This window comes from Oreochromis aureus, linkage group 12 (genome assembly GCF_013358895.1).
Source record: "Oreochromis aureus strain Israel breed Guangdong linkage group 12, ZZ_aureus, whole genome shotgun sequence".
Taxonomy (NCBI): Eukaryota; Metazoa; Chordata; class Actinopteri; order Cichliformes; family Cichlidae; genus Oreochromis; species Oreochromis aureus.
Genome location: NC_052953.1, coordinates 2624341 through 2696429, shown reverse-complemented (window position 1 = coordinate 2696429; position 72089 = coordinate 2624341). Strand labels below are relative to the sequence as shown.

Below are 72089 nucleotides of genomic sequence, written 5' to 3'. Positions count from 1 at the left end.
TCTCCTTTTTCTCTCAACAGGTGATCCAGGAGATTTTTTTTTTTTCTTTCTCTTTCTCTTTATAAGTGCCCTTTCTCACTGTCCCTTTTCCCTTCTGTTTTTCTTTTCTTTCCTCTCTTTCTTTCTCCCTTTCCTATCCCCCAGTCATGTCTGTCCCATCTGTAACAACTGAAAATAAAATAAATAAAAATAACAAAGTTTGATCAAATGGACCAATACGGCAATGCCATGATGATCCATTTGGCAAAATAAATCCATTTGGTATCCTTGTTGGTCTTCAGACAACAGTTCTGACGGCTTAAGAACCAAATGGGACAGACAAAAAAAAAAAAAAGAAAAAAAAAGAAAGAAAAAAAAAAAGAAATGCATGTTCAAAATATTATCACAAAAATAGAATTGCCCGCATACAGTAAATTACTTGTGCTGCATCAGTCAAGCAGAAAGCATCTCCCAATTTACTATATTAACAACTACATTTATTGTCTGATCACTGGTTGGTCAAATCAGAATCTTTTTTTCACAAAAATTAAACTGTTGTCCTGCAACCTAGAGAGTTAACTGTCAGCATTGGATAAATTCAGCATTTGATAACAGGTGTCTGCTAAATTGGCACAATTTTAACACTGATGAGAGATAACAAGCTGATTTTCATTGCCTGTGTGTTTGTGTTATTAGGCAGGTTTAATCGATGTCTGTGGAGCTGCATCTCCAGCAGGGCATGTTCTTAAAGCTGCCTTTCCTACACACTTCTCTGCTATTAATTGATCATTTTGTAACTAATGTGCTATGAGTCCACTGATCTTTGCATCACACGAGGTGACTTGGACAAGATAATAAACAGACTCACATGCTCAAGATGCTGCCTAATCTTCATGAGCTCTCTTGTGTTTGTGTTAGTAGTGTTAATGCATGTTCTGCTTGTGTGTGTGATTTTGTATGTTTCTTCTTGCAGTGTTTCAGATTCCTTCACAATTTTCCACTTAAGCAGTCAGTTTTCTTTTCCCCAGGTTTGCTAACCCAAATTTTGATTTTCCACATTAAACACCAGCATTCCTCTGTGTCCTTACTTACTCTCACTCTGTTGTCCCACTTCAACAGTCCAATAGTCGGTCTGTTTGTGTCGGGGGACCCGACCCAAGGATCGGGTCCCCCGACACAAACAGAGTAACATAGTGTACGCTGTTAAGTGCCAGGAGGATTGCCAGGATTTATACATCAGGGAAACCAAACAACCTCTGGCGAAGCGGATGGCACAACACAGAAGAGCAACCTCATCAGGCCAGGACTCTGCAGTCTATTTACACCTACAGGCCAGTGGACACTCTTTCAATGATGAGGATGTACACATCCTGGACAGGGAGGAACGCTGGTTTGAGCGCGGAGTCAAGGAGGCCATTTACATGAAGAGGGAAAGACCATCTCTGAATCGAGGAGGGGGCCTAAGGGTACATCTGTCACCATCTTACAACGCTGTGATTGCAGCTATTCCTCAACTCTCTGTGAATGGGACTCATGGCCATTGATCAGTGTTCTTTGATCAGTGGGTTTTGGTCAGTGATTGTTGATCAATGGTCATGGGAATTTGCATAATTATGATTAAGGAACTGACCTCCCAGCCCATTGTTCCTTCAGTGGGCTGGTTTCAGTCATTATGCAAATGTACTGTTTATAAGGTTTGGGGAAACCTGCAGTCAGCTGAGACTGAAGAAGTCACTTGGATGAGTGACGAAACGTTTCTCCCACAAAACGCTACGTCCAGATGAACAGATTCAACTTTTGGAGATTTACTTTCCTGGATGATTGAGAATGCATCAAGACATTCTTTGTGTTACTCATGCATGAGGAGGCCTGTCTGGAGCCAAGTGTCGTTCCACCCACTTGACCTCCGTCAGACTCTCAGCCAGGTTCCCCATAACACTCCTTTTATTGTGGTGACATGAATATGCATAGGGTCATTAACATATAACATCTTACATAGGTATACATGTGAACAAAGAATACTGTGTGTGTGTGTGTGTGTGTGTGTGTGAACCCATAAATGACTTCCTAAACCTGCTGGCCTGGAAGTCCAGCAGTTCATCTAAACAAAATGCACTTAGCCTAAAACAGACATAGATACGTTTATCCTACCATAAAACAATAAAACAAGGTACGACCTCTCCCATGCTCCCAGGATGTAGGTGTGCACTCCAGAGGACTCTGGAATGCACACCTACAACACCCCAAGCCTTTGCAGCCTGCTAAAGATCACACATCCTATCACTACACAATTGATTATACACCTCTAAGCATATATGGTTAAATATTTCTAAGCATAAATGGCAATCACAATACAAAAACCTAACATTAGACACAGTAGTTAAATATATATAAATGTACCGGTCCACTGGTCAGTTACATAACCACATAGAGGCGGGACCTCACAGCAGCAGCATCTTACAAGATATGATGCATTTTCATCTATTATGTTTACAAATGTCAAGAAGTCAGAAGCAAAGTGAGAACACATCATTGCATATGTTTAAACAAGGAAGGTTAATTCATTGAAATTATTAACAATTAACTGGATATAACAATATTTCTACCACAAAAAAATCACATCTTCAAAGCACCACAATGGCAGCGTGATATCACACAGAGCTGTCAGATGATGTTAAATAAACTGAGCTCTGTAGAGTGGGCAATCATGACAAACCAGTTTATTTAAATTGTAGATTCAAGCTGCTTTTCATATTTTTGGCCACCAGATGTCACCAAAGAGGACAGTGTTGAAAAGCTCGGAGTAATGAAGCCTTTGTGTCATGGCCCCTCAGTCCTCTCTGTGCTGTTCTGCTGTTTTTCCCCATCTCCTCAAGTCAAGTCAAGTGGCTTTTATTGTCATTCAACCATGTACACTGGTACAGTCAAATGAGACAGCGTTCCTCGGTGCTACATATGACATATAACAGACAAACACAGGACTACGTAAAGTGCAATGTGCAAAAAATTCCAAAAATAAACAAGACAAGGCAGTGCAATTATAAAGTGCAAAATGCTGAGTATTGTGCAAAAGTAACTTTGTGTCTGTAGGTGTGTTTGTGTGTGTGTGTTTGTGTGTGTGTGAGATACTGAAGATAAGTGCTTGGTAGTGACATGTATGAAGGTGTGCATGTGTGTGTTCAGGAGTCTGACGGCTTGGGGGAAGAAACTGCTCCGTACCCTTGTAGTGAGGATACCTCTTTCCAGAAGGCAGCAGGGTGAAGAGTGTGTGTAAGGGGTGTGTGGGGTCCTCCACAATGATGGTGGCTTTGCGGATGCAGCGGGTGCTATAGGTGGGGAGGGAAGAGACTCCAATGATGCTCTTCACTCTCTGTCTTTGTTTTTTGTTTTGTCTGGTCAGCTTCTCTGTAAACTTGCTGAGTGTGTGAGTTTTCAGCTTAAACTCACTGTGGATGATGGCACACTGCTGACCTTTTTTTTTTTTTTAATTGCACCGTTTTACGACACATGAGATAAAAACACATTTCTCAGGCAGAACATTTCTTATATCTTGATCAGATGTTGAATGCATTGAAAGCCACTGTGACGCCAGTGTTTTCTGCGGGTCTTAAAGGATGTTGTCTAACCACAAAAACCGAGTCAGCAAAATAGACACATGGCCTCTGATGAACACTGATAGACCACGTTTCAAAGCCTGTGGTCTAATTTATTATAAATAAATAACCATTTGGCAGTAACTGGGTTCAGACATGTATGTTTATGACTGACACTTTCAGTTTGTTTTGAAAAAGATATTTTACAATTTAGCAAAAAAGACTGCTTGAAACAAATGAAATAGTTTGTGGAAGTCAGTAATGACAAAAATTAAGAGGAGGTTGCATGAAATGAAAAGAGTGATTAGCTGTCAAATGCAATGAAATCCCCTGTGATACACAGCTTTATCTGTTGAGCTCAAAGGATGTGGACCATGAAACTGAATGTCAAATGAGTCAACAAAGAGGCTTTTGCTGACTCATTCTGTCATGGTCCCGGGTCATTTTGATCCAGCGTTTTGTGTTTCATTTTGGTATCACCTTGTGTTTTGTGTTAATTCTGATTTTGTATTTGTTTTTATGGTTGGTTTTGGTGTTTAGTGTTTTATCATCCCTACCTACCAAAAGGGTACTAAACTGAATGTTCATTTAAAGAAAAATAAACAGACAATCTACATACTTAGATTACACGTACCTGCCTTTTTTCAGCATTTGAATCAGCACATATCATGTCAATGGCATACAGAGTTACCGTTTTATTAATGCACTTTTGATGAAGATCACATTGACAGACATGAGGATATTGAACTATTCTCTTTTAAGTTTATACCCGTCCAGACACTTGCAGGGTCTTTGACAGCTTTGCCCAACTGGAGACATGGTTGGCTGATCTGCGTGTTCTTCAACTCCCACCTCAGGCAGAGCTCCAACAGCACTCTGATGGAAACTGGGGACACTGAGTCCGAATGGACTATGTTTAGCACCTCCATTACTGAAGCTGCTGCACTGAGCTGTGGCTGCAAGGTGGTTGGTGCCTGTCGCGGTGGTAACCCTGAACCAGATGGTAGACACTGGAGGTAAAGGGAAGAATCAGGCAGAAGCAGTCCTATCGAGCTTAGTTAGCCTGTATTTCAGAGGCAGTAGATATGTACCGACAGGCCATGTGGAATGCAGCTTTTATTTATTATATAACTGCCCTTGCATACAGCCCCACAATGTTTCTGTTTCAATCTTTCCTATGCATACACCATGTATATTAGTTCACTCACACACATATATATATATATATGTATACTTACATATTGCTGTTTATTTATTTTCCCCCCTCATTGTATATTATTTTCCCTTCTTTACTTTTGCACCTTGTGGCCCAGCTACCCACTTTCACTTTGCAAGAAACTGCAGAATGACAATAAAACACTCTAAGCATTTTAACAATGACACTTTGAAAGGTACAGTTTGAAACTGCAGTACAAACAAATAAAGAAAAAGAGAATGAATCGTGTCTTTATTTATTCATGCCTCCAGCTTTATTAGAAAGTAAAAAAAGTAGCAAGTATATCAAGCACACAGTCATAATGTGAAATGGAACAAATAAGAATGTAAAATTTTTTGTCTTTTTCAAATAAACCTGTCCACAAGTCTCATTTTCAGTTTCAGTTGGTTGTATAAGATGTGTTGAATCTGTCTGTTTGACAGTCTGAATATCTCACTTTTTTAATTTCAATTCAATTCAATTCAATTTTATTCATACAGCGCCAAATCACAGCAACAGTCACCTCAAGGTGCTTTACATTGTAAAGTAGACCCTACAATAAAACAGGATATAATACAATAATATTTTACGTTCATTGGAGTCAGGAGCACTTATGTTTGGGAATTCTTTCATTTATTTGAAAAAATGATTATTAGATATAACCATGTTTCTGTACGGTTTTTATGGTGAAATATGGTAAAATGCCAAACAGTGTTTCCAATTATGTATACAGTAGGCCTAAACTGTGGTTAGGAGGTCAGTACAATTAATTTTTGTTCCACCTTTATCTGCCATAAGTTCATGCAGCAGACTAGCCAAGTGCAGAATCTATAAAAAAAAGTGCAGCAAGCTAGCAGAAACTGAAGTATCATAAAATTTAAAAGGAGCAATGAAATTATAAACTGGATAATGGTCTACAGCAGGGGTGTCGAACTCCAGGCCTTGAGGGCCGGTGTCCTGCAGGTCTTAGATCTCACCCTGGGTCAACACACCTGAATCAAATGACCAGTACATTACCAGGCCTCTGGAGAACTTCAAGACATGTTGAGGAGGTCATTTAGCCATTTAAATCAGCTGTGATGGATCAAGGACACATCTAAAACCTGCAGGACACCGGCCCTCGAGGCCTGGAGTTGGACACCTGTGAAATCAAATCATGCAGCTTGATGTCTGTGGTTTCAAGACATTTAGAATAACTTCATCGTAGTTTTGATCCAGTACAGTTGTCCCTCTGAGACAAACGAGTAGACTCCAGGTTTATTAATGACACCACAATCCTCTCCAAAAGAAGTGACTCCAACCAGCGCTCCATCACACAACAGCGGCCCTCCTGAATCCCCCTGCAGCAAGAACAGACACATGACAGTGTTTCAGGTGTTGAGCTGAATGAACATTTACTTCAAACTTGAAAAAATACATGGATTCCTCATACATACCTGACAGGTATCAGCGACGTTTGTACCATCTGAACCAGCACATATCATGTCATCGGTGATAACAGGGTCGTGGCTGTAATAATCACGAGAGTTGCACTTCTGTCTGTCGACCACAGTCACATTGACAGACATGAGGACGTCTGATGCATCGCTGTTTTCAGTTACTCCCCATCCAGCCACCAGACACGTGCTGCCAGCTGCCGGGTCTCTCACAGTGTCGCCAAACTCGAGCCACTGCACTGCCCTGGTTTTCAACACCGGTTCTTTAAGCTGAAAAAAAGTTAGTCTTGAAGCACCACTCATTTATTTCTAATATTTTGCTTGGAAAATATGAAATATGTGCAGTGATGTGTTGAAACATGTCTATACACACATGGAAATACGTTTTATAATTCAAAGAATGAATTTAAAGAATAAAAATGTTTTAGTTAAGTAAGCAAAACCTGACTTGGCTGTAGGAGGTACAGCAGGTTATCTACTAATCAAATGGTTTGATGTTTGATCCCTGGTCTCTCCAGTCTGCATGTCAAAAATCCTTTGGCAAGATACTGAACCCCACGATGCTCTCTGATGCATAAGTTAGAGTGTGAGTGAGTCAGTGTTACACAGAAAGCACTTAGGCATAGAAAGATGTGTTTGGGTGAATAACCATGTTGTGTAAAGCTCTGAGTGCTCAGGTAGAGTAGAAAGGTGCTAAATAAGAACCAGTGCATTTACATCATTTGGTATCAGACCCTGATATATCACCTTACCTTCAGCAACATGAGGTCATTGTCGTGGTGTGCACAACAGTAGTGAGGATGAGGAAAACTTTTCTCAACAATTTGGATTTGCTTGGAATATTTTTCCTCTTTACTGATGGAGTGGGCTCCCAGGGTCACCTGATCCACCCTGTAAAAGAAAAAACACAATCTGGTGATGAAGGTTTAGATATTTAAAAGGTTAACGGGTCAGCAGCTTCTAAAACAATAATCATAATTCTTTATTATTGTGTATTACTACATATGGCTGGGTTATAGCTGTTACTGAGCTTTAGGTGAATCTGCATGTTTTCTTCAAGCTGAATGAAGAAATTAAAATGTACATAAAATGTTTTAGATTAAAATATGTATAAAATATGTATGTAGCTGTGACTTCTGTGTTGTTTTAAGTGAGTGCAACACTTCTTTCCCCCGCAACAAACATGGAAGGAAAAAAATGAAGATGAACTTTTGCGAGATCTCGCAACAGCAGGTGGGATAGGTGACGAGCCAGGTGACGAAGGCTGTCCCAATTCGAAGGGTGCTCCAAATGCGTCCTTTGTTGCCCATCCTATCCCAGAATTCCAGCCCAGCCAATTCCAGTTTCCAACAATGGCGGCAGCTACTTAGTTTTAATATTACTCTTTCTGGGTCACAAAATAAACTTTTAAGAGATTTTCAGGCAAAAATGTAGCTGTGTAAACTTCAAATATCTGCTTGGTTTATCAAGACATCACATATTTGTAAAAAGTGCTCCGATGTTTTCGTGGTCGTCTGTTACCCACCCGCTCGATAGCTGACTGGGAGGTCGAGGCCCAAAGAGACGGCGAGAATACCGCACTCCCGGCACATTGTGCCTCGACCTCCCTGTCAGCTTCCTTCTGGCGGCCTCTGAAGGATGTGGCCTAAGATTTTGAGAGATCCCGAGATCTCACAAAAGTAACTCAGGATCTCGCAAAATTTCATTTTCATTTTTTTTTCTCCCATGTCCCTCACAGGGCTCCGTACTTTCCTTGTTATTCCATCACAAATAACATTTTCTAGAACACCTCTGTAAAACATAAATAAATCTATGAACAAGAATTCAACTTTAAATATTCTTTATATATAAATAAGGCCTCAGATTCTTACCCAGTGCAGTGGGCAGCTGTCAGCACCCACTGTGGATGGATTAATGTCCCTCCACAGAAAGAATTAGTTGTCCTGCTTCTCACATAAGCCATGAAAGGCAGTGAGTGTGGCTTGACTTCCTTCCCATTAATAATCTCAGAGCCACGACCTAAAACAGAAACAAAATATCAGGACACATAAATCAGCAGATGAGTGAAATGGATTGGTTCTTATATAGCGCTTTTCTACTCTGATCACTCAAAGCACTTCATACAACTAATTCATTCACTTCTTCTAAGCTCTTAAGTATCTAACATTCACACTACGGAGAGCAACATGGGGTTAGTATCTTGCCCAAAGCTATTTGGCATGCAGACTGGAGCAGCCTGGGATCGAACCACCAACCTTCAGGTTAGTAGGTGACCTGCTCTGCCACCTGAGCTACAGCCACACCGTCTGTAACATTGAAGATATCAGCAGTGTGACTTTGCATTATGCTCGTTTACATGAAGATTAAAAATGTCAATAAGTAAATTAAATTACAGTGGAAATTACAGAGCACCCAGAGAGCTGCCCAGCCAGGCAAGATAAATTTTACTCATCACAATGAGACTTCTTCCCTGTCTCTGGCAGTCCTTGCATCCTTAAATGTCTCCAGTTGTCCCGAGTTCCCTCTGACAAATTTCTTTATTAAATCTTAAGATTTTTAAATTCATCAAGTCTCTCTGTGCCTGGGTCCTCGTCACAAAACATGTCATCACTGTTTTAACACAATTTAATCCCCACATTTGTGAAAGAAAAGCAAAACTTTTTTGAAAAGTCTGTAACAAAACCATCAAATCTGATAAAGGTTATTTAAATGCTGCAAAAGAAGAATGGATTGGAATAAAAAAAAAAAAATAGATATCCTAACCTTAATTACTGCGGGAGAATAATGAATGATGCTCATAGTGAGTAAAAATAAACTGAGTGCATTTTTTGGACAGAAATTCACTTTTAATGTGTATGTTTAATATAATACAGATACACTCCAAAAACAGAAGAGTCCTTGAAATGTACAAAATATATCTATACTTTTGTTGTTAAAATATTACGTCTCAACCAAGTACTGCATGGTTTTTATATTTTTAGTGTGTCACACAAACAGCAAATATTGTCAAAAAAAGTAAGGAAAAACGCCCCAGAGTGGAAAACATCACTGACCTGGCTGGATGATGAAGAGGAGCACACATGAGATGAGAAGACTGAAATTCTTCAGGCAGGACATTTCTTCTTCTTCTCTCTTTGATCAGACGTTGAATGCACTGAAACTCACTGTGATGCTCAGCTTTATATGTTCAGCTCAAAGGATGTGGTCTGACCGTGGAAATGAATGAGTCAGCAAAACAACACTCAAACCCTTCAAATCTATGGTCAGGAGTATCATTAATATCTACACTCCCCCCTCACAACCAGTGTTGGTCAAGTTACTTGAAAAAGTAATCAGTAACTAAATACTGATTACTTCCCCCCAAAAGTAATCCCGTTACTTTATTGATTACTTATTTTCAAATTTTTAAAAAACATGATTTACAACCTGAATAGGTGATAAAGCGATAGATCTTTCAGCCCAATTCTACTTTTTCTGCATAATCCATCATACAAAATGTAATCAAATGGAAACGTCTCTTTTTTAAACTTGTTTTATTAGTTTTAATCTTTTAACTTCATGCATCAAGCAAAAATTAAATTATATGCAACATTCTCTGACTGGAAAAAATTTGTTTAACATTTAAACCTATTTAAATAAAATATTTTTTTGTGTTTACACTCACTCTTTCAAATAGATGCAAGTAAAACACAGCAGAAAATAAATAAAATCAAAGACTCAGCGGTCCTGTTGCTCTATTTTCACCTGTAAAGCAGGACTGGGTTAGGCGGAGGTTTACCCTGGTGCAGGTGTGCCGCAGCGGTCAGTGGAAGAATCCGCGAGTTTCTCTGTGAATTTCACATTACAGTCGTAGCGCACTCGCTGCTTGCTTGGAAGTTTATGGTTTTTTTGCTGTAAAAAGAAGTTTTCTTGCCACGCACAGCGGACACTAATGTTTTTGTCACTTTTATGGAATCAAACTCAAAGTAAGGTCAGTACTTCCACGCTTTAAACGCTGCACGCTCATACTCTCTCCCGCACTCGATATATTATCCATTGTTGATCTGCACACAGCTGTTGTCACGAACGTCGCACTCGCTTACGTCACTGTCATGAGACATTCTCGCAAAAAAATCACGGTTTTAGTAACACAGTAACGCAGCGTTCCTACGTGAAAGTAACGGTAATCTAATTACCGTTTTTGCAATAGTAATCCCTTACATTACTCGTTACTTGAAAAAAGTAATATGATTACAGAAACGCGTTACATCTCTGCTCACAACATATGCATTTAATTTGTGAAATATACTTGGATAGTTATAACTAGGGCTAGGACTATTATTTGTTCAAATTCCAGGAATGTCTTAAAGACATAAAGACTTGGATGGCCACTAATGTCATGGCGAGTAGATAAGATAAGATAACCTTTATTAGTCCCACACGTGGGACTAAGGATGAGCCATGTGGAGAAAAATAAAGGAGGATCCAAGTGCAGGCACGCGTGGAGGTGAGAAGGAGGTTTATTGTAAAAATAAAACACAAGTAGAAAACAGCAAACAGAACTAAAGCTAAACTATACTGGGAACAACTAAACTACTAAACATGAACACGAATAAGGGTGAGCAGAGGCACATGAAGGTTGATAGAAGGGACGGACGGACGGACGGACGGACGCACGCACGCACGCACGCACGCACGCACGCACGCACGCACGCACGCACGCACGCACGCACGGGAGACTAACAAACGGACCAGCGACTAGAATCTGAGGATACACGACTTAAATACACACAGAAGAACACCGGAGATTGCACACAGGTGGGGAACACAGCTGGAAATAATTGATGAGACGAGACAAGAGAGGCAAAACTGAATACACTCACACGAGACTCGGACCTTCACACTAAAACAGGAAACAAGAAACAGCTACACATCTACGCAAACCAGACACAGAACTACATCTACACTAAACATGAGACACAAAACCCAAGAACTAATCCCTTAACACGAATAAACAAAAACATAGAATTCTAATAATAATCAACAAAGCACAAGAGTTAATATAACCCAAAATACAAAATTAAACCAAAACGTGAGAACTCAAAATACTGGGTCAAAATGACCCAGTAAAGACTACTACAACCCTGTTTAGCTCTTCTAGAGTAGCTACCTGTGCAACCTCTGCAGAGTCAAGGTTGGCCTCGTGCTACCAGTAGTGACACAGACCTACCAAATTCCAAAATCAGTTTTAAAAAAGTGTTCTTGTAATTATCGAGCAGTATGTTAGTGAGTGCTAAAATAAATATTTGAGCCTGTATGCTGTAAAACCATGCCACACTAGAGAATAAACAGTTCAAAGAAGTCATTAAAATAGTTACATTTCTCAGGCAGAACGTTTCTTCTTATCTGTCTTTTATCAGGCGCTAAATGCTCTGAAACTCAGTGTGATGCACAGATTTTTATCATGAGCTGTGGTCTAACTGTTAATCAGTAAACGAGAGACAGCTGGGCTAACCCACATGAAAAAGCAATAGAAAAAACTTATAAAATACTTGCATAAGATGTGGCCTACTTCATATAGTGAATCATATAAGGCGTATATGATTTACTCATGAAAGTGGCCACTTTCACATATTGTTTTAGTAAGTATCCAAAACACACAAGTTTGAATTTATATAATTCTTCTAGAGATCTTATATCTGTTTTCACTCTTGTATGCTTTTCATACAAGTTTCACACAAGACAGATACAAACTTTATAAGATTTATATATATCTTTTCCATATCATAAATAATAACCATTTTATTTAGACACTAGAGGCTCTTTATATGATGCAGCACACTTTATCACAGGGTGTAGACGTGTAAGTACGTCACTGAAACTTTCAGTTATACCTATGAGGCTTTCTTAAAGCTGTGTTGTAATTCAGAAAACACAGAGTTTCAATGTCTTAATATTTACTGAGAATAGTTGTAGACACAGCAGTTTCATTAAAGGCTAAAACACAACAGTGTAGACATTATATAACACTGAGGTTTGACTTTAAGATGAATGCTATTATATGTTGTCATTTCTGTCAAAGTGCTGAATTATTTATGTTGCAACAATAATCACTGATGGTTAAAAGAACACTTTCGCAGTTTGTTAATGTATGAATCATATGTGCTTTCTAAAAATCATTATACATTATATGCTTCTCCAGACCATCACTGACTCGCCACCAAACCAGTCATGCTGAACGATGTTACAGGCAGCATAATGTTCTCCATGGGTTTTCCAGACCCTCTCATCTGTCACATGTGGTCAGGGCAAACCTGCTCTCATCTCTGAAAAGCACAGGACTGACAATGGTAGGTCCTCTGTCAGTGGTGGACCTGGTCGCCAGCAGGAAGCACAAGGCCCACCATAGTATGTTGGGCACTCAGTCTAATGTCATAAATCCTTTCTCTGAACATTTTGTAAGAAACATTGACACCAATTGCCTGTTGGAGGTCATTTTGTTTTTGGCAGAGCTCAGCCTGTTCATCCTTGCGCAAAGGAGTAGATACTGGTGGTATTGAACTGTTCAGCTCTCGTTGTACAGTATAACTGACTGTCTCCTGGACTCCTCCACACTCTTGAGACTTGAGGAGTTGGGCTACCTGTGCAACCTCTGTAGGGTTCAGGTACGGCCTAATGCTAACAGTCGAATTCAAAAGTAGTGAAGAAAAAAAACTGTCAGAAATGACTAAGAGGGAAAAAATGTGGCCTCCACCTGTAAAACCATTCCTGTTTTTGAGGCTGTCTCATTGTTTCCCCTTTAGAGCACCAGCTGTTAATTTTATTAACACCAGAACAATTGAAACTAATAAACAATCCCCTCTGCTGCTTAACTGAACAGATCACATTCCCAGAAATGTAATTCTGTTCATGTTATACTCTCATGAAAAGTGTGCTTCAAATTTTTTGAGCTGCATATTAGTATGTATATATTTGAGTCTGTCTCTGTGCTTTTTACTTTGTGTGAATTATAAAAGTTAAGAATAAACTTGTGCACTTGTAGTCATTCTAGATGTATGCTGTAAAATCCTGCACACTGGAAAACGAACAGTTCAAGGAAGTCATTAAAATACTTTATTTCTCAGGCAGAACATTTCTTATCATCTGTCTTTTATCAGGTGTTAAAAGCACTGAAACCCAGTGTGGTGTAAAGATTTTTATCATGAGCTCAAAGGATGTGGTCTAACTGTGAAACAGGGACAACATCAGCATGCATCAGTCCACTTATCTGTCTTACTAAGTCAAATTTATCATAAATAATAACCATTTTAGTGAGACTCTTAATATGATGCAAAACACTTTATCACAGGCTGTGGACGAGTAAGTACGTCACTGAAATTTTCAGTTATATTTATAAGAGTTTCTTAAAGCTGTGTTGAAATTTAGACAAAACACAAAACAGCTTGAAAAAAATTGAATCTATTTGTGGTAAATGATGAAAAAAAACAAGGTCTTAATATTTACTGAGAATAGTTGTAGACATAGATAGTGTCTGTCTCCCGAATCCAAACTGGAAGCTGCTTCCACAAAAGAGGGGCCTGAAAACTGAAGGCTTCTGTTACGAAATATATATTCTTAGTGCTTATTTTCTGTTTATATTGTTTTTTAGAGGCCAGTGTAGGAGAAAGCCACTGTGAGTAGAATCTGAGCCAAAAGTACTGACAGGAAACTGCACACTTTGTGCAGAGAAGAGGAAGCATGGCGGACAGAAAGTGAAACTAATCAGAGTTGTTTTGATCAAAACTGTGTGCGACGTATAGAAGAACTATATATATGCATTTGGGCTTGCAATGCTTTTAGACCTGTGGGTGCGTCCTCGTGTCTACAGCTCTCAGTTTCCGGAAATGTACAATAAAGGTGAATTTTTTGAGCTTGACCACACTGAGTCCGGGGTCTTTCTCTGTCGTTAAAGAATTCAAAGAACTGAATTTGATAATTGGTGCCGTGAACCCGGATTCTTTTGTGCCTGAGAGGACAAATATGGCCAAAGGTCGGATCTGAAATGAGGCGAACAGGAGACCGGTCTAAAAAGATTTAAAGGTAGGCACAACCTGTTCAAAAAAAGCAAATTGTGTATATTGGATGAATTCTAAATTATCTGTTCGCCGAGTTGATGATCTTGACCGTTAAATTGGCTCAGTAGTGGTGAAATTAAACTAAATTATAAAATCGGTTCAGTAGATTTCTGGTGACATGTCCATGGTGATTTTGGGTAATATGTGATAAATAAAAAGTAAAGTCCGGGGAATATTTGATGAAAATTTCTAATTATTAAGGTTGGGGTGAATGTTTAAGTTGATGTGTTGTGTGTTTAAACTTGATGTGCTGTGTTCAATGTAATTGTGTGCTGTCGGCCAAGTGAAAAGAGATTAGACTAGGTTATTGGTAATTTGCTTAAGGGATCTAAGTCCTTATTGATTAGAGGGCTAGGCCCGAGCATCAGGTAAGAAATTGGTGGTTTGAGTCCCCAGTGGTGCTTATAAATCATTTAAATTAATTTAGGACGGGCCAACCTTTACGGCCCGGAAAGTTCTAATTCCCACAACATATTGCTACACTAGTAAGCAAGCAAACATGTTAAGATAAGATAAGATAAGATAAGATAACCTTTATTAGTCCCACACGTGGGAAATTTGTTTTTGTCACAGCAGGAAGTGGACAGTGCAAAAGTTATGAAGCAAAAATTAGAATAAAATAAAATAAGAATAAATACAGTACACAACTGTACAGAATAGAATAAAATAAAATACTATATACAGTAGAATAAAATAGAATAAAATATACAATAAGATAAAAATAGAATACAAATGCTATATACAACTGAGTAAAAATACAACGATGCCAGGAAGATTATTGCACTTAGTGTTATTGCACATGTGTGGATGTGTGTGTTTGATCAGTTGAAGTCTTTGTTGTGGAGTCTGACAGCAGTGGGGAGGAAAGACCTGCGAAATCCCACACCGTGGGTGCCCCAGTCTCCCACTGAAGGAGCTGCTCAGTGCTGTCAGAGTCTCATGCATGGGGTGGGAGATGTTGTCCAACAGGGATGACAGCTTAGCCGCCATTCTCCTGTCACTCACCACCTCCACTGGGTCCAGAGGGCATCCTAGAACAGAGCTGGCCCTTCGGATCAGCCTGTTCAGTCTCTTCCTGTCCCCAGCAGAGATGCTGCCGCCCCAGCAGACCACACCATAAAAGATGGCTGAGGCCACCACAGAGTCATAGAAGGTCTTCAGGAGTGGGCCCTCCACTCCAAACGACCTGAGTCTCCGCATCAGGTACAGCCTGCTCTGCCCTTTCCTGTAGAGGGCGTCTGAGTTATGAGTCCAGTCCAGTTTGCTGTTCAGATGAACACCAAGGTACCTGTAGCTGTCCACAGCCTCGATGTCCATACCTTGGATGTTCAGTGGTTGCAGTGGAGGATGTTTGTGCCTGCGGAAGTCTACCACCAGCTCCTTGGTTTTACTGGCATTGATCTGGAGGTAGTTCAGCTGGCACCAGTCCACAAAGTCCTGAGTCAGTCCTCTGTACTCCTTGTCGTCCCCATCAGTGATGTTATAGTTTAAGGAAAGAATATGCAGTGCTACACTATCAGATGCCAGTGACGGTTTACTTTCAAATTTCCAGAATCTGAGAAATAATATGACTAACCTTTTTGTGCTAATTTCCTAAGATGCGGTGAAGCATTTTCATTTTGTGTGACACATGAAGATGTGTCTAAAGGGGGAATTTCAGGTTTAATTTGAAATAAGGGGTTTTATGATCATTTTATGACTTTTTGTCTGTTTGATGATTTAGGTACGGTAAAACTTACTTATAAGTAACTGCTTATATGCTTAAGCCTAGCTGATTGAAAATGTTTGATTTCTCTTTGATCTCTTTTACTAGAATAAGTGGTTATAACTAGTTTTCTTATACATATTGCTAAATGTGCTGTGAAAAGTGACAGAGTGCAGTAAAAGGTCAATGCATAACACGCTTACAGACACAGATAATATGTATATTCATTTCTAGGTCAGAGTTAAGACCAGTGTTGGGTAAGTTACTTTAAATTAGTAACTTAGTTACATTACTAGTTACTTCTCTAAAAAAGTAACTCAGTTACTTCAAGTTACTCGTTACTTTCAGAGTAACTAGTTACTAGGGAAAGTAACTTTGGTTTTACTCAGAATTCTCTTGTTAATGTGTTGCTTCCGTAACTGGATACCCAGCAAGATTGCCAGTCTTCTAGCTTGCTTACTTGCCACACGTGCACTGTGCCACCTACCAATAGAAAGGAAAAAATAATGTGCACATTTCCATGAGAGAAATCCCACGCCTGGACCGTCGTTGACTGCCGCATGATTCTAGCCTGCTTTTTACATCCAACACAAAAACTGCAGTCGTGGTGCTTTCGATTGTACTCAGAACTCGGAAATTCTGCCTTCTGAATAGGAAGATGTAGGTAACACCAGACTGCAGATGAGCTACAAACAGGGCTGGACTGGGACAAAACAATCGTCCCGGGCATTTTGACTAGAGACCGGCCCGCCATTATAGGAAAAATCATAAAGCCTTTGAATGAAAATAAACACTGTTGTGACAGTGATATACACTGTTCTGATGGTATATATGTATCAATCTATCAATTGTTTGTTGTAAGACTCAGATAATTATTTATTAAAAGCGAGACATTTTAAATGAGAATAATAAAGAAAAGTATTTCTTTGTGCCCCCCTTTCCCTGTTAATGCCCTACCTGGCCCCCTGGCAACACTTTGCTAGACCCGCCCCTGCACAGTTACCAGCTGTCAGCTACATAGAAAAGCATCCTGGTGTTATTTGTCTCTCAGAAACAGTTCATAACTTCCCTTCAACTCATTCATGTCACCTAAAAGGTAAACCTGTTTCTCCATCACCTGTTCAGCTCTGATGATTCAGTAAGGACATCTCCTGGTTTCATCTGCATGTTTCCCTCTCACCAGATAACCAAACCGATATCATGACCAGCAGCTTTACAGCTGTGGCTCCAGCAAACATCAGCTGATACTAGAAATTAATATTAAATAAATTCTAACAACAGCTGATCAAGCTTAAACGTGCTGCTGTTGTTTAGCACGACATCCGCTGGTTTCCTCTTTCTGGCGCAAAGTGGGCGATAAATAAACGAGAGAAAAGCCGATCAGCTGATCATTGATCAGTTTCCTGATTGAAGTAGAAACAGGAGAGCGAGGGGGAGAGAAGAAGAGGCAGCTGTGCAGCTTCAGCTTTGTGTCTTTTTCATTGTAGCTGAAGTCCGGGACAAACTGTTCCTTTTCACCTCAGTACGAAACGCGTAATATTTTCTCTGAATACCAGACGATTCTGTTTTTTACAGGACGGTTAGCAACTCTAATAATTAACCGTATGAACAAAATAAAGTTCAACATCAGTAACATAGCACCCACCCAGCTGTATACAGTAGAAACTCCGTCATGCTAGCTAGCACGCAGTACGAAAATGTCAGCATACCGAAAATAAACTCCACCTAAACTTGGTTTATATCTGACCCAGATAGACTGCAGGTCATAACTTCTTACCTGAAGTTCAGTTCACCTGACACCGGACCGGCGGCCGCTTGGGTCTCTCTCTTGCCTCCCTTTTCCTTCATCCACCTGCTGGCCTCCACCACTTGCTAATGTTATTGAATCTGTGGAAGCTCCGCGATAGCACCACACGAAGTAACGAGTAACGAGCCTATCTAAATCCCAGTAACGAGTAACGCGTTCCTGGTTTTGGCATAATAACTAGTTACCGTGCTCGTTACCACAATAATAACGTAGTTACTGTAACGCGTTACTTAATAACGCGTTAGTCCCAACACTGGTTAAGACACATTTTGCTTGGAAACTTTTGCACTTGCATAGCAACAGGTTTTTGGTACAGGATTTGCTCTTGATGTCTCAGAGATAAGCATAAAGAGAATAACAACAGGAAACACCTGGAGGCAAGACGGTGAAAGCGGCTCTTTAAGTGTGTTAAAGGTTGTCAACAGTGTCACTTACACAAATAAATAAAATTGAAGATAAATGATAGAGCCCAGAACATGATGGTGTGAACTAACTTTGGATAATTAAAAGAACAATAGATGAACACATTAGATTATTGAGGCAGAGCAGTGTTTGGCAAGTAATTAATTATAGTTACTTCTTCAAAAAAGTAACTGAGTTAGTAACTGAGTTACAATATTCTAAAAGTAATTAATTACTTGAAAAGTAACTATTGCGTTACTTTAAAAATAACGTTTAACCCTCTGGGGTCCAGGGTGTAATTGGCCATTTTTTGCTACTTTGGATTTTCCCTCCACATTTTACCTTTAAATTAATTTTCTTTGTCTTGTTTGGTATCATTGTTTTCAGCACAACCTCACGTGTCTGAATTTACAGTTATGTTTTCATTTTGACATACTGTATTAACACAATTGATCTAAAATCAGACAAAATACATAAAATCAGAGTAGAAAAAGTTATATTTTTTACAGTAACAACCACAAACATATTTAATGAAGCATATTTCATAACTTCAAATGCAAATATAAATTGTCAATTTTAAAATCTTATGCACACATTTTACAAACAACAAAGTTATTTGCAGCCATTTACATTTTACCTTGATTTTTTTAAAATAACCATTTCAAACTATTTACAGAACAATCAGCTGTTCTTCAATAAGATGCCGCACAAATTATTTGTGCCACTCCAAAAAAATCATTTCTGTCCACTATAAAGGAGAACATCACAGCCTGATACCTGCAGGTGTGACAGCAGCAGGTGTATCACTGCTGTTTCTACCTGGAGACAGTCGTCTCATTGTTCTGACACACAACACAAAACTATCCACAACACTACACACTAACTACACAAGACAACACATTAACTACACACTCCAAACACGCTAAATGTCACAAATCTCTCACATCTCAAAACTCGCTCTCTCTCTCTCTCCATCACTCCTAAAACTTCCCCTGTTTTTTTTTTTTTTTAGTGGTTGGGGTCATAAGCAGAGGTCTTGCTGCGCTGTCCTTAGACAGTAAACGTGACGAAACTATTGAGGAAAAAACGCCGTGTATATATTGTTTATTATGACTCTGGTTTTACGTGGCCTATCAACACAGTTTATAAACTGGTATATTTCACCTTGTTGCTTCTTTAAGTGGTTGTGTGATTAACTTACCATGACTACTTTATTCTTCCTCAGTCAAACAGCAGCACTCATGCGATTGTTTTGCCCCCTGAGCTCCAGGTGTTGTGCTGGACAGTGATCATGATTACCGTCCGCGGCAGCGCGCAGCTGCTTAAAGCTGTAGCGTCCAGATTACTTACAGCTACTTCCGTGCAGCTGATATAAGATGCGGTAAGCTGAACACAGCTTCAACCGTCTGTTTGTTGAAAAATAGTAACGGACCGCATTTTCGTAATAATTGATCAACAAATCGATTTACTCTGCCTTACAGAAACCTGGTTGCAGCAGGATGAGTATGTTAGTTTAAATGAATCAACACCCCCGAGTCATTCTAACTACCAGAAACCTCGAAGCACAGGCCGAGGGAGCGGTGTGGCAGCAATTTTTCACACCAGCCTATTAATTAACGAAAGACCAAGACAGACTTTTAATTCATTTGAAAGCCTGATGCTTAGCCTCGTCCACCCCAGCTGTAAAACTCAGAAACCAGTCTTACTTGTTATCATCTATCGTCCACCTGGGCCTTACACAGAGTTTCTCTCTGATTTCTCAGACTTTTTATCTGATTTAGTGCTCAGCTCAGATAAAATAATTATTGTGGGTGATTTTAACATCCATGTAGATGCTAACAATGACAGCCTCAACATCGCATTTAATCTGTTATTAGACTCAATTGGCTTCTCTCAAAATGTAAAAGAACCCACCCACCACTTTAATCACACTCTAGATCTTGTTTTAACATATGGCATAGAAACTGAACATTTAACAGTGTTTCCTGAAAACCCTCTGCTGTCTGATCATTTCCTGATAACATTCACATTTACAATAATTGATTACACAGCAGTGGAGAGTAGACTTTATCGGCTATGTACCACAGGCCTTCAAGCTGGCTGTAGTTAAACCTTTACTTAAAAAGCATCTCTAGACCCAGCTGTCTTAGCTAATTATAGGCCGTCAAAGGAGTTTGCAAAGAAAAGCGTCTGGACTTCTTTAAGTCCAGACGCTTTTCTTTGCAAACTCCTTTGACTACGATGACCTGGATGACTGAGAACCTTCACAGACCTAATTATAGGCCAATCTCCAACCTTCCTTTCATATCAAACATCCTTGAAAGAGTAGTTGTCAAACAGCTAACAGATCATCTGCAGAGGAATGGCTTATTTGAAGAGTTTCAGTCAGGTTTCAGAGCTCATCACAGCACAGAAACAGCTTTAGTGAAGGTTACAAATGATCTTCTTATGGCCTCTGACAGTGGACGCAGGGAGATTGACTCCAGATCCCCGATGAGGGGCTGCGTAACACTTTGGTAGAAGCCTGGAGTGATGCTGGCTTCTTCTTTGAGCCTGTTCTTCTTGGGGGTTGCCAGAGTGGATCGTCTGCCTCCATCTCACCCTGAGCATTCTCCTCTGTCACACCAACCCTCTCCATGTCCTACTTGGCTACGTCTATGAACGTTGTCTTTGGTCTTTCTCTTATTCTCCTGCCCAGCAGCTCCGTATTTAACACCCTTTTCCCAGTATGTCTTATATCCCTCCTCTGCACATGTCCAAACCACCTCCAAACGGCTCAACCCCAGCTGTCCCTCGCACATGGTCATTTCGCATCTTTTCCATCCTGGACACTCCCAAGCAAAAGCTTATCATCTTCAACTCTGCAGACTCCATCTGTGCCACACATCAGAGCAGCTCTCACTACCGTCTTCTAAAGCTTGCCTTTCGCACTTGCTGCTATCCTTGTGGGACAAATCACCCCTGAATTTGCTCTCCACCCACGTCTTCCCTCCAAAGTACTCCCTCCCTCTTCATTTGTTAGCACATTACCATTTCCACCCTTAATGACTTTAAGCTGCTGACCATCCTTTCCAGCTGGATGTCTCTGCCTTGCTGGTTGGTACAAGTCCCTTTCTCCATACTTAGTGTCCAAGCTCGCATTCTACTCACTATAAGGCTTTTCCTTTGCCATCCGACTAGCCGCGCCAGTGTTCGTATCTACATGACACTGCTACTTTTTCTTTTCCTATTCTAACCTTTTCCTTTGAGTCCTCCTCTGCAGTGATGACAGGAAGCTTTTGAAAGTGAGTATAATGAGCAAAGTCACAGTCCATAAGAGACACCCCCAATGGATTGGCTACACACTTGGCTCGGGGTCTCCTCGCGGACGTGCAAAAGGGTCCTGGAGAATGCGGGCATCGATCCCGCTGCCTCTCACATGCAAAGTAAGTAAGTAAGTAAAATTTATTTATTAAGCACTTTTCACAGACAGGCAGTCACAAAGCGCTGTACACAAATATTAAAATAAACAATAAAATCAATAGACATTATACGCTATGTAAAAGATCAAATGTAAAAAATATAAAATACGTAGATCAACAAAAGGCTTGTTTGAACAGAAAAGTTTTTAACTGCTTTTTAAAAGAATCCACAGAGTCAAGATAAATAATAATAATAAATGGATAAATAATCTGGAGCCTGGACATTTAGTGCTCTGTATGATAAAACAAGAATTTTAAAGCGAATTCTAAACTCTCTTGGGAGCCAATGTAAAGAATATAAGATGGGAGCAATGTGAACACGCTTGGTAGAACGAGGTAGTAGTCTGTATTGCCTGGGAGAGAGAGAGAGATGATTTATCCAAGCTTGTAAACAGGGAATTACAGTAATCTAAGCGTGATGACACAAATGCATGAATGAGTTTTTCCAGTTCAGCTGAGGAAACCATGTGTCGCAGTTTAGAGATGTTTCTTAAATGGTAAATGGTAAATGGCCTGTATTTGTATAGCGCTTTTACTAGCCCCGCCTAAGGACCCCAAAGCGCTTTTACATACCCAGTCATCCACCCATTCACACACACATTCACACACTGGTGGAGGCAAGCTACAGTTGTAGCCACAGCTGCCCTGGGGCAGACTGACAGAAACGAGGCTGCCATATCGCGCCATCGGCCCTTCTGGCCAACACCAGTAGGCGGTAGGTGAAGTGTCTTGCCCAAGGACACAACGACTGAGACTGTCCGAGCCGGGGCTCGAACTGGCAACCTTCTGATTACAAGGCCGACTCCAAACTCTTGAGCCACGATCGCCCAATGATAGAAACAGGAACAAGACAAAGATTTTACATGAGAGTCGAGGCCCAGAGAAGAGTCAAATATTACTCCAAGATTTCGAATATTTGACTTGACAGATGGACAGTGAGAGGCAAGAACCTGACTGACTTCAGGAGGAGCTATGATCATGGTCTCAGTTTTGTTAGTATTCAGAACGAGGTAGTTGCTTGAAAGCCAATCAGAAACCTGGGTTAAGCACTGGACTAGGGTGGACAGCCTATCCAGCTGATGAGGCTTAAAGGACATATGGAGCTGAATGTCATCAGCATAAAAATGATAAGACAGGTCGCTAAAAGATTGAATGATACCAGCTAAAGGAAGCATATAAAAAGAAAATAGTAATAAACCTAAAACTGAACCCTGTGGGACCCCACAGGTCAGGGCAGCAATGTCAGAGGTGAACCTATCAGTCCTAACAGAAAAGGTCCTGTCTGATAAATAGGAAGAAAACCAGTCTAGGGCAGAGCCAGATATACCAGCCAAAACCTTGAGCCTGTTAAGTAGGATTTTGTGGTCGATGCAGCTTCATCGTGCCATACGGAGCTTCAGCTCAGGTGGATCTAATCACAATGCCTCCCTTTCAATGTTTTCTGGGCATGTCAACTACAACAAGACCCTTTGGTGCAATCGTAAGTCACACGAGACATTTCCGAGCGATTCAAGTCTGGGCCCTACGCAGTACGCCAGGAGAGTGTCACTGGAAGCCCCTTTCAGCTGCTTCTGGAGCAAAGAGATGTCAGAGACTGGGCCGGGGGACTCTTTGCTGCCAATTCCTGAGGTCAGATGGCCCAGGATGTTTACATGTAAAGTCGCAAAAATGTTTATACTGCTCATTTCATTGAAATTTTTGCTGACATTATTTTTTGCTACTATAAATATAAATCCAGCAACTTCATATTTATGTCCTCACTCACAGTCAGCATATTAAAGTGTGCACACATGTGATCCCGTGTTCTTTATATCTATTAAAATTTAAGGACACTGTTTTCTTTCAGTCTGTTAAAAACAAGTATAATAAGCAAATATATTTTAAAAGAATAAGAAATGTTAACCTTCAGATTCTTTTTTATCCTTTGCTTGTTCTGTTTTGCACTGTAACAATCAAAATTATTGTCTGAAACCCAAGAAAATGCCCAACAGATTTCCCCAAAGGTTGATTCTCTTCATCTGGACGTCTTCAGTGGGAGAAACGTTTCGTCACTCATCCAGGTGACTTCTTCAGTCTCAGCTGACTGCAGGTTTCCCCAATTTTATAAACAGTACATTTGCATAATGACTGAAACCAGCCCACTGAAGGAACAATGGGCTGGGAGGTCAGTTCCTTAATCATTATATGCTAATTCTCATGACCATTGATCAAACTACTGATCAAAGAGCACTGATCAATGGCCATGAGTACCATTCACAGAGAGCTGGGGAACGCCTGCAAACATACAACGGTCACAACAAAAGTTTATTTTTCTTTCCTTATCCACTGTTCATAAGAAGGAAATAATGATTTAAACTAAGTAAATATGAAATACATCAAGAATAATGAATTACAAACTATTTACACGAACTTTAAAAAATGTAAATACAGTGTGTAGCAGCATTTTTACATATACAGTTTTATAAAACTATTTTCATTTTTTTCTACTTGTGAGGAGTTTTTGCTGTTATTCTGTACTCTGTAAGTGCAGGTCCATATTAATATGAAAAACTGTTGATCCTTGCATAATGAAAATAAACTGTTTGGTGGTAAAAGTGAAATGTTCTCCTGCTGGTGTATTTAATGGATATTCCTGTCAGTCAGGAGGCACACAATCATATATACAACACTTTGTTCATAAATTATGAATTATAAATATATTATTTTTAATTTTAAGATATTTTATATGTAATTTAAACTGTTTTCTATCTGTTTTCTATTTGTAGCACTTGGTCAACATTGTTGGATGTAAAGAGAGTTACAAATAAAGATGCTATGCTATGCTATAAAAATGTAAAATTAAAATGCTGTTTATAGTGGAATAAGAAAAAAATATTGTTTGCAGCAGTGGTAACTAATAATTTTTAAGATTCCAGGAACGACATCCGAGATCTCCGTCCAGAAGTGTGCAGCTTTAGCAGCTGGATGGTTCCATCGTAACCGGTCTTAGAACAATAGATCAGGGGCAAAAATCAAGTAAGGGTCCCCAGACTGGACCTCCATCGTACCCGCAGACTACCTTTGTATAAGCAAGAGATACAGAACTAAAGCCATGTTGGCTTGGCCATCCAACGGATTAAAGGTCTGGTGTTGAGGAACCAGGACACGGCGATGAAGAAGCCGCATAGAAGAAGCATAAAAATAGGGAATTTTTGGAATGATACTACACATTTAATCCCAGTGAGAGGGGCTAGACTAACATCTAAACAACTAGTAGCTCCCTATGAAATAGAGGAACTGAAAAAGAAAGGAAGGAAACAAGAACAATTTGCTGGTATTTGCGGGGTGTATGCTAATATTTACTTTTTTCCAGTGCTGTCAGCATTAATCTTGTTAAAATGATGTTGACACCATAACCAACGTTAACGCGACAAATCTCCGTTAGTGGTGTGGATCGCCCTGTGCGAGGGCTGCACAGCGTCAATGCGTTAGCATGGCTTGTTAATGCGCCTTGAGGCGACTTTTGTTGTGATTTGGCGCTATATAAATAAAATTGAATTGAATTGAATTAATGTGTTAGTGCCCTGCAGCGCCTTGCATGAGGTGATGTCTGTTAACTTGCTAATGGAGATTTGTCGCGTTAATGCGGTTAAGTCGTTAACATCATTTTAACGAGATTAACGCTGACAGCACAAATTTTTACTACTTATTTTTATTTTTCAATTCAATTCAATTTTATTTATATAGCGACAAATCACAACAACAGTCACCTCAAGGTGCTTTATATTGTACAGTAAATTTATTTTTACTCCCTTCATCACATAGCAACAAAAAAAGAAAAAATCTAAATAAAATTGTCCAAATGAGTTAAAACAGTATCAACATGAACCAGTCCACATTCACATGTCTATTTTTGATGAGTCGTGGGCAGGATACATCATTTGAGCTCAACCTGTTAGAGTGGCTGGGTCGTTGACCCAGAGTTTTAAGTTTTCATTATTATTGTACTTTGATTTTTGCCTTTATTTATCATTTCTAGTCGTTTGGTTTCTTTGTCAGAGTTGTGCCTGCTTCTGTTCTGTACTCCATAGTTGCTGTCTCCCTGTCTGCTGTATCCCCGTGTCAAGTCTGCGTCTCTGTGTTATGTTTCCTGTTTTACTTTGAAAGTTCTTGTCACATGTTAATGTGTCTGGTTTTGCTTCCTTTGTCTTGTCAGGCCCGAGTTGCCCCAGCTGTGTTTCCCTCCTGTTTCCCATCCCCTGATTGCTCCCTCTGTGTATTTAAGCCCTGTGTTTCTCTGTGTCCGTGATCTCCCTTATCTACCCTCATTCATGCTGTGTGTTCTGTCTGCCTGCCTGAGTTTATTTTTGGATTCTCAGCTTTGTAACTTTTGAGTTCAGCATTAAAGCTGTTTTGAGTTCACGTTTTGCCTCCAAGTGTCTGCACTTTGGGTCCACCATTCCTGCCTGCACACAGCCGTTTCATGACACCACAAGTGTTTGATAAAGGAACTAGTTGTAGTTACTCGTTACTACTTCAAAAAAGTAACTGAGTTACAATATTATAAAAGTAACTAATTACTAGGAAAGGTAACTAATGCGTTACTTCAAAAACTGCAATTAGTTACTGAAAAAAGTAATGGAGTTAGTAACTCTATTACTTTTAACTCTGTTATTGCCATCACTGAGGCCAACACAAAAAGGCTTGGTGCCATATTGGGTTTCATTGCATTCAACACCTGATAAAACAGAGATACGAGAAGCTGTTGTGCCTGAGACATCTGAATATTTTCATTTCATGTGTGGTGAAGCAGTACAGTAAACAAGCTGCTAATCAAAAGGTAATATGCTACCACCCACATGCCATACAAACACACATACAGATATCTAAAACAGATGTATAAGAACAGGAAATGCCAAACAGAAATAAATATCAATAAATAGACATGTTACCAAAATCAGATGCAACCACGCTACTGCAAGTGAGAGTTATACTGGATTTTGGAAGTGTTAGGAGCTGAGAGTAGAGTCGTGTTTGTTTAAACAATACAGGAGATGCATGGATCTGGCTTTTATTCATAGTCCACATTGAAGCTGATATCGCTGAGCAATTCTGAACTAAAGAAGCCTCTTGGATGAGAGGTGGAAAAAACCTTAAAGAAGCTCAGTCATCTTTTTTTCAAGCTCTTAAGGCTGTCATGACCTAGATGACTGAGAAGCTGCACAGACTTTGGAGTCAGAGTTGAACAGCCAGCAAATTGTAGAAATCTTATTTTCTCTTTTTCCAGTTAACTTAGATTAACTCTAAGAAGATGAGTGCTCCTGTTTGCTGCAGATTATGAAGGAACCCATGAAGGTAAAACAACAAAGTGAGATTATCCAGCCTGTCAGCCAAACAGATTCACTACTTGGTGTATTTTAAACGTAAACTCAAAGTTAAGCTTGTGAACATATTTTTTGACATGGATAAATTCTTGAACATGTTTCCTTGTTTATGTCTACATTTAAGTGTTTGTGCTTGGAAACATCAAAACAAATAAATTTTTACGTATATTCTGTACTTTTCAATAAAGCGAGACACAGAAGTTTCTTCTTCTTCTGCCTCTTTTGTTTGTACAAGAACTCTTTCAAAATGCTGCCGTCATGAGGCTGAAGTAGGGACTACTGCTCTAATATCTCGTAAGCAACCCAACAAATTGATCCAGTTTCCAAGAACTGCTCCATAAATTGTTTATTTGCATGTTTAATAATCCATCAATGCTGCAGTCAAGCCCGAGCAAGAGGAAGCTACTCCAAGGTGCTCTGAACTTAGCAAGATGACTGACAGCGGTCAACAAGACACACCCTCCCCCTTACTCACCCAGTCTCCCTGCTGACACACCAGTGACCGGGTGAACATATTTCCTGCTCGTTCAACACTTCCCACATGACTTGCACGACAACCATAAATCCAGGAATATACACACAACACCACAAACTGTATATGGTCGCTACAGCAGCTACAAAGTCTTTCTGTGGCATCAAAAATTAATATGTCACTGTGTTTGTTTTAGATTTCAAGTTCAGTGAAACAATAATTTGTTCATTTGTTTTCTTCCTTTTTTTTCAGAACTAAACATTATTATGGACGTTTCCTGCAAAAGACAACTCCATGTAACTGACATGTAGTTTTTATACTCCACCATTAGGTGGCACTCTCTGCTATATTTTGGGGGGCACTGTGTAAGTTCTACCAAATTCACAGCAATACTGGTAACAATGATAATTAATGATAACAATAATTATTAAAAAAAAAACCCCATCTCCCTAGGGAGGTAAACTGGCATTCAAGCAGTGGAATAAATGAACACATACACGGTCCTTTTTCCCCCTAATGAAAGGATTAGTTTGATCATAGCATATACGTGTTTACATCATTGGTTCAGTCTTGATTAAACAACTTAAAGTAGCAAGAATCATAACATATATGAGGTGATTGACTGAAGTGTTTACTTCAAATAAAAAGTACTCTTTCTTTTCTGAGTAATGATATTTATAAACTGTGTGATCGCGGCCGGCTCATTTACAGAGATAACAAACACGAGGCAACTGTTGATCGAGTGCTGATATTGTTTCAAAGCCTGTTGTCAAATTTATCATAAATAACCACATGGAGGACACTGGGTGCAGACGTGTATATGACTGATACTTTCAGCCAATTTAGCAAAAAAGAAAGAAATGAATCAGGATTTGTGGAAGTAATCAATGACAAAAGACACAGTGTTGATGGAGGTGAATGTGTGACGATCATGTCAGTGAATCCTAAGGAAGAGGAGATCCTCAACATGTGAAGCTGTCAGTTGTGTATTTCTCATGTTTCTTTGTTTCCCATCAGTGAATATTCTCTGTGTTATTTTCTTCTGAAGAAAACCTTTGAATGAGAAAATCTACAGCTGATCAAAAGAGTTGGAAAAAGTGAATTAGGCCTCAAATGACTGTAATTGTAAACTCATTATATTAATGATGATACTTTGAAAGGTACAGTTTGAAACTGCAGTACAATCAAAGAAAAATAGAGCAAATGTGTATTTTTTTATTCATGCCTCCAGCTTTATTAGAAAGTAGAAAAAGCAGCAAGTCGAAAAATATGTTTGTTTTTTTGGTTTTCAAGCAACAGAGTCGTAATGGGAAATGAAGAAAACAAGTTTTTTTTGTCTTTTTCAACAATCCTGTCCACAGGCCTCATTTTCAGTTTCAGTTGGTTTTATATGAGCTGTTGAATCTGTCTGTTTGACAGTCTGAATAATCTCTCTGTTTTATTTGACATTTATGGCTTTTGTGTGTACATAAAAATTGCTAATCCCTGGTTTTACTGCAGCCGCACTCATCTGCAACAACCAGGAGCACTCCTGTTTGGGAGATCTTTAATTTATTTGGAAAAATGATGATTAGATATAACCATGTATCTGTCTGGTTTGTGTGGTGAAAGATGGTAAATTTTCAAACAGTGTTTCCAATTTTGTTCACAGTAGGCCTAAAGTGTGGTTCATGTGGTGGACTAGCCAAGTGCAGAACCTATGAAAAAAAAGTATAGCAAGCTGGCAGAAACTAAATTATCATAAACTGTAAGAGGAACGGTAAAATGATAAACTGAATAATGGTCTACAGAGACAACACTGACAGATATAACATCAAATCATGCAGCCTGATGTCTGTGGTTTCACACATTTAGAAATAATTCATCGTAGTTTTGATCCAGGACAGCTGTCTCTCTGAGACAAACGAGTAGACTCCAGGTTTTTTAATGACACCACAACCCGCTCCAAAAGAAGTGACTCCAACCAGCGCTCCATCACACAACAGCGGCCCTCCTGAATCCCCCTGCAGCAAGAACAAACACACAACAGTGTTTCAGGTGTTGAGCTGAATGCACATTTACTTTGAACAAGGAAAAATACATGGATTCTTCATACGTACCTGACAGGTATCAGCGACGTTTGTACCATCTGAACCAGCACATATCATGTCTCTGGTGATCTCAGGTCTGTGGTTGTAATAATCACAAGAGTTGCACGTCTGTCTGTCCACCACAGTCACATTGACAGACATGAGGACGTCTGATGTTCGGTTGTTTTCAGTTACTCCCCATCCAGCCACCAGACACGTGCTGCCAGCTGCCGGGTCTCTCACAGTGTCGCCAAACTCGAGCCACTGCACTGCCCTGGTTTTCAACACCGGTTCTTTAAGCTGAAAAAAAAAAGTTAGTCTTGAAGCACCACTCATTTATTTCTAATATTTTGCTTGGAAAATATGAAATATGTGCAGTGATGTGTTGAAACATGTCTATACACACATGGAAATACGTTTTATAATTCAAAGAATGAATTTAAAGAATAAAAATGTTTTAGTTAAGTAAGCAAAACCTGACTTGGCTGTAGGAGGTACAGCAGGTTATCTACTAATCGGATGGTTTGATGTTTGATCCCTGGTCTCTCCAGTCTGCATGTCAAAAATCCTTTGGCAAGATACTGAACCCCACGATGCTCTCTGATGCATACATGTGAGTGTGTGTCAGTGTTAGATAGAAAGCACTTAAGCACAGAAAAAAGTGTTTGGGTGAATTAGCCATGTTGTGTAACGCTCTGAGTGCTAAGGTAGAGTAGAAAGGTGCTAAATAAGAAACAGTGCATTTACATCATTTGGTATCAGACCCTGATATATCACCTTACCTTCAGCAACATGAGGTCATTGTCGTGCTTTGCACAACAGTAGTCAGGATGAGGAAAACTTTTCTCAACGACTCGGAGTTGCTTGGAATGTTCGTTGTTCGTTCTGGAGTGGGCTCCCAGCATCACCCAATAACTCCTGTAAAAGAAAAAACACAATCTGGTGATGAAGGTTTACATATTTAAAAGTTTAATGGATCTGTGGTTTCTAAAACAATAATCATGCTTCTTTATTATTGTGTATTACTACATATGGCTGGGTTATAGCTGTTACTGAGCTTTAGGTGAATCTGCATGTTTTCTTCAAGCTGAATGAAGAAATTAAAATGTACATAAAATGTTTTAGATGAAGAAATGTATAAAATGTTTGATGTAGTGATGGTAAATTTGATTATTTTTACTGAATCGAGTTTTAATGAGTCACTCACCAAAGTGAATCGGGTTTTTTGAGTCATTTGATTCACTGAGTCAGTTGACCAGAGAGTGCAAAAAATGTACATTTTCACTCAAACTTAATTTCTTTTCTCTTTTCATGTAAATCCTACTGCTAAGATGAGTGATTCTAAAAGAAAACAACTATTTTATAGAGCAAAAAGAGCAAAAAAATTTTCTAAAGGGAACATTTATTTTGTTTATTTTTATTTTATTAGTATTTTCCTTAAATGTGTCAAATATATATTTTCTCATCTAAATGTCCACTGAGCTGTGAGCCAGGGGGCGGTAGTGCGCCTTAACACTGGTTGCCAACCAAGAAGAAGAAGAAGCTGTGAGCTAGGAGGGAGGGGGTGAGTGAGTGAGTGAGTGATTTGTTCGCTCTATGATTCAGCACAGGAAAGGAGGGGGTGAGTAGCTCAAATGTGCTGTTAGCATGTTAGCAGAGCGATGCTACTGTGAACCGAGGAGCTATTGCCTTGATGTGAGCTTCTACTCAGGGTTTTTTCTTCCAGTTCAGAGCAGAAATGTTTTTAAGATACTGGATGTTGTGTTTTTCTCCACAATTTTAATTATAAGCTGGATATATTGCTGCTAACAGCAACAGGGATGAGTCAGTGAGTCAGTTGGGCTTGTGAATCATGATTCATGAGTCAGTAAAGTGATTCTCGAGTATTGAACGATTCGTTCATGATTCGCGCATCACTAGTTTGATGTGTATGTAGCTGTGACTTCTGTGTTATTTTAAGTGAGTGCAACACTTATATTTTGCTTGTTATTCCATCTTAAATAAAACTTTCTAGAACACCTCTGTAAAGATATTGTGCTTACAAGAGAGTGGAAAATCAACTTTAAATATTCTATATTCATCCTCTCCATTCAATGTAATTAGCTTTCCATGTATAATTATAGCAGTGTGTATTATTTGACCTGCATGTGACCTAACCTGTGATGCATCCTTGCCAGATACCCGAACCACCTCAGCTGGATCCTTTGAATGTGCAAGAGTAGCAGCTGAGCTTCTCTCCAATGACTGAATGAATGATTTCTCTAAAGGAGAGGCAGCCACCGTTTACAGAAAGCACATTTCTGCTGCTCTGGCCCTGATCTCATTCTTTCAGTAACTACCCAGAGTTCAAACACACAACAGTTAGTGACCTCTGGGTAGTTACTGAAGGAATAATAGTCTGTTAAAAATAAACACTGCATTATTTTTAAAATTGAGGAAAATAAGGCCACAGATTCTTACCCAGTGCAGTGGGCAGCTGTCAGCACCCACTGTGGATGGATTAATGTCCCTCCACAGAAAGATTTAGTCACACTTCTCACATAAGCCATGAAAGGCAGTGAGTACAGCTTGACTTCTTTCCCATTAATAATCTCAGAACCACGACCTAAAACAGAAACAAAATATCCAGATGCATAAATGAAGAACCGATGAAAGAAACAAACACCTGAAGGATATCAGCAGTGTGACTTTGCATTATACTCGTTTACATGAAGATGAAAATTACCAGTGGGTAAATTAAGTTACAGTAGAAAACATCACTCACCTGGCTGGATGATGAAGAGGAGCACACATGTGATGAGAAGACTTAAATTCTTCAGGCAGGACATTTCTTCTTTTTCCCTCTTTGATCAGACGCTGAATGCACTGAAACTCACTGTGATGCTCAGCTTTACATGTACAAAGGATGTGGTCTGACCGTGGAAATGAATGAGTCAGCAAAACAACACTCACTCAAACCCTTCAAATCTATGGTCAAGAATATCATTAATATCCACACCCCCTCCCCCAACTCCACCCCCTTTCAGAACAACCATATGTATTTAATTTGTGAAATATACTGGGGTATTTATAACTAGCACTATTTGCATCTGTTAGAGCTGTTTTTTTTAAATATATATATTATTGTTATTAAAATATATTTTTTATATATTACAAAGTTGCATTCTGTAACTTCGTAATATCTTGTATTATTAAGTATTATTTATTTACTGCAGTATTAGTATTATGTATTATTTACTGCAGGAATGTCTTAAATCAGATCAAACTGAGGTTATTGTACTCGGCCCTGAAAATCTTAGAAATATGGTATCTAAGCAGATTCTTACTCTGGATGGCATTACCTTGGCCTCCAGTAACACTGTGAGGAACTTTGGAGTCATTTTTGACCAGGACATGTCCTTCAACGCACATATTAAACAAATATGTAAGACTGCTTTCTTCCATTTGCGCAACATCTCTAAAGTTAGAAATATCCTGTCTCAGAGTGACACTGAAAAACTAGTTCATGCATTTATTACTTCCAGGCTGGACTACTGTAATTCTTTATTATCAGGATGTCCTAAAAACTCCCTGAAAAGCCTTCAGCTGATCCAAAATGCTGCAGCAAGAGTCCTGACAGGGACTAGAAAGAGAGAGCAGATTTGGATTTGGGAGACAGACACTATCTCTACTTTCAAGATTAGGCTTCAAACTTTCCTTTTTGCTAAAGCATATAGTTAGGGCTGGACCAGGTGACCCTGAATCCTCCCTTAGTTATGCTGCGATGAGCGTGAGGCTGCCGGGGATTCCCATGATGCATTGAGTTTTTCCTTTCCAGTCACCTTTCTCACTCACTATGTGTTAATAGACCTCTCTGCATCGAATCATATCTGTTATTAATCTCTGTCTCTCTTCCACAGCATGTCTTTATCCTGTCTTCCTTCTCTCACCCCAACCAATCACAGCAGATGGCCCCGCCCCTCCCTGAGCCTGGTTCTGCCAGAGGTTTCTTCCTGTTAAAAGGGAGTTTTTCCTTCCCACTGTCGCCAAAGTGCTTGCTCATAGGGGGTCATATGATTGTTTGAGTTTTCTCTGTTCTCTTTGAATTAATATAGACAAGTGCCTTAAGGCTGTCAAGGTCTGCGCTGGCAGACTGTGTGGAGTGGTGAGTGGACTGAAACGCACACACTTGAGACGGAACTGAACTTAAACTAAAACGAGCGTTTTTTGATGACTGAACATGGTGCAGAAAACAGAAGATCAACAAAGAACAAGCTGACAAAACAACTAAATACTAAATACCTGAAACCTGAAAACATGATGACCAGAGACATGAAACATGAAACCTGAACATGGACATAGACCCAGTGCCAAGACAGATACGACTGTTGTTGTGATTTGATGCTATATATTACATTTGAAAAAAACAAAACAAAACAAATTTTAATTAAACATACTGCTCAAAAAACTGTAAGTAAATTTTTGAAGGGTCTGACATTCTATATATATATATATATAAATATTTGAGCCTGTATCCTGTAAATCCATGCCACACTAGAAAATGAACAGTTCAAAGAAGTCATTAAAATAGTTAAATTTCTCAGGTAGAACATTTCTTCTTATCTGTCTTTTATCAGGTGTTAAAAGCAGATTCATATCATGAGCTCAAAGGATGTGGTCTAACTGTGAATTAGTAAAAAAGAGACAAGTAGGCTGATGTAGGCTGATATCATTTAAGCTTGTGGTCAAATTTATCATAAATAATAACCATTGTTTTTAGATGCTAGAGGCTCTTTATATGATGCAGCACACATCACAGCGTGTAGACGAGTAAGTATGTCACTGAAACCTTCAGTTATACGTATTTAAGGGTTTCTTAAAGCTGTGTTGTAATTCAGACAAAACACAAAACAGCTTGAAAAACATTGAAACTATTTGTGTTAAATGATGACAAAAAATACAAGGTCTTAATATTTACTGAGAATAGTTGTAGACACAGCAGTTTCATCAAATCATTATACATTTTCTACTTATTACTGTGAACTGTGTGGTTAAAGGCCCACAGTGCCCACAAAATACAGCAGAGAGAGCCATCGATTGTCACAGTATGAAAGATTCTGTGTCAGTTCCACAGTGACCCAGGCACATATATGTAAAGATGCTTTTTTTTACTCAAAAGAAAGTCTTTTAGGTCTGGTGAGATATAATGTGAAGGCCAATCTCTTTCTGTGAAATAACATAAAGTAGGTAGTAAATACTGCAGAGAGGCTAACTGGCAGTCATCAGCTGATAGGAATGAAGGAACAGCAGCATTTAAGATAAAACATTTGTGACATTTTCCACTCCTGTACAGGAAGAGTGCAAAGGACAATTAGTGTTTTTGTTCTGTTCTGCTAAAAAAAGTAATACTTTTAAAACACCAGGTCTCGGTGTAAAAATGTCAAGCTGGAGATCTATACAGGGTAATGTGTTAGGAATTATAGTGTACCACATTGTTTGATGAAAATGAAAAGCAAAATATAGACAGCTAAGTTTAAGGACACCCCAAAAATCAGAGTGAAAAATAACGTGGTGGGCTTATCCACAAAATTTCATTGCAACAACTCAAAATGGTACTTTGCAGTTAGTACGGCCCCCACATGCTTGAATTCTTGCTTGATAACCTGGGGTCATGCTCCTAATGAGATGCCAGGTGGTATCCTAGGGATCTCCTTGCAGTAATGGACCAGGGAGTAACTGAACTCCTGGACAATCTGAGGTGCTACCTGCAGGCGTCGAATGGACTGAAACATAATGACTGAATGACTGAATGTAGTGTAAAGCGCTTTGGGGTCCTTAGGGACTGAGTAAAGCGCTATACAAATGCAGGCCATTTACCATTTACCATAATGTTCCAGGTGATTGGTTGGATTAAGTGAGTGTGGGGGCCAGTTTATGGTATCAATTCTTTAACCCACTTTGGCAAGGACTGCCTAAAGCTTGTGAGTCAGTATGAGCAAACAGCACGTACGATGGATTACAGGAAACATCTGAGATTCAGCCTCAGATGCAGATGAAGCCCAGATGAAAAAGAAACAAACAAACACATTTACACCAGTGATAAAATGGTAAATGGCCTGTATTTGTATAGCGCTTTACTTAGTCCCTAAGGACCCGGAAGTGCTTTACACTACATTCAGTCATCCACCCATTCACACACTGCTGATGGCAGCTACATTGTAGCCACAGCTGCCCTGGGGCGCACTGACAGAAGCGAGCAGAAATGGGCAGTAACACGTTATAAGTAATGCATCACTGTAATCCGATTACTTTTTTCAAGTAACGAGTAAAGTAATAGATTACTATTCCAAATAAGGTAATTAGATTACTGTTACTTTCCCGTAAGCACGCTGCTTTACTGCGTTACTAAAGGCGTGATTTTTTTGCAAGAGTGTCTCATGACAATGATGTAAGTAAGTGTGACTTTCGTGGCAACAGCTGTGTGCAGATCAACAATGGATAATATATCGAGTGTGCGAGAGAGTATGACTGTGCAGCATTTAAAGCGTGGAAGTACTGACCTTACTTTGAGTTTGATTCCGTAAAAAGTGACAAAAACATTAGTGTCCGCTGTTCGAAGAACTTCTTTTTACAGCGATAAACCCCTTAAAATTCCACACAAGCATCGAGTGCGCTACGATGTAATAGAAATGTGAAATTCACAGACAAACTCATGGATTCTTCCACTGACTGGATTGGATATATTGGAAAGTGCATGGATGATACCATCGTCCGCATATATCCAAATCAGAAACCCTGGGTAAATAAAGACGTTCGCGCCAAGCTAAAAGTGCGTACCTCTGCCTTTAACTCCGGGGACGCTGATGCATATAAAGCAGCCAGGTATGACCTCCGAAAGTCCATAAAAAAGGCCAGAAAGGATTACAGGGACAAAATGGAGTCCAGCTACCACAGCTTTGACACCAGGCGACTGTGGAATGGACTGCGCTGCATCACTGACTACAAGAAGGACAACACAGGCAGTGTTCAGCCCACAGCGTCTCTCACAGATGAGCTTAACAACTTCTATGCTCGTTTTGACGCAGACAACAGAGAGCAGATCCTCTACCCTCAGGAGGACAGTGAGGCTGCAACTTTAACTCTGAAAACAGAAGCTGTGAGATGGACCTTTAAAAAGGTCAATCCTCACAAAGCTCCAGGACCGGACGGCATCCCAGGCCGGCTACTCAGAGTGTGTGCAGACGAGCTGGCAGAGGTGTTCACCAACATCTTCAACCTCTCCTTGAGGCAGTCAGTGGTCCCCACGTCGCTCAAAGCATCCACCATTATTCCCGTTCCCAAAATATCAGTGGTCTCCTGTCTGAATGACTACCGTTCTGTTGCACTGACATCCATCATCATGAAGTGCCTGGAGCGGTTGGTCAAAGGTCACATCTGCTCCTCCCTCCCTGACACACTGGACCCTCTTTAGTTTTCCTATCGGACAAACAGAGCCACAGAGGATGCCATCGCCCTGGCAACGCACACCACCCTCACTCACCTGGAAAAAGAGAATACATATGCAAGGATGCTCTTCATCGACTACAGCTCGGCATTTAACACAATCATCCCCATAAAACTTGCCACTAAGCTCGTCGACCTTGGGCTGGGAACACCAATCTGCAGATGGATTCTAAACTTCCTCACAAACAGGCCCCAGGTGGTGAGAGTTGGTAAGCACACCTCCTCATCACTCATCCTAAACATAGGTTTGTGTGCTTAGCCCCCTCCTATATTCCCTGTTCACACACGACTGTGTTGCTAAACACGAGTCCAACATCTTCATCAAGTTTGCGGATGACACAACCATCATAGGCCTCATCACAGACAACGACGAGACGGCCTATAGAGAGGAGGTGATGGCGCTGTACGAGTGGTGTCTGGAAAATAACCTGACTCTCAACATCAGCAAAACTAGAGAAATGATAGTGGACTACCGGAAACGACCAGTCAGGGAACATCAGCCCATCCACATCAACGGTGTCAAGGTCGAAAGGGTCAGTAGCTTCAAATTCCTTGGAGTCAACATCACCGAGGACTTCTCCTGGACCCTTCACACAGACACTGCTATCAGGAAAGCTCGCCACCGACTCTACTTCCTGAGGAGGCTGAGGAAGTTTGTCATGAACGCCAACATCACCTCAAATTTCTACAGGTGTGCAATCGAGAGCTTGCTGACGAGCTGCATTACAGTCTGGTACGGAAGCTGCTCTGCCAGCAGCCGTGAATCACTACAGAGGGTGAAGGCAGCAGAGCACATCACTGGCATGAGGCTTCCTGCCATTCAGGACATTTATCTCCAGCGATGCCTCCGTAAAGCACACAGCATCATCAAGGGCCACAGCCACCCAGCACATCAGCTCTTCTCCTTGTTACCATATGGCAGACGTTACAGGAGTCTGTCTGCTCGCACTACAAGACTTAAAAACAGTTTTTACCACCAAGCCATAGGACACCTCAACCACAACACTTAAACACACACAACACAGTCCACAGGACGCACTCAGAAGCTACCCTGCAGCTTCACAAGTACTCTGTTTAATCTGCACTGGTCACTCCACTTTATTGTTATTGATATTTATATTTAAAAAGTGCAATACTGTAATTTTCTGCTGCTCATTCCTGTGCAATATCCCATCTGCCCCCCCCCCGTCATATTTCTTTTCAAGATTTTCTTATTTAATCACTAGTGTACATATATTTATATTTATAGATACATATATATTTAGTCATCTTTTCTCTTTTACCACGTCTCTCTAATATTTTGCTCTTTACTATTTTTCTATTTATTTTTTATTATTTTATCCGAGGAATAGTAATATGTGTGCCTATGCCAAGAGGCACACATATTACTATTCCTCATTTATTATTATTATTATTATTATGTGTGCCTCATAGGCACACATATTACTATTCGTCGGATTTATTATTATTATTATTATTATTATTATTCTCCAGTTTCCGCCTGAAATTTTGCAGCAAATCTCGCCCTGCAGTTTTGAGACAAGCTTCATATATGTTACCTCATTTTGTGCGGCCGGATCTGGAATGGTGTGCTATGACTTTTGGTGTTTATGAATTTTATAGTTTTTAAATATTAATATTTTAGTGAAAATTTTCCCGCTCCTCTGCCGAACAGTTTTGACATTAGGGTTACATATGTTAGATCATTTTGTGCGGCTGGAGCTGGACTATTATGTCATGACTTTTGGTGTTTATGACTTTTATAGTTTTTAAATATTATTTTAGTGCAAATTTAGGCCAATTCATCTTTTGGCGCCAAATAAACAGACTTCATTTGTGGTGTGTTGGCGCCATCTTTTGGTCCCATTGAAACAAATTTCAAACTTCATTTGTGGTGTGTTGGCTCTCTCTAGTGGTATGCCGGGAGTGGTACAGCCTGTCTACCCTTATTTGGATACCGTAATGATGACAATATCAATGGCGCGCACAGCCTCGCTGCTTTCAGGAACCATTGGGTTTTTAAGGTTGCGCGAACCATTGAATAGTTACGGTAAACACAATGGCTTCTATGCTTGGTGGAAAACTCCATATCCCACAATTCATAGCACACCTCTGCCAAGTTAAACAATGGCGGCCACCACTTCGTTTTATATGTCTTTTATTAGTGTTTCTAGGTCACAAAATAAACTTTTAAGATATTTTCAGGCGAGAATGTAGGTGTGTAAACTTCAAATATCTGCTTGTTTTATCATATTAGCGACAGTGCTCTGACGACCTCGGTCCTGCCTGACAGCTAGCCGGCTACCTAGCTAGCTGCCGCACTTGGCTGCAAATGCACAGCGAGGGACTCTCTCTCCTTTCACCTCCCGGTCTCTCGCAAATGCTCGCACAGAATCGGAGTTACAGCTGGATGTGGAAAAAATAACTGAGTTGTTTGGTGGTGCTATAATGCGGAGCTACAACAGTGGGCAGCTATCCACCGGTGTATGACAGAAAGGACATGCCGCCACCGCCGATCGACCGGTGTTTGCTAACGCGGAGGTCAATCGTGGATCAGGGAAAGCGAAGGCAGGAGCGTGAGGTGAACTGAATTTCAGGTAAGAAGTTATGACCTGCACTCTATTTGGGTCAGATATAAACCGAGTTTAGGTGTAGTTTGTTTTCATTGTGCTGACTTTTTACAATCGTACTGCGTGCTAGCTAGCACGACGGGAGTTTACAGCTGTGTGCGCGCTAAGTTACTGACGTTGGACTTTATTTTATTCATAAGGGTTCGTTCGTAGAGTTGCCGTACAAACGGAATCGTGCCACATTCAGAGAAAATATTACGATTTATTCTGTCGTTACTGAAGCCTCCCTGTCATTCTCTGCCTGTTGCAACTTCAATCATGAAACTGATCAATGATCGGCTTTTCGCTCTTGTTTGTTTATCGCCTAGACAACAGCTGCACGTTTAAGCTTGATCAGCTGTTGTTAGAATTCATTTGCTTCTAATTTCTAGTATCAGCTGATGTCGATGTGGAAAAATAACTGAGTTGTTTGGTGGTGGAGCTACAACAGAGGGCAGCTATCCACCGTGTGTGACAGAAAGGACATGCATGAACGAGACATAAAAGGCGGTGAGGCTACCGCCGATCGACCGGTGTTTGCTAACGCGGAGGTCAATCGTGGATCAGGAAAGCGAAGGCAGGGCGTGAGGTGAACTGAATTTCAGGTAAGAAGTTATGACCTGCACTCTATTTGGGTCAGATATAAACCGAGTTTAGGTGTAGTTTATTTTCGTTGTGCTGACTTTTTCAATCACTTACAATAACTTGTACTGCGTGCTAGCTAGCACGAGGGAGTTTCTATACAGCTGTGTGCGCTAAGTTACCGATGTTACCGATGTTGAACTTTATGACAGCCTCCCCTGTCATTCTCTCGCCTGTTGAAACTTCAGTCATGAAACTGATCAATGATCGGCTTTTCTCTCTTGTTTGTTTATCGCGCTAAACAACAGCAGCATGTTTAAGCTTGATCAGCTGTTGTTAGAATTCATTTGCTTTTAATTTCTAGTATCAGCTGATGTTTGCTGCAGCCACAGCTGTAAAAACGGCTGTTCCAAACCAGATGTCCTTACTGAATCATCAGAGCTGAACAGGTGATGGAGAAACAGGTTTACCCTTAGGTGACATGAATGAGTTGAAGGAAGTTATGAACTGTTTCTGAGAGACAAATATACACCAAGCTCCTTTTTTGTGTAGCTGACAGCTGGTAACTGTGCAGGGGCGGATCTAGCAAAGCTTTTGCCAGGGGGCCAGGTAGGGCATTAACAGAGAAAGGTGGACACAAAGATATACTTTTCTTTCTTACTCTCATATAAAATATTTAGCTTTTATTAAATAGTTATCTGAATCTTATAACCAAAGTTTGTATAATAATACACAAGATTGGCTGTAGACCATTGTTCATCATTCAGAACACTGTAAAAGTAACAAAAAACAAAAAGTTTATGCAAAAGTGCATAAATATTTATTTTACGTGTTTCATGTGTGTGGCGGGGCGTGGTCTGCAGTGCCGCTGCAGGGGGGTGGACCCACCTGAGCGGCACCTGCAATCACGCCTCTCGGCGTAGTCTGTGCTCTCTCGGCTGTTTTTTGGGTGTGTGTCGGGCTGTGAGTTGAAAAGCTACAGCCGGCTGTTTTGGTACACCAACCATGTGTGAAAAGTGGTCCATAACGTAATGCTTCAAAGCGTGTTCATGCAAACATTGTCGGATCTGCCGTGGTACAATGGGACTTCTGCTCATGAACCTGTGTGCACAGCGTCTGCAAATCGGCGCTGTACGAAGTCACTTCATCTTTACCCAAAACTGTAAGCTGTCATCTGTGAGGCGCGAGCGGTGTTTGTTTTTACCATAGTTCATGGTGGAGAATGGCTGCTCTGCTGAGTTTTGCTCTCTGTAGCTGTATGAATGGCAAACTACACTGATTACCAGCGGCATAGGCACACATAAAATTTCTTCTGAAATTTTCCCTTTCTAGTTATTATGTGTGCCTATGGAAAGAGGCACACATATTACTATTCGTCGGATTTATTATTATTATTATTATTATTATTATGTGTGCCTATGCCAAGAGGCACACATATTACTATTCCTCGGATTTATTATTCTTATTATGTGTGCCTATGCCAGGAGGCACACATATTACTATTCCTCGGATTTATTATTATTATTATTATTCTTCAGTTTCCGCCTGAAATTTTGCAGCGAAACTCGCCCCGCAGTTTTGAGACAAGCTTCATATATGTTACCTCATTTTGTGCGGCTGGATCAGGAATGGTGTGCTATGACTTCTGGTGTTTATAACTATTATAGTTTTTTAAATATTAATATTTTAGTGAAAATTTTCCCACGCTTCTCTGCCAAACAGTTTTGAAAATAGGGTTACATATGTTAGATCATTTTGTGCGGCTGGAGCTGGACTAGTATGGTATACACTTTTGGTGTTTATGACTTTTATAGTTTTTGAAATATTTAGATTTTAGTGCAAATTTAGGCCAATTTCCATAGAAACAGACTTTATTTGTGGTGTGTTGGCTCTCTCTAGTGGTATACCGGGGTAGTACGGCTGAAAATCTGTATGCTTGTTACAAAACTCCATATCCCATAATTCATAGCACCCCTCTGCCGAGTTAAACAATGGCGGACACCACTTCGTTTTATATGTCTTTTATTCATGTTTCTAGGTCACAAAATACACTTTTAAGATATTTTCAGGCGAGAATGTAGGTGTGTAAACTTCAAATATCTACTCGTTTTATCAAGACATCCCATATTAGCGACAATTCTCTTAAGTGTTGCTGATAGCCGACTAGCTAGCTAGCTAGCGCCGCTTAGCTTAGCTAGCTAAGCGCCTTCGTGAAAAAAAACCACCCAGGCTTGGCTGATAGTGAGGTGGCTAAAATTTGTTTAATCGCCTGATCGCTCGGCAAGGGTCTGTGTCTTAGCTGGACTTATTTTTCGTTTATATGGGCCGATGATGCTGGTCGATGTGGAAAAAATAACTGAGTTGTTTGGTGGTGGAGCTACAACAGAGGGCAGCTATCCACCGGTGTGTGACAGAAAGGACATGCCGCGAACGAGACATACAAGGCGGTGAGGCTACCGCCGATCGTCCGGTGTTTGCTAACGCGGAGGTCAATCGTGGATCAGGGAAAGCGAAGGCAGGGCGTGAGGTGAACTGAATTTCAGGTAAGAAGTTGACCTGCTGCACTCTATTTGGGTCAGATATAAACCGAGTTTAGGTGTAGTTTATTTAGCAACAGTTCTCTTACGTGTTGCTGATAGCCGGCTGGCTAGCTAGCTAGCGCCGCTAGCTTAGCTTAGCTAGCTGGCGACTAGCGACCCTTAGTGAAAAACCACCCAGGCTTGGCTGATAGTGAGGTGGCTAAAATTTGTTTAATCGCCCGATCGCTCGGCAAGGGTCTGTGTCTTAGCTGGACTTATTTTTCGTTTATATGGGCCGATGATGCTGGTCGATGTGGAAAAAATAACTGAGTTGTTTGGTGGTGGAGCTACAACAGAGGGCAGCTATCCACGGTGTGTGACAGAAAGGACATGCCGCGAACGAGACATACAAGGCGGTGAGGCTACCGCCGATCGTCCGCATGTTTGCTAACGCGGAGGTCAATCGTGGATCAGGAAAGCGAAGGCAGGGCGTGAGGTGAACTGAATTTCAGGTAAGTTATGACCTGCACTCTATTTGGGTCAGATATAAACCGAGTTTAGGTGTAGTTTATTTTCGTTGTGCTGACTTTTTCAATCACTTACAATAACTTCGTACTGCGTGCTAGCTAGCACTCACGGAGTTTGTATACAGCTGTGTGCGGCGCTAAGTTACCGATGTTACCGATGTTGAACTTTATGACAGCCTCCCTGTCATTCTCTCGCGCCTGTTGAAACTTCAGTCATGAAACTGATCAATGATCGGCTTTTCTCTCTTGTTTGTTTATCGCGCTAAACAACAGCAGCACGTTTAAGCTTGATCAGCTGTTGTTAGAATTCTTTTGATTTTAATTTCTAGTATCAGCTGATGTTTGCTGGAGCATGAAGATGAAATCAGGAGATGTCCTTACTGAATCATCAGAGCTGAACTGGTGATGGAGAAACAGGTTTACCCTTAGGTGACATGAATGAGTTGAAGGAAGTTATGAACTGTTTCTGACAGACAAATATACACCAAGCTCCTTTTTTGTGTAGCTGACAGCTGGTAACTGTGCAGGGGCGGATCTAGCAAAGCTTTTGCCAGGGGGCCAGGTAGGGCATTAACAGAGAAAGGTGGACATAAAGATATACTTTTCTTTCTTACTCTCATATAAAATATTTAGCTTTAATTAAATAGTTATCTGAATCTTACAACCAAAGTTTGTATAATAATACACAAGATTGGCTGTAGACCATTGTTCATCATTCAGAACACTGTGTAAAAATAACAAAAACAAAAAGTGAATGCAAAAGTGCATAAATATTTATTTTACGTGTTTGATGTGTGTGGCGGGCGTGGTCTGCAGTGCCGCTGCAGGGAGGTGGACCCACCTGAGCGGCACCTGCAATCACGCCTCTCAGGCGTAGTCTGTGCTCTCGGCTGTTTTGGGTGTGTGTCGGGCTGTGAGTTGAAAAGCTACAGCCGGCTGTTTGGGTACACCAACCATGTGTGAAAAGTGGTCCATAACGTAATGCTTCAAAGCGTGTTCATGCAAACATTGTCGGATCTGCCGTGGTACAATGGGACTTCTGCTCATGAACCTGTGTGCACAGCGTCTGCAAATCGGCGCTGTACGAAGTAACTTCATCTTTACACAAAACTGTAAGCTGTTATCTGTGAAGCGTGAGCGGTGTTTGTTTTTACCATAGTTCATGGTGGAGAATGGGTGCTCTTCTGAGTTTTGCTCTCTGTAGCTATATGAATGGCAAACTACACTGAATAGCAGCGGCATAGGCACACATAAAATTTCTTCTGAAATTTTCGCTTTCTAGTTATTATTATTATTATTATTTTCCTTTTTCCGCCTGAAATTTTGCAGTGTATCTCGACCCGCAGTTTTGAGACAAGCTTCATATATGTTACCTCATTTTGTGCGGCTGGATCTGGAATGGTGTGCTATGACTTTTGGTGTTTATGAATATTATAGTTTTTTAAATATTAATATTTTAGTGAAAATTTTCCCGCGCTCCTCTGCCAAACAGTTTTGACAATAGGGGCACATATGTTACATCATTTTGTGCGGCTGGAGCTGGGCTAGTATGGTGTGACTTTTGGTGTTTATAACTTTTATAGTTTTTGAAATATTTAGATTTTAGTGCAAATTTAGGCCAATTTCTAGGCTCCTGAGAAAGATTCTGCTTTTGGCACCATAGAAACAGACTTCATTTGTGGTGTGTTGGCTCTCTCTAGTGGTATACCGGGAGTAGTACGGCCTAAAGGGTGCCATGCTTGGTGAAAACTACATATCCCACAATTCATAGCATGCCTCTACCGAGTCAAACAATGGCGGACACCACTTCGTTTTATATGTCTTTTATTCGTGTTTCTAGGTCACAAAATACACTTTTAAGATATTTTCAGGCGAGAATGTAGGTGTGTAAACTTCAAATATCTGCTCGTTTTATCAAGACATCCCATATTAGCGACAATTCTCTTAAGTGTTGCTGATAGTCGGTTAGTTAGCTAGCGCCGCTAAGCTTAGCTAGCTAGCGCCTTCGTGAAAAAACCACCCAGGCTTGGCTGATAGTGAGGTGGCTAAAATTTGTTTAATCGCCCGATCGCCGGCAAGGGTCTGTGTCTTAGCTGGACTTATTTTTCGCTTTATATGGGCCGATGATGCTGGTCGATGTGGAAAAAATAACTGAGTTGTTTGGTGGTGGAGCTACAACAGAGGGCAGCTATCCACCGTGTGTGACAGAAAGGACATGCCGCGAACGAGACATACAAGGCGGTGAGGCTACCGCGGATCGACCGGTGTTTGCTAACGCGAGGTCAATCGTGGATGAGGAAAAGCGAAGGCAGGAGCGTGAGGTGAACTGAATTTCAGGTAAGAAGTTATGACCTGCACTCTATTTGGGTCAGATATAAACCGAGTTTAGGTGTAGTTTATTTAGCAACAGTTCTCTTACGTGTTGCTGATAGCTGGCTGGCTAGCTAGCTAGCGCCGCTAGCTTAGCGCCGCTAACTTAGCGCTAGCGACCCTTCGTGAAAAACCACCCAGGCTTGGCTGATAGTGAGGTGGCTAAAATTTGTTTAATCGCCCGATCGCTCGGCAAGGGTCTGTGTCTTAGCTGGACTTATTTTTCGTTTATATGGGCCGATGATGCTTGTCGATGTGGAAAAAATAACTGAGTTGTTTGGTGGTGGAGCTACAACAGAGGGCAGCTATCCACCGGTGTGTGACAGAAAGGACATGCCGCGAACGAGACATACAAGGCGGTGAGGCTACCGCGGATCGACTGGTGTTTGCTAACGCGGAGGTCAATCGTGGATGAGGAAAAGCGAAGGCAGGAGCGTGAGGTGAACTGAATTTCAGGTAAGTTATGACCTGCACTCTATTTGGGTCAGATATAAACCGAGTTTAGGTGTAGTTTATTTAGCAACAGTTCTCTTACGTGTTGCTGATAGCTGGCTGGCTAGCTAGCTTAGCGCCGCTAGCTTAGCGCCGCTAGCTTAGCGCGGCTAGCGACCCTTCGTGAAAAACCACCCAGGCTTGGCTGATAGTGAGGTGGCTAAAATTTGTTTAATCGCCCGATCGCTCGGCAAGGGTCTGTGTCTTAGCTGGACTTATTTTTCGTTTATATGGGCCGATGATGCTTGTCGATGTGGAAAAAATAACTGAGTTGTTTGGTGGTGGAGCTACAACAGAGGGCAGCTATCCACCGGTGTGTGACAGAAAGGACATGCCGCGAACGAGACATACAAGGCGGTGAGGCTACCGCCGATCGACCGGTGTTTGCTAACGCGGAGGTCAATCGTGGATCAGGAAAGCGAAGGCAGGAGCGTGAGGTGAACTGAATTTCAGGTAAGAAGTTATGACCTGCACTCTATTTGGGTCAGATATAAACCGAGTTTAGGTGTAGTTTATTTTCGCTGTGCTGACTTTTTCAATCACTTACAATAACTCGTACTGCGTGCTAGCTAGCACTCACGGAGTTTGTATACAGCTGTGTGCGGGCTAAGTTACCGATGTTACCGATGTTGAACTTTATGACAGCCTCCCCTGTCATTCTCTCGCCTGTTGAAACTTCAGTCATGAAACTGATCAATGATCGGCTTTTCTCTCTTGTTTGTTTATCGCGCTAAACAACAGCAGCACGTTTAAGCTTGATCAGCTGTTGTTAGAATTCTTTTGATTTTAATTTCTGGTATCAGCTGATGTTTGCTGGAGCATGAAGATGAAATCAGGAGATGTCCTTACTGAATCATCAGAGCTGAACTGGTGATGGAGAAACAGGTTTACCCTTAGGTGACATGAATGAGTTGAAGGAAGTTATGAACTGTTTCTGACAGACAAATATACACAAAGCTCCTTTTTGTGTAGCTGACAGCTGGTAACTGTGCAGGGGCGGATCTAGCAAAGCTTTTGCCAGGGGGCCAGGTAGGGCATTAACAGAGAAAGGTGGACACAAAGATATACTTTTCTTTCTTACTCTCATATAAAATATTTAGCTTTTATTAAATAGTTATCTGAATCTTACAACCAAAGTTTGTATAATAATACACAAGATTGGCTGTAGACCATTGTTCATCATTCAGAACACTGTGTAAAAATAACAAAAAACAAAAAGTGAATGCAAAAGTGCATAAATATTTATTTTACGTGTTTGATGTGTGTGGCGGGGCGTGGTCTGCAGTGCCGCTGCAGGGGAGGTGGACCCACGGGCGTAAAGTCTGTGCTCTTCGGCTGTTTTTTTGTGTGTGTCGGGCTGTCAGTTGAAAAGCTACAGCCGGCTGTGTGGGTACACCAAGCATGTGTGAAAAGTGGTCCATAACGTAATGCTTCAAAGAGTGTTCATGCAAACATTATCGGGTCTGCCGTGGTACAATGGGACTTCTGCTCATGAACCTGTGTGCACAGCATCTGCAAATCGGGGCTGTGCAAAGTCACTTCATCTTTACCCAAAACTGTAAGCTGTCATCTGTGAGGCGCGAGCGGTGTTTGTTTTACCATAGTTCACGGTGGAGAATGGCTGCTCTTCTGAGTTTTGCTCTCTGTAGCCGTATGAATGTCAAACTACACTGATTCGCAGCGGCATAGGCACACATAAAATTTCTTCTGAAATTTTCGCTTTCTAGTTATTATTATTCTCCAGTTTCCGCCTGAAATTTTGCAGCGAATCTCGCCCCGCAGTTTTGAGACAAGCTTCATATATGTTACCTCATTTTGTGCGGCCGGATCTGGAATGGTGTGCTATGACTTTTGGTGTTTATGAATTTTATAGTTTTTTAAATATTAATATTTTAGTGAAAATTTTCCCGCGCTCCTCTGCCAAACAGTTTTGACATTAGGGTTACATATGTTAGATCATTTTGTGCGGCTGGAGCTGGACTACTATGTTATGACTTTTGGTGTTTATAACTTTTATAGTTTTTAAATATTAATATTTTAGTGCAAATTTAGGCCAATTCATCTTTTGGCGCCAAATAAACAGACTTCATTTGTGGTGTGTTGGCGCCATCTTTTGGTCCCATTGAAACAAATTTCAAACTTCATTTGTGGTGTGTTGGCTCTCTCTAGTGGTATGTCCGGAGTGGTACGGCCTGTCTACCCTTATTTGGGTAGCAATGACGACACTAAGCAATGACGACACTATCAACGGCGCCGCTCTTCGCCTCCTCCTCCGCTTTGAAATTGACCGTGGCGTGCTTTTCTGAGACAGCGTCGCTATCTCTTCGGTGGTAACGCGTCTTTCCCCCCCTCCTCCGCTTTGGAATTGAACTTACAGGGATTTTCTGAAGTGTTTACTAAGACACCCGTAAGCTTTTACAAGGTAAGTGTATCTCTCTCCCTCTGCTTTGAAATGTAGGTTTGAAAGAGAGTTTTTCGTGTGTTTCTGGGTGAGCTCTTTGTCTGGATTTCGGCACTGTGCTAAAGCTAGCTAGCGGATATTGAGCATAGCTAAGCCTCTTTGGCCCTCGTTTGACATTGACTTTGAAAGGAATTTTCTATGTTTGGACGCTAATATGTACAAAATGACTGTGGTTAGACGCTGATCGGCTAATTTAAGCGTATCTCGCGCCCTCTGCTTTGAAATGTAGGTTTGAAAGAGATTTTTTCGTGTGTTTCTGGGTGAGCTCTTTCTCTGGATTTCGCACTGTGCTAAAGCTAGCTAGCGGATATTGAGCATAGCTAAGCCTCTTTGGCCCTCGTTTGACATTGACTTTGAAAGGAATTTTCTATGTTTGGACGCTAATATGTACAAAATGACTGTGGTTAGACGCTGATCGGCTAATTTAAGCGTATTCTCGTCCCTCTGCTTTGAAATGTAGGTTTGAAAGATTTTTTTCGTGTGTTTCTGGGTTAGCTCTTTGTCTGGATTTCGGCACTGTGCTAAAGCTAGCTAGCGGATATTGAGCATAGCTAAGCCTCTTTGGCCCTCGTTTGACATTGACTTTGAAAGGAATTTTCTATGTTTGGACGCTAATATGTACAAAATGACTGTGGTTAGACGCTGATCGGCTAATTTAAGCGTATCTGCGTCCCTCTGCTTTGAAATGTAGGTTTGAAAGAGATTTTTTCGTGTGTTTCTGGGTGAGCTCTTTCTCTGGATTTCGGCACTGTGCTAAAGCTAGCTAGCGGATATTGAGCATAGCTAAGCCTCTTTGGCCCTCGTTTGACATTGACTTTGAAAGGAATTTTCTATGTTTGGACGCTAATATGTACAAAATGACTGTGGTTAGACGCTGATCGGCTAATTTAAGCGTATCTGCGTCCCTCTGCTTTGAAATGTAGGTTTGAAAGATTTTTTTTCGTGTGTTTCTGGGTTAGCTCTTTGTCTGGATTTCGGCACTGTGCTAAAGCTAGCTAGCGGATATTGAGCATAGCTAAGCCTCTTTGGCCCTCGTTTGACATTGACTTTGAAAGGAATTTTCTATGTTTGGACGCTAATATGTACAAAATGACTGTGGTTAGACGCTGATCGGCTAATTTAAGCGTATCTCGTCCCTCTGCTTTGAAATGTAGGTTTGAAAGATTTTTTTTTGTGTGTTTCTGGGTTAGCTCTTTGTCTGGATTTCGCACTGTGCTAAAGCTAGCTAGCGGATATTGAGCATAGCTAAGCCTCTTTGGCCCTCGTTTGACATTGACTTTGAAAGGAATTTTCTATGTTTGGACGCTAATATGTACAAAATGACTGTGGTTAGACGCTGATCGGCTAATTTAAGCGTATCTCGTCCCTCTGCTTTGAAATGTAGGTTTGAAAGGGATTTTTTCGTGTGTTTCTGGGTTAGCTCTTTGTCTGGATTTCGGCACTGTGCTAAAGCTAGCTAGCGGATATTGAGCATAGCTAAGCCTCTTTGGCCCTCGTTTGACATTGACTTTGAAAGGAATTTTCTATGTTTGGACGCTAATATGTACAAAATGACTGTGGTTAGACGCTGATCGGCTAATTTAAGCGTATCTGCGTCCCTCTGCTTTGAAATGTAGGTTTGAAAGAGATTTTTTCGTGTGTTTCTGGGTTAGCTCTTTGTCTGGATTTCGGCACTGTGCTAAAGCTAGCTAGCGGATATTGAGCATAGCTAAGCCTCTTTGGCCCTCGTTTGAAATTGACTTTGAAAGGAATTTTCTATGTTTTGACGCTGATATGGTCGGCTGCATCCTTCGGAGGACCCGGCCTTCGCGGTCTACGTGGGGCCGGTCCTTCGACAGCCTTTGTCGCCTGGCTGTGACGTAATTGGCCTTCAAACGCGGCCTCTGGAGGATGCAGCCGACGTTTTGGGACACAGCTTTCGACTGTATTCCAGCGGTATCGTTTGTAATTAAAACTTTTAACAGGCTACTGTCGCGTCTGAATCAATAGCTTCATGAAAATTACCCGCGTTTCACACCTCTTTTTCTGTCTTCATAAGGCGTTAACTACAGCAGTCTTTAATACCTCAACTCTTGCTTCAGCCAAGGTAAGTGTCCCCTTATATTTTCTGTGTGTGTTCAGGTGATATCTAGAAAATAGAGCTGTTGTTTGTAATTAAAACTTTTAAGATTAGATGGTACAGTGTTTTTACTCTCTTCCAAACAGTAAAGTTCCTCTTTGTCTCTCAGTAGGAAATCTAAACCAGACAGTACAAGGGTACATTTCAGCGTTACAAGCCAATCAGTTTGCTAATTGTTCTGTGAGATTTGTTTGCAAAGTTTAAGGTGTTAAAGCAGGAGCTGGCATTCTGCCAGAGCCTCAGCAACAAGACCGCCTCCCAGCAACGAGACTGCCTGTCAGCCTTGCAAGGTACCCAATTTTCCAATTACTCTATAACAAAACTGTTGTGGGCAACAAGACTGTCTCCTATGTTTGCAAGCCAATCACTTTGTTCTTGTAAGATTTGTTTGAAAAGTTTGAGGTGGTAACTGTGAGCTGTGAACATCCGGGTTTGCTTGCTGCTGGCATTCGACCAGCGCCTCAGCAACAACACTGCCTCCCAGCTTTGCAAGGTAATTACTTTCCCAATTACTGTACACCAAAATGGACTAACTGTCGTGGGTCAACAAATCTGCCTCCCAGCTTTCAAGGTAATCACTTTCCCAATTACAATATACAAACTGTTATGGAACTTTACTTAACAAAGCCTTAAGACCGGTAGTGACACTATCAATATGTCTATTTAAAGAAAAGAGATTTTTTTTTTGTTTGTTTTTTTTGTTCTTGTAGTCATCTTGTCTATCAATGTATCAGAGGGTTAAAATAACAAATTGCTTGAAATGCCAATAATTAATATTCTGTTTTTATGCTGACATTCTACCAGATGCCGAGAAAAATAAAAGATCCCAGGCACAAAAGAAGCGCTGGAAACCACTTGACTTGGTCGATCCTGCTGTCCCAATGCTCACTGGCCACAACCAAGATGAGGCAGTCAGTCGTTTTCCATCTGACCAGGTAATGAGGATATGGTAGTGATCACGGACAGTCGAACAGTTTTCAAAACACATTTGAGACAATTAAGAACACTTACCCATACAGTTTAGGATTTTTTTGTTATAATGTCACACACGTGGCATAACAGTGCATGGTATGCAGAACATTTAAATGAAATGAATGTGTCAGGTCACTTAATGTCTTCTATACCCTTTTTCCTGGGTTAGCAGACGGCACCAGCCAGGTTATCTTTGGAAACACAGGATAGACCCACCTCCTTATGTTCCCCAGGTCCCAAGGTAAATATCAAAAATATTCCTTTATTAAGAAATTACAAGGTATGCCCACCCATAGGGCTGCTCGATTATGGCAAAAATAATAATCACGATTATTTTCACTGAAATCTAGATCTCCAGTATTTGACAATATTTATTTAACAATAACAATGTATTGAATAATGGCTTTAAAGATTGTCATAAAATAGTGTGCAAATACTGATAACAGTGTAAATGTTTACAATATAAAAATAAATGAAAAATGTAAACATGTATGTTTAGTGAACTTTACAGTGTTGCTCCGTGGTGCAGGTACGACATTGTAGCAAACTTTACACACTATGTCTACTTGATCCACGCCTGACTTCATGAACCCATAATGTTTCCACACCACTGAAAGTTTTTTTTTTTTTTTTTTTTTTTTTTTCTCTTTTCAACCAACGGCAGTCACTCTCCTCTCCAAATAACTTCTGCTTAGCTTTCCAAGCTTCCTCTGTTAGCTCCTCTTAATTGTTGTGATGCGTGTTCAAACGCAGAGAGGTGTGCTCGATTTGCCACATGGAGCAGCGGCGAGAAAAAAGCACCAGGGAGGTGCTAATAATCGACTCATTCTCTCGACTCCTTTTCAATGATCGTTGAAAGCCCAGATCGTAATTTTGATTAAAAGTAGATTCATTGAGCAGCCCTACCACCCATGTGTATAACCTGTGTGTATATATCTGATCTTTGGTGTCTATAACCACAGTTAATATGTAGTCTTTCACTTAAAGCATGTTTGCTAACTCAATTTTGTCTAATTTCTATCCAAAACAAAGGAAAATATGACAAAGGGTGTTTTTTGTTTTTTTTGTTTGTTTGTGTTTTTTTCATAGCTCTGAACAGGTAATTCTGATGTGGTAGTGAGCACATACAATATATTTCTTATAACACTTACCCATACAGTTGACCATTTCTATCTTGTAATGTTACCCAACTGGCATAACAGTTCATGCCATGCATTGCATTGTAAAGTGAAATTAAAGTGTCAGGTCACTTAATGTCTTAACATTATATTCTTTTTTGCCTGGGTTAGCAGACAGCACCAGCCAGCTTGTCCTTGGAGACGGAGAATAGACCCACCTCCTTATGTCCTCCAGGCAGCAAGGTAAATTTAAAACAGTATTCCTCCATTAAGGATTTATAGTGGACAGTTACATTACCATTAAATGTTAAAGACATATGGTTACATGTTTGCCTTATGTAAACAGTAAGAATTTTGTTGTCTCGCTTCTGTTAGTTTTGTTTAAAGTTTTTAAAGTTACACTCACTTTCAAATTTCTTAGTAGTTATGCAAACAGCTGGAATTTTTTTTTATCGCTTTGTAAGTTTAGTAACCGCTACTGTTTCATGTTTTCTTTAAAGTATCCAGTGTTACACTCTATTTCAAATCTGTTAGTAGGTTTTCTAATTTTGATTAACTGTATTATCAGATTTCAGACACTCGTCCACCAGCAAAACGAGTCTGGGCAACCGATGATTTCCACACGGCATCAAATTCTCCACCTAAAAGGTAACCTTAACCCTATGTATAGTCACCGGGTTGATATTTAGTCTTTCACCTTAAGTGTGCTTGCTAACTCGTACTAAATATACTAAAATGTTAGACTAAACATGTACATTTGTCAATTTCTTTCATCAGACTCCTAAAATGCAGACATCTCAACAGCTGTCTGTTTAGCTGTTTCTATATCTATTGTTCTGAAAAACATTTATACCATTTTATACTTAAAGCTTCAGATAAATTGACATCCACAGTGAAAAGCAGTGCAAATAAATACAAACATTTTGTGACACTGATCTTTTCTCAAGATGAATGTCAGTGTGTTCTGTTTCAATCACATTTAACCTGTAACTGAATTTTGTGTCATTTCTTTACAAAACGTAACACAACTATGAAACGTGTTTTTATGGCACATGTACAGAACCATCTGGTTTAATCTGAAATCAGTGATTGAATTACATCTAATTTAAGAGCATCTGAAATCCTCTTACGAATAATACGTAAACAGGATTTCCTTTCATATATTGTATTTAGGCTGCAATTTAGTTGATGTTTGAAGGCCCGCATCAACCTAAAATAATGTGTTATACTGAAAGAAATTAACTGCTTTAAAAATATGAGGAGCAGAAGGTACAGGTATGACCTTTGTAAAGGTCATTAAAAAACAGCTCTAAAGCAAATTACAGATATCTAAAATATTTGTCATTTTACTTCCCACCTCTGCTCTCTCTCACTGTTCCTGTCACTGTCTTTCTGGCTTATCTGATGCTGTGTATCTTTAGATTATGCTGTAATATGATTGAGGAGTGATATAATTTGGCTTGAACATTGTTTCATTATTTTACCATAGTTAAAAAAATTTTTTACTTTACAAGAAAATCTAAATTTATACAACTATTGCCACTTAAAAATGTCTTACATCATTGTACCAAGAGTTACATATGTTTTTACTCAACCGTGAAATGCATATCATTAAATACTAAACAATAACATGTGTCACCTTTACCATTCCTTGATCAGCCTTTCCACAACACAAATGAACAACTACTGACAGAGGAGCTACAGAGAAACGCAGTTCAGCACTTCTGGTGTGTCAGTGCAACTCATTGTCAAAGTGATGAAAGGTACACAGAATTCTCTCGAAATCATCAGTGCACATGTAATGCCCTCACATTCCTGGCCTACCTTAATGAGGAACACCAGTTCAACACAGCCCGACTTGATAAGGTGCTTGAACAGGGAGATGCACTCTACTGTTGGATTAAAACAAATCTTCAGCAGGAGAGGCGTTATACACAAAATCATCTGACCATGGAGGACCTGCCCAAAGAAGTTCATGCTGACATAAATGTCTACAGTGTGAAAATGGACAACATAAGGTACGGATACCTGAAAGCAGAGGACAAAACTTATCAAAGAAAAGGATGGTGGTTGCCTCTTGCTAGTCGCCTTGTATGTCTGTCAACAGATGTGAACTATGCTTTGCTCATGGTTTCGCCTCAGTGCATTGCAGTTTTCCGTGACAAATCTGGGAGGTATGGATTATTTGATTCACATTCAAGAAGTGCAGCAGGTTTACCCCAGCCAAATGGAACAGCAGTCATGCTCACTTTCACTCATGTGAATGACCTGATCACCCACCTGCATAACCTTTTCCAAAATCAAGGCAGGTATGCAAGATATGAGTTTGTGCCTGTTTCTTTCAAAAGAGTCAGCACTCACAACGAACAGCCTGCACAGTCAACTCAAGCAACACCAGGAGCAACAGCTACATCACCACAAAATGATGAACCACAAATCACAAATCCCACTGTGCAAGTGCCTCAACCAGAATCAGCCCAAACCTACATGACAATGTTAGAAAGTGCTTTAAACCCACAACAAGACAAAATGGCTTCAAATCAAATTTGTGAACATCAACTTGAAACATCTGTTGATCCAACAAGCAACATCCAAACAGAACAACAAGAAAATCTCGAACTCAATAATGAAAGAGATAAAGTCCTAGATAAACCCCCAAAAAGCAAGAAATGTATGCAGATTAAATAAACGACGGCGTGGGAAAGCTATTCGTCAAGCTCAAAGTCACAAGCAGCATCTAAAAGCTAAAGAAAAATCTTCATCTGAAGACTTGGCAAAGAAGATAAACAAAAAAAGACACGAAAAGCAACGATATGCCTGCTTTCCTGAATTTCGAATGAAAAAATTACAGGCTGTGAAAACTCAATATGCTCAAAACTGTCATCGCCGTAAACAAAAACTGTTGTCAGCCAAAGGTTATTATGCAAATCCTCATATTCAAGAGAAGATAAAAGCCCACAAAGTGAAGAGATACCAAAATGATCCTCATTTTCAACAAAAAAAGAGAGACTACATTATCAGAAGATATACCACAGATGCCAGCTTTCGAACCAGACAGAAGCAATATGTGTTCCAAAGGTACAACACGGATGCTGACTTTCAAAGCAGACAGAAGCAATATCTGGTCCAAAGGTACAACACGGATGCTGACTTTCAAAGCAGACAGAAGCAATATCTGGTCCAAAGGTACAACACGGATGCTGACTTTCAAAGCAGACAGAAGCAATATCTGGTCCAAAGGTACAACACGGATGCTGACTTTCAAAGCAGACAGAAGCAATATCTGGTCCAAAGGTACAACACGGATGCTGACTTTCAAAGCAGACAGAAGCAATATCTGGTCCAAAGGTACAACACGGATGCTGACTTTCAAAGCAGACAGAAGCAATATCTGGTCCAAAGGTACAACACGGATGCTGACTTTCAAAGCAGACAGAAGCAATATCTGGTCCAAAGGTACAACACGGATGCTGACTTTCAAAGCAGACAGAAAAAATACATAAGAACAAAATATGCATCGGATCCAAACTACAGGCACAAACAAAAAAAATCAATTCATGCCAGGTATCATAATGACTCACAATTCAGACTGCACCATATACAGCGCTGTGCAGAGTACCAGAGACACAAAATGGCTACCACTGCATCTTTCGCCATTTATAAAAAGTTGTGTGCGCAGAGAATAAAGAAGAAATACAGACGACTAGTAACACAATTCCAGCAGGGTCCACAGTCTGAAGCACAGCCCCAGCTTGTAGTGAATAGTGTGATGCAAGCAGCCACATTAGCTTTCCGTGAAACAATTAAGTTAGGACCCACCCATGTCTGTACAGTGTGCCACAGAACTCTGTTTCCTAATCAAGTTAAACACTGCAAAAGATCAAAGTATGTTAAAATAGTCACATTGTTGACACTTGCTTGACAGGAAAATTTGTCCATGTTTGTGATGGGGAATGCTCAGCTAATTGTACTTTCCCAAAACACAGAATGGAGGAGTGGATTTGCTACAACTGTGACAGCCACCTACAACGAGGAAAGATCCTTCCATCGCAGTGGCAAACAATTTAGCACTAGCACCCATTCCAATTGAACTGAGTCAATTAAATGTACTAGAACGACAACTGATTGCTAAAATTCTCCCGTTTGCCAAAATCATTGCATTACCAAAAGGACAGCAAAGAGCCGTACATGGGGCTGTTGTTTGTGTACCGTCGGATGTGGAAACCACAGTAAACTGTCTTCCCAGACCTAGCAATGAAGCCCAGCTCCTGCAGGTACAACTGAAAAGACACATCAGATTCAAAGGATACCAACACTTCTACACTGTGAACATGAAGAATGTGTTAGCAGGATTATCAAAGCTAAAAGAGATGCATTCAGAATACAAAGATGTATCTATTGATGATGACGCTACTTTTGCTGATCCCACAAATAATCAGATAATCGAGACGGAACATGACACTGCTGATGCAGATATTCCAGATGCACTGCCCAGAAACTTCGACAACCAAATTGTACCAGAAAGAAGAACCACTGAGGATACAACAGCTGGAATACTTGAGCCATGTCATGATGTAAACGAACTATTGGAGCCTGAACAGTCAAATGGAGAGCCCTTACAAGATACGGAGAAAGAAAAGGAAGAACTTCGGCCTGGTCTTGTTCTAGACACCTGTATGCAACCACCAGATATAGCACAGGACATTTTATCATATGGTGAAGGAATATTTAGCATTGCACCCGCCCAAGGAAATAGACCTGTTGGCTTCTTCTCTGTTCCTAAACTTGAAGCCATGGCCTTTCCTGTGCAGTTCCCAACTGGACAGAACACATTAGATGAAGCCAGACAAGTCAAACTGTCCCCAAGCATGTATTTTAATACACGGCTGTTCTCTGCAGATACACGTTTTGCAACTGACCAAAGCTACCTATTCTTTGCACAGTTTGTAACAGAAACACACATGGCTACAAACAGCATGTCCATCCAATTGCGCAAAGGTAAGGCAATCACCAAGGATGGACGAGAATTTGTAACAGAATGCTTCAAAATAAAGACGAAGTGGAGAGACTGATAAATAACAAAGATGCAACACGCTTCATGAAACCTCTGAGAGGTACTCCAGCCTATTGGGAGAAGGCACTGAAAGATCTGCATGCTATGGTCAGACAGTTAGGAAAGCCGACTTTTTCCTGACATTTTCAGCTGCTGAAATGAGATGGCCTGAGGTTGTTGAGGTCATAAAAACTCAACAAGGTGAACAAGTGGATTTTTCACAACTTGACTGGAACACAAAGTGTGAAATTCTCCGAAGCAACCCTGTGACTGTGATGCGATTGTTTGAAAAAGAGTCGATGCACTAATGACAACACTGATCCTGTCCCCAGCACAGCCCATCGGTGAAGTAGAAGATTACTTTTATCGAGTGGAGTTTCAGGCCAGAGGTAGCCCTCATATCCATTTACTGGTTTGGGTCAAAGATGCACCTAAATTTGGAAGCGACCTTGAAGACCACGTGTACAAATTTATTGACAAGTACATAACATGTAAGATGCCTGACCAAAATGCCGATCCTGAACTTCACAAAATTGTGTCTGAGGTTCAAGTCCACAGCAGAAATCACTCCAGATCCTGCAAAAAGGTAATGTGTCATGTAGGTTTGGGTTCCCCAAACTACCGTAGACCAAACAATGATCACTTTCCCAAGCCCAGATGATGACGATGATCACAATGATAAGCAGCATAGCGCAAGTAAGAAGAAAGGCACAAATGAAAACAAAAGCAAAAAAAAACAGACGAATGGCGCCGCAAAAAAAGAAAGAGGCCAAAGAAAAACTCCAGCCATTGAGAGATTTGCTCTGTGACCCAAATTCCTCGTTTGAGGACTTGTCTGAGCTGCTTCACAAATGCAGATTAACTTATGAACAATACTTGGATTGTGTCTTCAATTTAAGCAATGGCCATGTCATCCTCTTAAAGCGTGAACCTAATGACTGCTGGGTGAATGCATACAATGCAGATCTGCTGAGAGCCTGGAATGCCAACATGGACATCCAATATGTCATTGATGACTACAGCTGCCTGATGTACATGATGTCTTATGTCTCTAAACCCGAATTTGAGATGACACAATTTCTTAATGGAGTCATCCAGGAGGTCAAAAGTCCAATGTCAATGAAAGAGATGAAATGAAACAGATAATGCAGGCATATGCTAAACACAGAGAAGTCAGTGCCCAAGAATCCGTGGCAAGGACATGCAGCCTGCCACTAAAAAAGTGTTCACGCAGTGTGGTGTTCATACAGACTGATGATGATGCCCTGAAAATGAGTCTCCCGATGAGCAGGTTGCAGAGCATGGCACCAGATGATGAAAATGTGTGTGGATGTCTGGATTGCCAGAAAAATATGCAAACAGACCCAGAACGCCTGAGTTTGAAAGAATGTGTTTGGCTGAATTTGCTTCAGAGTACAGGATTCTCTACAGCCGTCAAACAGAGTCAAAAAATGCCATCCCTCTTTTGAATAACATGGGTTATATTCAAAAGAGAACAAGAGGGAAACCTGCAATAATCAGATATCCTCGCTTCTCAGAAAAGAAACAACCAGAGAAGTTTTATAGCAGACTACTAAAACTTTATTTTCCACATCGATCAAATGATGACCTTAAAAACACAGAACACCCCACATCCGAACAGTTCTACAAAAGTGGACGAAAACATGGTTTTGCAGTGCGGCCAATTGTTACCTTTAACAAAAAGCGTTATGAAAGCCATGGCAAAACAATGGAAAGGGCATTGGAACAGATTGAACAACAAGGCCCACTTATCAATGCATGGAACACCTTTGCACCTGAGGTTGAAGTAGATCGTTTAGAGTGTGTGGCCCAACGACAATCCAGACATGACACTGACGAAAATGAAATGGACATTGTTCCAGACTACCAAGTCAGTGGTAGCAGCAGTGGAGCCATGCCAGCAATCATAGCACCAAAGCTGAGCCCGGACTTTGTCAGAAAAATGTACCAAAGTCTGAATGAAACCCAAGCATCCATATTCTACGCAGTGCGTGGTGGTGTTTCAAACTTGTGTGGGGTCACTGTCCTGAGCAGTTCTTTTATTTTGTCTCTGGAGGAGCTGGCTGTGGAAAATCACATGTTATCAAGTGCATATATGAGGAGGCAACAAAGATTTTGCACCAACTCCCCAGATTCCGTGACCAAGCAGACATGTCCTACCCTGCAGTCCTGCTGGCTGCATTTACTGGCACTGCAGCTTTTAACATATCTGGGAAAACACTGCACTCTCTGCTAAAGCTGCCAAAATCTTTAAAACCGCCGTATCAGGGACTGGGGAATGCACTGGATGAAGTGAGAGCTTCACTTTCAAATGCAGAGATTCTGGTCATTGATGAGATATCTATGGTTTCTAAAGACCTTTTGCCTACATCCACTGGAGACTTCAGCAGATCAAAGGAAACAAGAAGCCTTTTGGTGGGATGTCTATCCTTGCAGTAGGAGACTTTTACCAGCTGCCACCCCTTGGAAAAGCCAAACCACTCTGTGTGTACGAGGACAATGTCCTTGATCTCTGGAAAGACTATTTCCACATGGTCAACCTGACAGAAATCATGCGACAGAAAGATGATCATTCTTTTGCTGAAGTTCTGAACAGGATAAGAGTAAAGCAAAAACAGATTCTCTTGAAGCCAATGATAAAGCCTTGCTCACACAGGCTATCCATGACATAAAAGACTGTCCATCTAATGTATTACACATTTATGCTACAAACAAAGAGGTGGACAAACACAATTCAGCAACTGTAACTGCTCTTCATTCTGATATCATAAATATTCAGGCCGAAGACTACAGAAAAGACCCACGAACGGGTGAGATGGTCCTGCTGGCAGATATGATGAAAGGCAACAAAAGAGATTTACCTGATAACATACAAGCTGCACCTGGAGTGCGTGTTATGATTATTAGAAATTTGGATGTTGAAGATGGGCTTGTTAATGGGACATTTGGAACAATCACAAACATTTTGACAACCACACAGGATGGACCAAAAACTGTGAATCTCATTGGACTTACGCTGGACAATCAAAATTCTGGGCAAAATTTACAGAAAAATACAAGGATCCTCAGACAACCTGGTATATATTGAGAAATGTGAAGAATCTACAAGTAAAAAGGAGTTCTCCATGAGGCAATTTCCAATGAAGTTGGCCTTTGCATGTACAGCTCACAAAGTACAAGGCATGACAATGGAGTCAGCAGTAGTATGTTTGAAGCGTGTTTTGAACCTGAATGGCCTATGTTGCACTCAGCCGCACAACCTCACTTAAAGGACTCTACATCACAGACTTTGATGAAAGGAAAATCTATGCTGATCCTGCCATCACAGATGCACTCAAAAATATGAGACATGCATCATTTGAGAATGCAAGACCACTGTTGCAATTCTTAAAATCAGTTGTTCCCACAGTCCCCACGTTGACAATTATCCATCACAATGCACAAGGTCTCCCAACTCACATGGAGGACATGAGATGCCACCATGAACTCAGCCTTGCTGATGTTTTATGCATAACAGAAACTCACTTGTCTGGATCATCAGTTTCTCCCGCTTCCAGCTCGAACAGTACAACATGGCCACACGCAACAGACACGTCTCTTACACAAACCATACAGACATGGCAAAGGTAAATGGCGGTGGAGTTGCAATGTACTACAAAACAGTTCTTACAGCAGAGTCTCGAAAATACCTGCAAAATGTGACTGACCTTGAATTTGTTGTTATCAAGGTTGAATCGCCAGTCACAGCTTTGATAGCAACTGTATACAGGCCACCAAATTACAGCCACGTGAGGTTTTACCACAAATGCAATGTCTTTTGGACTCATTGGAAATGATGAATTGCCAACCAATTATTGTTTGTGGAGACTTCAATGAGGACCTTATGAGCAGAGGAAAAAACCCATCCAAGAACTGTTTCAGTCAAGAGGATATGCACAACTTATTACTGCTGCAACTACCGAAAAACACACATTGATTGATCACCTTTACATATCACAGCCATACGCCTGCCTCCAATCAGGTGTTCTGAATACATATCACAGTTATCACAACCCCATTTATTGTGTAATTCACTAACACAAAATGACTGCAAGGTTGTGAGGGATATGGACTTGCCAAGTGATCTTAGTGTCTTTGCAACTGAGCACACTCTACCACCAACAAGGACAGCTCACCAGTGGGAGCTGATAGATAAGACTGCTCTCATCCATTGAAGAGCTGACCAGAAACGTGAACAGAGAGACTGCAACTGCACCTGATGGGATCCCTGCCATAACAGGTAATTGTATTTTGTTTCTTACTTTATATTGTAACATTTGATATTGATATTGTTTGAAACAAACTATAATCTCATCCATTAATTAAGTCATCCATTCATTCATAACTCCTCAGATGTGTTCTGTCCAGTGAAGGCAGTGGAGAAGCCCTACACTGATCTTGAAACTGTGCCACGCTAGTAGAGACCGGCTACAAGGATGGGCAGGTATAGTGAAATTAAAATGCACCTTTTGGTTCAACAGGTTTATATATACAGTCAAGTGATCAAAAGACACCAGTATTAAACCCATTTAAACCAACTACATGCTTGGATTGGAACTGTATACAGGCCACCAAATTACAGCCACGTGTGGTTTTTACCTCACATAGCAACTTACCCCATCCAAAGACACCAGTATTAAGCAAATTTCCTTTTTTTACTACCTTTTTAATATAGTTTTGGGTCATTTAGTTCTAAAGTTAGATTTGTTTTTCCAATTATTTTTTAGAACTTCATTACTTGCCATTTCGCTAACTGAAGAGCTGCGCTTTGTGATGTCTCTTGTTTTATTGTTTTAAATTGTGTTTTCCTTTTATCTGTTTCTAGCTGTTTTCGCAAAGTCAGCCAACCACTTGCTTCCAAATGACCCTTATCCAGAAGTATCCGTGAGTGCCTCATCAACAGAAACTAAAGTGGAGACCTACCTCTCAGAGAAAAACGCACACATAAGAAAAGCTGACCCACTTCAGTACTGGGAAGAACATCCTAATCTGTTTCTCTCTATGGCTGCTGTTGCGATCCCAGTGTGCCCCTGTAGCTCTGTGGACAGTTTTGGATTTGTTTACATCTCACCCAACCGCTCACGGCAGATGGCTGCACCTCTCTAAGCCTGGTTCTGCGGAGGTTTCTTCCTGTTAAAGGGAGTTTTTCTGAACACACTCTACCACCAACAAGGACAGCTCACCAGTGGGAACTGATAGATAAGACTGCTGATGCTCTCATCCATTGAAGAGCTGACCAGAAATGTGATCAGAGAGACTGCAACTGCACCTGATGGGATCCCTGCCATAACAGGTAATTGTATTTTTTTTCTTACTTTACATTGTAACATTTATTGATATTCTTTGAACAAACTATAATCTCATCCATTCATTAAGTCCTCCATTCATTCATAACTCCTCAGATGTGTTCTGTCCAGTGAAGGCAGTGGAGAAGCCCTACACTGATCTTGAAACTGTGCCACGCTAGTAGAGACCGGCTACAAGGATGGGCAGGTATAGTGAAATTAAAATGCACCTTTTGTACAACAGGTTTATATACAGTCAAGTGATCAAAAGACACCAGTATTAAACCCATTTAAACCAACTACATGCTTGGATTGGAACTGTATACAGGCCACCAAATTACAGCCACGTGTGGTTTTACCTTACATAGCAACTTACCTCATCCAAAGACACCAGTATTAAGCCAATTTCTTTTTACTACCTTTTAATATAGTTTTGGGTCATTTAGTTCTAAAGTTAGATTTGTTTTCCCAATTATTTTTTAGAACTTCATTACTTGCCAGTTTGCTAACTGAAGAGCTGCGCTTTGTGATGTCTCGTTTTATTGTTTTAAATTGTGTTTTCCTTTTATCTGTTTCTAGCTGTTTTCGCAAAGTCAGCCAACCACTTGCTTCCAAATGACCCTTATCCAGAAGTATCCGTGAGTGCCTCATCAACAGAAAATAAAGTGGAGACCTACCTCTCAGAGAAAAACGCACACATAAGAAAAGCCGACCCACTTCAGTACTGGGAAGAACATCCTAATCTGTTTCCCTCTATGGCTGCTGTTGCGATCCCAGTGTGCCCCCTGTAGCTCTGTGGACAGTTTTGGATTTGTTTACATCTCACCCAACCGCTCACGGCAGATGGCTGCACCTCTCTAAGCCTGGTTCTGCCGGAGGTTTCTTCCTGTTAAAAGGGAGTTTTTCTGAACACACTCTACCACCAACAAGGACAGCTCACCAGTGGGAACTGATAGATAAGACTGCTGATGTGCTCTCATCCATTGAAGAGCTGACCAGAAACGTGAACAGAAAGACTGCACCTGATGGGATCCCTGCCATAACAGGTCATTTGTATTTTTTGTTTCTTACTTTATATTCTTTGAAACAAACTATAATCTCATCCATTCATTAAGTCATCCATTCATTCATAACTCCTCAGATGTGTTCTGTCCAGTGAAGGCAGTGGAGAAGCCCTACACTGATCTTGAAACTGTGCCACGCTAGTAGAGACCGGCTACAAGGATGGGCAGGTATAGTGAAATTAAAATGCACCTTTTGTTCAACAGGTTTATATATACAGTCAAGTGATCAAAAGACACCAGTATTAAACCCATTTAAACCAACTACATGCTTGGATTGGAACTGTATACAGGCCACCAAATTACAGCCACGTGTGGTTTTTACCTCGCATGGCGACTTACCTCATCAGAAGACACCAGTATTAAGCCAATTTCTTTTTTTTTTACTTCATTTTTAATTTAGTTTTGGGTCATTTAGTTCTAAAGTTAGATTTGTTTTCCCAATTATTTTTTAGAACTTCATTACTTGCCAGTTTGCTAACTGAAGAGCTGCGCTTTGTGATGTCTCTTGTTTTATTGTTTTAAATTGTGTTTTCCTTTTATCTGTTTCTAGCTGTTTTCATAAAAGTCAGCCAACCACTTGCTTCCAAATGACCCTTATCCAGAAGTATCCATGAGTGCCTCATCAACAGAAACTAAAGTGGAGACCTACCTCTCAGAGAAAACGCACACATAAGAAAAGCCGACCCACTTCAGTACTGGGAAGAACATCCTAATCTGTTTCCCTCTATGGCTGCTGTTGCGATCCCAGTGTGCCCCTGTGGCTCTGTGGACAGTTTTGGATTTGTTTACATCTCACCCCAACCGGTCGCGGCAGATGGCCGCCCTCCCTGAGCCTGGTTCTGCGGAGGTTTCTTCCTGTCAAAGGGAGTTTTTCCTTCCCACTGTCGCCAAAGTGCTTGCTCATAGGGGGTCATATGATTGTTGGGTTTATCTATATACATTAATGCTTGTATGCTTTTCATTTATACTTTTGCCTTACTCTTCAGTTCATAATATAAAGTTACTTGAATGGTTTCCTTTTCCTTTTCCTTTTTTATTTTATATTGCTTTGCTATTTACCACAATCTAAATATCATGTTTAAATGTCATACATTATTGTAAATGGTATCTGTACAAAATATTGGTTGAATAACATGATACATTTATTAGTCCCACAACGGGAAATTTCATAATTTGCATGTGGTATTTTCCCCTTTGACATTAAAATACCTTTGAAATACAAATTGAATACCGCTTAATGGACATCTTTTTTTCTACCACTTTAAACGACTCAAAACTGTAAAATCTAAATTGTAACTTCTCTTGAACACCTGACACTGAAGCATAATTTATTTTCTTTTATATCTATTAACTTATTTTGTAATCATGTAACTGGAGCATCTTTCTCTCATCTCTGTATGCCGCATATAACAGAGATCACAATACAGCTTACTTTGCTTTAAGTTGAAAATCAGCTGTATTCCATTTCCCTCCTTCTTGTGGTATAAAAAGCAAACTATGCTCATGTTGCATCTTGCTCCCTCTGGTGTTATAAATGGCAACCGGCACTAATTGAACCACATTAAAGGCAAACTACACTCATTGGCAGTAGCATAGGCACACATAAAATTTCTTCTGAAATTTTCGCTTTCTAGTTATTATTATTATTCTCCAGTTTCCGCCTGAAATTTTGCAGCGAATCTCGCCCCGCAGTTTTGAGACAAGCTTCATATATGTTACCTCATTTTGTGCGGCCGGATCTGGAATGGTGTGCTATGACTTTTGGTCTTTATGAATTTTATAGTTTTTAAATATTAATATTTTAGTGAAAATTTTCCCGCTCCTCTGCCGAACAGTTTTGACATTAGGGTTACATATGTTAGATCATTTTGTGCGGCTGGAGCTGGACTATTATGTCATGACTTTTGGTGTTCATGACTTTTATAGTTTTTTAAATATTAATATTTTAGTGCAAATTTAGGCCAATTCATCTTTTGGCGCCAAATAAACAGACTTCATTTGTGGTGTGTTGGCTCTCTCTAGTGGTATGCCGGGAGTGGTACAGCCTGTCTACCCTTATTTGGATTACCGTAATGATGACAATTTCAACGGTGTGCACAGCGTCGCTGCTTTCAGGAGCCATTGGAATTTTTAAGGTTTGCGCAAATCATTCAAAAGTTACGGTAATGCTTGGTGGAAAACTCAATATCCCACAATTCATAGCACACCTCTGCCGAGTTAAACAATGGCGGCCACCACTTCGTTTTATATGTCTTTTATTAGTGTTTCTAGGTCACAAAATAAACTTTTAAGATATTTTCAGGCGAGAATGTAGGTGTGTAAACTTCAAATATCTGCTTGTTTTATCAAGACATCCCATATTAGCGACAATGCTCTGACGACCTCGGTCCTGCCTGACAGCTAGCCGGCTACCTAGCTAGCTGCCGCGCTTGGCTGCAAATGGACAGCGAGGGACTCTCTCTCTCTTTCACCTCCCGGTCTCTCGCAAATGCTCGCACAGAATCGGAGTTACAGCTGGATGTGGAAAAATAACTGAGTTGTTTGGTGGTGCTATAATGCGGAGCTACAACAGTGGGCAGCTATCCACCGTGTATGACAGAAAGGACATGCAGCGACCGCCGATCGACCGGTGTTTGCTAATGCGGAGGTCAATCGTGGATCAGGAAAGCGAAGGCAGGGCGTGAGGTGAACTGAATTTCAGGTAAGAAGTTATGACCTGCACTCTATTTGGGTCAGATATAAACCGAGTTTAGGTGTAGTTTGTTTAGCAGCAGTTCTCTTATGTGTTGCTGATAGCCGGCTAGCTAGCTAGCGCCGCTAGCATAGTTAGCTCGCGCCGCTAGCGACCCTTCGTGAAAAAGCACCCAGGCTTGGCTTATATTGAGGCGGGTGAAACTCGTGTCAGCACCCGGTCGCTCGCCGACAGTATGTGTTTTTAGCTGGACTTATTTTTCGTTTATATGGGCCGATGATGCTGGAAACCGAAGGCAGGAGCGTGAGGTGAACTGAATTTTAGGTAAGAAGTTATGAACTGCACTCTATTTGGGTCAGATATAAACCGAGTTTAGGTGTAATTTATTTTCGTTGACCTTTTACAATCGTAATGCCACGGGAGTTCATATACAGCTGTGTGCGCACTAAGTTACTGACGTTGGACTTTATTTTATTCATTAGGGTTAGTTCATAGAGTTGCCGTGCGGTACAAACGGAATCGTCCCACATTCAGAGAAAACATTATGATTTATTCTGTCGTTACGAAGCCTCCCCTGTCATTCTCTCGCGTGTTGAAAGCGTCAATCATGAAACTGATCAATGATCGGCTGTTCGCTCTTATTTATCGCGCTAAACAACAGCAGCACGTTTAAGCTTGATCAGCTGTTGTTAGAATTCTTTTGATTTTAATTTCTAGTATCAGCTGATGTTTGCTGGAGCATGAAGATGAAATCAGGAGATGTCCTTACTGAATCATCAGAGCTGAACTGGTGATGGAGAAACAGGTTTACACTTTAGGTGACATGAATGAGTTGAAGGAAGTTATGAGTTGTTTCTGAGAGACAAAGACCAAGCTCCTTTTTGTGTAGCTGACAGCTGGTAACTGTGCAGGGGCGGATCTAGCAAAGCTTTTGGGGGAGCTAGGGCATTAACAGAGAAAGGTGGACACAAAGATATACTTTTCTTTCTTACTCTCATATAAAATATTTAGCTTTTATTAAATAGTTATCTGAATCTCACAACCAAAGTTTGTATAATAATACACAGGATTGGCTGTAGACCATTGTTCATAATTCAGAACACTGTGTAAAATAACAAAAACAAAAAGTGAATGCATGTGTGAAAAGTGGTCTATAATGTAATGCTTCAAAGTGTGTTCATGCAAACATTGTCGGGTCTGCCGTGGTACAATGGGACTTCTGCTCATGAACCTGTGTGCACAGCGTCTGCAAATCGGCGCTGTACAAAGTAACTTCATCTTTACACAAAACTGTAAGCTGTCATCTGTGAAGCGTGAGCGGTGTTTGTTTTTACCATAGTTCATGGTGGAGAATGGCTGCTCTTCTGAGTTTTGCTCTCTGTAGCCGTATGAATGGCAAACTACAGTGATTAGCAGCGGCATAGGCACACATAAAATTTCTTCTGAAATTTTCGCTTTCTAGTTTTATTATATTTTCTTCTACTGTATCATGCTGCTGAGTGACTGCTGCTCGTCAAACACATTTCATTGCAATGTTGACCCTGTGCTAACTTGCATATGACAAATAAAACTGAAACTGAAACTGACATGACGGCTGCGACACACCTGCACCAGGGCAAACCTCCGACTGCCTCACTACTGCTATACAGGTGAAAATAGAGCAACAGGACCCCTGAGTCTTTGATTTTTTTTAATTTTCTGCTGTGTTTTACTAGAAACAGTGAGTCTAAACACAAACACTATTTTATTTTATGTGCTGGAATGTGCAGAAAAAAGGTTTAAATGATAAACAAATTTCTTCCAGTCAGAGAATGTTGCATATAATTTAATTTTTGGTTGATGCATAAAGTTGCTTGATGTGAAGGAGAGAAGCAATGTCGGTAAGACGAGTGTTATTCGGAAGAAAAAAACTTGTAGAGACTTACCGTTGTGATCATGCTAATGCTCGGTCTCTCACAGGCTAACCTCTCACCTTTCATCCAGATCTGCAGCAGTCCAATACCAGTGTGTTCGGCTTTGTGAGACAGAGAAGTGGTGAGCAACATGTTCCTTAGCCCCTGTGAAGCTAAATTTTTTTTAGTTCACTGTTAGTTTAAAGTAACCTAGAGGGCAATTTTTGGTGCATTTTTCTCTCACAAATAGGCCTATAGTGTGGAGAAATTAAGCAGACTGCTTTGATACCTCTGAGCTGAACTCACATGTGTATGTTGTTGTTTTATTTGCACATAGTTTTGAAATCATTATTATGTGTTGTATTTTGAATGTTAATGGTTACTTACTATAAGTTTTGTTGAATCATTGTTTACAGGAATTGAAAAATATGGTGATTTGATAAGATTTAAGATCTTGATGCATGCATCTGAAAACAGACTGATTAGAATTAGAACCTGACCTGGGTTATAGGTCGGGTTTTTGGCGAGGACAGGAACGTTTGCTGAGGAGAGTGAGGACAAGGAAAGTGGCTGGGCCAGACGGCATCACCGGCCTTCTGCTGCAGTGCTGTACTAACCAGCTAACAGGTGTGTTCACATCAATTTTCAACGAGCCTCATCCTGCGTGGTGGGGGCCATGACGTGGGAAATTGAGGGCCTGGTGCGCTGTGCCCAACGGAATGAACCAGACCCCGGTTCGGATCTGCCTGGCAAGCTGTTTGTCCCGTCTACCGTGCGTTGGCTGAACACCACATCCAAAACACTTTGGATTTTGTTGAGAAGGTGAGAGATGTCATTATGGAGGCAGATGAAACCATGGTCTCGTACGACGTTACTTCTCTCTTCACTTGCATCCCAGTCACAGAAGCGTTGGAGGTAGTCTGTAAGAGATTACAGGATGACCCCAACCCCAGCAACAGGACCACTCTCAGCATCGACCAAGTGTGTTTGAACTGTGTCTTCATTCCTCCTACTTCACATAAAAGGTCAGTTCTACAGGCAGAAACATGGTCATTTTATGGGTTCCCAGTTTTACCCATCGTGGTCAATTTGTACATGGAGGAAGTGGAAAAGAGGATTTTCCTATCCCACCCTGGAACACCACCGAGTCATTGGTTCAGATATGTGGATGACACCTGGGTGAAAATCATGAAGTTCAAAATGACATAAAATCACACCAGACAAAGGACACAAAATTCAATGAAAATAACATTCAAGCACAGAAAAAAGAAAAAACCTGAACAGGAAAACAGGACAGGAAAAGAAAAAATACACCGGTTAGCCAGTCCAAATCAAAAGTTCAAGAGAAATGCTTTATGTTGAATCCCCACTATCTGTGTCTGTGAAGGTTCTCAGGTCATTGTAGTCTAAGGAGATTGGAAAGAAAAGCATGTGGACTTGTTTAAGTTGCTTGAAGATGTTTCACCTCTCATCTGAGAAGCTTCTTCAGTTCTGAATCCCCATGAATATAATTGAGAAAAGGCCCCAGATTTTGGCAAACTTAAAGTGAGTGTAAGCCAGACGATAACGAACCTGTTCAATATACAAACATGCAATAATCTCACATAACCAAACACTAAACAAAGGAGGTGAAGCATTTTTTCTAAACAGCGTCGCTGTCGCTTTTAAACCCCAAAACATGCTGTGGCAAAAATTGGTCCACCCCAAGGATCGGGTCCCCCGACACAAAGAGAGTAACATAGTGTACGCTGTGAAGTACTAGGAGGATTGCCAGGATTTATACATCGGGGAAACCAAACAACCTCTGGCAAAGAGGATGGCACAATACAGCAGAGCTACCTCGTCAGGACAGGACTCAATCAATCAATCAATCAATCAATCAAGGATGAGGATGTACACATCTTGAGTTTGAGTGCGGAGTCAAGGAGGCCATTTATGTGAAAAGGGAAAGACCATCTCTGAATGGAGGAGGGGGCCTAAGGGTACATCTGTCACCATCTTCTAATGCTGTGATTGCAGCCATTCCCCAACTCTCTGTGAATGGAACTGTATTGGAATTTCTTCCATTATTTATTGGTCACATTGTTTTATTGTATAAGGCGTAATTATTGAGTGAGCACAGTCAGTTCCCCATATGTGGAAAATAAATAAATGAAAACCTACTTATATAATCTGGGCTTTTTTGTCTTTTGTTTGCATATTTGTTATTATTATTATTTGCTTTATGTATTTTTAAATATTTTTAATGTATTTTTGAAATGTTTTTAATTTGGTAAAGTCACATAACTTGCTCATGTTTAGTTGACATTCATCAGCTCTTTTCATAAAACTGTGTTGCTCCACACATGTCAAGGACCTGGGTCTCAGGGACGCAGGGCTCAGGAATAGTTTCTGGACTTGTGTATTTTTGGTGCTGCTGTCCCTCAGGTGCATATGTCTGTTTGAGCACCAGTTTACAGGTATCTTCAGGGGGCAGTGTGCAAGGAGTATCACGGGAGTGTGAGCACTAGGAAGAAGACTGTCATGATCCTGGGCCATGTTGGCCCAGCATTCTTGGTTCTCTTGTATTTTTGGTATGTTGTTCTGTGTTTAGGCCATGGTTCCTGCCCTGTTACGTTGTTCCTTATGTGTTTTCCCCCTTGTGGCTCTTACCCCCTGTGTGCCCCTCTGTGTATCTGAGCCCTCGTCTCTCCTTGTGTTTTATTCCATGTTTTCCCCAGCCCGTTATGTCTGTGCTCTCCCCGTGCTCTCTCTCCTCCTGTCTGAACCTCTGTACTTCCTGTTTTACTTTGACAGTCTCCCGTCAGTGTTGCGTTCACTCCTGCCTTGTCTTGTTATGATTATCAGTGTCACCTGTGTTCCTCGTGTGCTCCCACTTCCCTCGTTAACCCTCTGTGTATTTAGGTCTGAGTCTCCCTCAGTTCTGTGTCGCGTTCTCCCTCATGGCTGTGTTTCCCTGTGTGTTAGTTATCCATGTCCCAGTTTAGTTTTGTTATATTTTTCGTGCTAGCCTGCAATAAAGCAGTGTTTTGAGTTCACTTTTGTCTCGGTGAGTTTTGCGTTTGGGTCCTTCTCCTGCCTCCACACAGCCGAATCATGACAAAGACACGGAATGGCAATCGGGATGCATGGGGATTCTTTGTCGTGCAATTATTTACGACTGTGGAGGGGCGTGGTCTGCGGTGCCGGGAAGGTAGGGCGAGTTAAAACACGGGGA

General features: G+C 40.7%; 2 protein-coding genes and 2 long non-coding RNA genes across 4 annotated transcripts; 2 read left to right on the top strand and 2 right to left on the bottom strand.

The window, feature by feature from the left end:
- Nucleotides 1-5821: 5821 nt before the first annotated feature.
- Nucleotides 5822-9366, bottom strand: LOC116317343 (granzyme K-like). The gene is made up of 5 exons (XM_039620333.1): nt 9257-9366; nt 8075-8222; nt 6956-7094; nt 6204-6473; nt 5822-6107 (listed from the first exon to the last, which is right to left on the bottom strand). Exons 1-5 carry the CDS (start codon nt 9318-9320, stop codon nt 5955-5957), a joined length of 774 nt encoding a protein of 257 aa, XP_039476267.1. The 5' UTR covers nt 9321-9366; the 3' UTR covers nt 5822-5954.
- A 19354-nt stretch (nt 9367-28720) lies between these two features.
- On the bottom strand, nt 28721-32499 carry LOC120442957 (granzyme K-like). The gene is made up of 5 exons (XM_039620334.1): nt 32340-32499; nt 32036-32180; nt 30358-30493; nt 29606-29875; nt 28721-29509 (listed from the first exon to the last, which is right to left on the bottom strand). The coding sequence occupies exons 1-5, from the start codon at nt 32401-32403 to the stop codon at nt 29357-29359; spliced, it is 768 nt and encodes a 255-aa protein (XP_039476268.1). The 5' UTR covers nt 32404-32499; the 3' UTR covers nt 28721-29356.
- Nucleotides 32500-61135: 28636 nt separating this feature from the next.
- LOC120443051 lies at nt 61136-62782 on the top strand. Its single transcript, XR_005615095.1, has 3 exons — nt 61136-62179; nt 62293-62383; nt 62765-62782. It is a non-coding gene; the product is annotated as an uncharacterized LOC120443051 (long non-coding RNA).
- A 298-nt stretch (nt 62783-63080) lies between these two features.
- LOC120443050 lies at nt 63081-64454 on the top strand. The gene is made up of 4 exons (XR_005615094.1): nt 63081-63232; nt 63342-63432; nt 63804-64270; nt 64366-64454. It is a non-coding gene; the product is annotated as an uncharacterized LOC120443050 (long non-coding RNA).
- Nucleotides 64455-72089: the final 7635 nt, after the last annotated feature.

What these genes read in the sequence shown, in the direction of transcription:
- LOC116317343 (XM_039620333.1), bottom strand. Translation starts at nt 9,320, where the DNA reads ATGTCCTGCCTGAAGAATTTCAGTCTTCTCATCTCATGTGTGCTCCTC. An exon ending in ACAGCTGCCCACTGCACTGG is followed by an intron (nt 7,095 to 8,074) that starts GTAAGAATCTGA and finishes TTTCTTTTACAG; the next exon opens with GGTGGATCAGGTGACCCTGG. An exon ending in ACGTCGCTGATACCTGTCAG is followed by an intron (nt 6,108 to 6,203) that starts GTATGTATGAGG and finishes TTCTTGCTGCAG; the next exon opens with GGGGATTCAGGAGGGCCGCT.
- LOC120442957 (XM_039620334.1), bottom strand. Translation starts at nt 32,403, where the DNA reads ATGTCCTGCCTGAAGAATTTAAGTCTTCTCATCACATGTGTGCTCCTC. An exon ending in CCTCTTCATCATCCAGCCAG is followed by an intron (nt 32,181 to 32,339) that starts GTGAGTGATGTT and finishes TTTCTGTTTTAG; the next exon opens with GTCGTGGTTCTGAGATTATT. An exon ending in ACAGCTGCCCACTGCACTGG is followed by an intron (nt 30,494 to 32,035) that starts GTAAGAATCTGT and finishes TTTCTTTTACAG; the next exon opens with GAGTTATTGGGTGATGCTGG.